Source organism: Papaver somniferum, chromosome 1, assembly GCF_003573695.1.
Source record: "Papaver somniferum cultivar HN1 chromosome 1, ASM357369v1, whole genome shotgun sequence".
Lineage (NCBI taxonomy): Eukaryota > Viridiplantae > Streptophyta > Magnoliopsida > Ranunculales > Papaveraceae > Papaver > Papaver somniferum.
The window spans coordinates 113,971,588-114,043,676 of NC_039358.1; the positions used below are offsets into that span (position 1 = coordinate 113,971,588).

A 72,089-nucleotide genomic window follows, 5' to 3' on the forward strand; every position below is an offset into this window, starting at 1 on the left:
CTTCCTGGAAGAAGGTAAGTACCGAGTCACAAAATAGCCTGATATTGGAATTTGAAATATCACACAATTTTCCTTCATGTCAGCACCTGAAGAATTGATTATTAAAGACGAAACAAATTAACTATGACACGGAACGATACTTTCTTTGTGTTAATTACATTGCAGTAGATGTGTTGGATATGTGTTCTGCTGCTCTATGAGTAATTAAGACTTCACATATAATAAATATGAGAATAAATTTATGGATCACTAGCATCACCATAAAACTTGGTATGCTGAAGTATGCTTTATAGAATTTACACTTCTGAAAATCTGCAATTGACCATGCCTAAAATTGGATGGTATTCAACTGTCACATGTTTTTATGAACATAAATTTGGCTAGGATTGAGGGTATTTGTGTACCTCGAGATTTTCTGAACTATAAGCTTTAGCAGATTTAGAGTTAGTGATGATAATTTACAAAGTTTTACTTATGTCAAAGAGTTAGTCATGATAATTTACAAAGTTTTACTTATGTCAACAGGGAAAGAGTGATTATGGCTAATGAAGGAGAACTTGGTAGCCGCAGTGAGAGTGAAAGTTATTATGGACGCATTGAAACTCCGACCACCTCAGATAGCATTCAAATTCTTGCAAGACCCTCTCAACCTACTCTTTCCTCTCCAAAGAGTTAGTCATGATAATTTACAAAGTTTTACTTATGTCAACAGGGAAAGAGTGATTATGGCTAATGAAGGAGAACTTGGTAGCCGCAGTGAGAGTGAAAGTTATTATGGACGCATTGAAACTCCGACCACCTCAGATAGCATTCAAATTCTTGCAAGACCCTCTCAACCTACTCTTTCCTCTCCAATAAAATTTTTGGATAGTGATGAAGAAGAACTCCCGTGTAGTGTCTGCAAAGAAGAAGAAGATCGACTAGGTGCTAATAGCGATAGTTGTTATATATGGATGCATGCCAAGTAATGATTACTAAGAGATCATAGAGTAAACAATGAACCCAGTAATTGCTGTTGTTTATGAAAAACGACATGCGGCTAAACACGGTAGAACCGAAGAACCATGTACACAAATCGGTAAGGATTTGGACCCCTTCATTTTTCAAAATGGATAAATGATATACGATTGGTTAGGTGCCTTACTTATGTTCATTAAATTACCATAACAATCAAATGCAAAATTTATACACATTTTTTCATCTTAAATCTATTAATAAAAAGTACAGTGATAGATGGTCTGTATAAAATAAGTTTCAGAAGAGTTCACTTATATGTCAAGATACCAACCACAAAACGCTCATCATTTATCATTTTCATACGGTATCAGCACTTAGTAGAACTAGTATCCCCCTTTATAAATCATGCATGTGTATGTGTTTGTATCTGCCGGGTAAGTTAGTATTTTGAATTATGCTTTTGTTATGAAGTATCTCTTTTGACATCCAATACATACATACAGCTGCAGGCAAAAAGCATATATGGGTATGTGTCTGTGACTCTGTGAGAGTGTATAGAAAGTAGAACTGAGACTGTTACAGGTGAATTAGATATGTCAACCAATTTGGGTTATTTAAAAATTTTCTAAATGTTCAATGACAAGAAAATACATATGATTTATTTCACGTTTATTAACTTTTAGTCAAACAGTTTTTAAACAAACATATAGCGAAGGGCTGGAGGAACATTTAGTAGTTTTTACACAAATAACAACTACTAATTTGTCTACTTGAGAGGTTGAGCCGGGGTCGTAGGCCCCGGTGATACCTAGTACCTGCTATAAAGCGGTGTTAGTTTAACCAAGCATCTGACTGTACAGAGGTGTTTTAGAGAATTATTCAAATGCTTATTATCTCACAGAAATAATTCTGATGCATCTGGAAATATTCGACTGGGTAAATATATGTAGTTACTTCCAATTTGTGAGTTATTTTTGTCACAGTACGTATACCGCGTATGTGTACCCTTAAGACAAAAACATTTCAGGAAATTTTGGTATCCATACTAGGTATGTGTACCTTCCTGAGTTCATGAGTCAACATATCATTTTAGTATCCATATTTGGTGTGTGTATCAAAGGTCGTTTTCGAACTATAGCTACGCCGGTACGTGTACTACGGCTCCGGACCTATAACAGTTACGCCAATATGTGAACTGGTATGTGTATTGTCATGTACCCAGTTTTATATCTCTGTAATAATCTATTTGAAACATTCCTGAATAACATCAATGATACATATCACTTTTCCAGTCTGTTTTCAAATTATTAACTTGAATCATGATATAAATCATAAACAATAAATTGTTCTTAACCAAATTCATAAAGTATTGAGCAAATGTTCTTAAGCTTAGTCATTCATATCTCGAGAATAATTAACAAGATAAACTTGACTTAAAATTTCTATTGTGCAATACTTTAAAGTCCACTTAGTCATGCGACTTAGTCTCATAGATAAAAAGGTGAATACTTGAGTAATAGGTTGGTTCAGTCTTCACATACCTTTTGTCGATGAAGTTCTCCAAATTTCTTCAGTTGATCTTCGCTCTCAAACGGTAGAACGCAGTGACGTCTGATAATAAACTACACACTTCTAACCCTAATCCGAGACTTGACTAAATGTAAACTAGAAATCAAGATATAGTTTTGATAAACTAAATTTGACAACTATCTTGAGATAGCAACACTTGTGAGTTCGACCGAGCAATGCTCTAACACCTTGATTTAATTATGAGAAATCCCAAAATCACTAAAGAAAATATTACCTCCTTATTCTTCTCTCCAAAGTATGATAAAAGATCCCCCAAGATTAATTAAAAATTCTCTTAATATGTATCTAAATATATAATTGTTCGTTCTTTAATCTCAATCGAAATAAATCTAATAAACTTACCAAAAGCGCCTAAATTAAGGCTGCTCACTTTTAAGAAGTACGCACAACCAAGTGGACCGCACGTATTAGAAAAGTCCAACCCATTTTCATTTGTTCACTGGCTTGACAGTTTGCTGGGACTGATAGCCTTATCCTTCTTGATCAACTAACATTCCAAACCTCCCTCAAACAGACTCATGTTTGAAGAAAATAAAATCTTATGAGTTTTTCTGCCCTCGGTTATCATTCTGTCTTATAAAATCTTTCTCTTCTATTTTTCTTAACTTGTTTTGCTATATACTCAGACACTTTCACCTAGGAGAATAATATCTTCGTCTAAATTTTATTCCAGTTTACACCCAACTAAATTCTTGCTCCCTTGTCTCAATGAGACAACCTGATCTCGCTGAATTTATTTGCAAACTCGAGCTTAACTTTAATCTTTGTCCAAACTACATCGAGTACAAATACAACTGTTCTTATCTTCATCATCACCGCCAACAATCACCATCTTTGTCGATAACCAATATAATGGTAGCAACATCAATTTTCTTCTCTATTTCTCGAGTTCAAGCACAAACCCAATATCTCCTGAGTCTTCAGTGATACTCACTTGACCTCGAAATTGACTCATTCGATCCCAAAGTCACTCATATGACTATGATCAATCACCAACCGTAATGGTGTTTGAGCATCACACGGCCGAACTCACGAGTTTTGGCGTGTCAAACTTGTTCTCAAATTTTGTTCATCAAAACTACATCTTGATTTATAGTCTGCTAAGGTCTTTCTCAGACTTGGAATAGAGCGTGGTAGTTGATTATCAGAATTCACCAATTGACCTTGAAGGTTGAAGAACAATGAAGACGTCTATGGAAACTTCATCAACAAAGGTATGTGACGACTAACTATCCCATTTACTCAAATTATATACCATTCTATAAATTTGATGTCGCTTCGCTATTTGATGATGGTGTGTATCCATTTTTATTTCGAGAGAGTGGTGCATCATGTAATTCAGACTACAAAATGAAGTTTTTATTCGCAATTTTGATGTCACCCTCATGATTGATAGATTAACACTCAAGAGATCACAAAGCGCTGAAAGGGAGCGAAGTTGATTAGCTCATGATTCTACCTGGATTTAGCACGCATGAAACACTCTAAAGGGACAATGGTGAAAGTTTGGGGTCTCACTCCAATTTTTTTAAATGGGTTGTCTCTACTAATGATATTGATTATCTCTCTAACACTGCATTCAGTCTGCACCTATTTTGCCACCAGTATGGTTAATTAAGTTCAATTATTTGGTAAGAACTCCATATGTAAATTTAGCAAAAAGTATACTATCTACGTGATTCTAAAATCTCTAAAACTTAGAAGTTATGCAAATATATGTATTAAATTCAAAAATTCTACCTGTCAAATTGAAATCTAATTAAAAACCAAAACCTTTGTGCAAAATATGTAAATACTCCCCCATACTTGAACTTTTTATTATCCTTAGTGTAAACCTAAACTTAAATTCAAGGTGGGAAATTCCAAAAACGGTATAAACTAAGAAAAAATAAACAAACAAACAAAAGATAATATAAGAAAGGGGTATTTAACGTTTGGTACCCAGCAAGTATCCAACACCTAGCTTTGGAACCCAACATTTAAAAAATTAAGGCTTGGTACCTAGACCCGCCGTTGACCGTCTAAGTCAACGTTTGACCAATATTTTTTAGTTTTATCAGTTTTTATTTAAAAGATATTTAAAATTACCAAATTATCCCTAAACTCTAACGCTTTGTCAGTCACGAGCCGCCATTAAAACAAAGGCAATAGGTTCGACGGTGCAGTTAGGAAATCAAAGTAAAACTCTAATTTTAAGCATAATTCTATTTCTTCTTCCTCCTTGTTTCATAAGGACTACTGCTCCCGGTCCGATTTTCCTAGAAAAATCATTCAATATAGAAAGAACCCCAAATTTTAATTCTTCTACAGAGACTCAATCAACATCAGGATAATTTATAGAAGGTAAATCAAATTTACCAGAGACTCTAGATTCTACAGCAACAGAATCAACAAAAACAGTAAAGAAAGGATTAATTGAAGAATATTAATAGAAGAAATATAAGAGGCGGAGAAAGAGAAGGTAGGCCAAAGGTTGATATAAAGATGAAAAAGCTCGTGCTCTCTAATCTGTTATTCCTCATGTAGTTTGTTTTCATTGATCTGGTTTTCCTTATTTTGTTCAATTTGATGATAATTTGCAAATTTTTATGATTTTGCAAATTTTGATGATGAATCACATAAATGCTGGAGGAGCTTTTGTGTTGTTTTGGTTGAGGCATTATCAAATACTTTACAACTACGTTATAATTTTACTTTGGTTAAGCCTTGGTTAAAATTGGTTTTAAGAAAGGAAATGGTGATGTAGTAATGTTGATATCGATCTACGGTCTCTATCAACATTTCTTGCCGATAACATGTTTGTATAAAAGTTCCAACCGAAACTTTCTTCTTCACTGATTTATTTCTGTTCGCCTGGTGATGATATCGTTAAATTAAAAGTGGTTTTAGATTCTTGGAAGGACACGAAGTTGGGTCTTTTCAAATTCAAGCTTTAAGAAATTTGTGGGATGATTCACGTACCCATAGGTGGATAGTGGATTCAACTGAGCAAGAAAATAAACAACTCAGCAGGAGATTGTACATAGACAGTGGCTTTTGTTAAGGGTAAAATCGTAAGATAAAATAATACTTTAATAAAAATTAGAAAAAACAAAATAAAAATTAGTCAAGTGTTGACTTAGACGGTAAACGGCAGGTCTAGGTACCAAAGCTAGGCGTTGGACATTTGTTGGGTACCAAACGTTAAATAAACTAACGGGTTGCCTCTCATTCAACGTTTAGTTTAATGACTTCGGCCCGACTTTAGACACGCTCTTTCCTCCTTAGCCTGCATCCAACATGTACATGTTAGCATGAACACCTGAATGGACATCGCTAGGATACCTCATCGGTTCAAAAATATTAAAGTAAATCTTTTCATTATCAAAACTCCATTACAAGTGTTTTTCTTTGTCAACATCAATCATAATTTTAGCCTCTTTCATGAAATGCCTCCCAAGTAGCAACGATATAGATGCGTCTGACCCGTTATTCATCTCCCAAATAGAAACGGTATAGATGAGTCTGACCCGCTATTCATCCCCAGTATGCAGAAATTTACTGTCAATACTAGCTGATTCACCTGCACAAGGAAATCTTCAATAATACTCCTAATATAAACATTAATACGATCTACTAGTTCAAGAACCATATGTGGGCATGCATAATATTAACTGATGTTCCTAAATCAAACATAGCTTTTCTAAACCTTTTATTACCAATCACAACAACCATATCGAAACTACTAGGATCTTTACACTTGGGTGGGAGTTTCTTTTGGAGGATAACCGAAATGTTTTTTCTATACTAACCATTGGTTGATCATCGCTTGTTGGTGCATAAGTTCTTCAAAACCTTTGCGTACATAGGAAGCTGCCAAATTGCATCTATCAAAGGGATATTCACATGAACCTTTTTAAAGGCATCTAAAATCTCCTTGTCTTATTCCATCTTTTCAGCATTAATGAACCTGCGTGGGAAAGGCAAAGGAGGAACATAAGTAAAAACAAGAGGTTTAGAGTTTGTTTTAGGTACCTAATCGATTTGGGAAGAAGCAATAATATCTGATTCCAAAAATGTCCCTTTAGATTTTTTTCTCACCATGTTCTAGGTGTATTGAAGAGATAATTTGATACTAGGCCTACATGTCAAAGTCACAAGATTGACTACACTTTTTTCTAGAATAGTAAGGGAGAGAGTATTCTTTCCATTGTACTATCTTCCTCCTTTTATAGGAGTTCCTAAGTTTCCCTTTCTATGACATCATGCCACATGTCCTTAGAATCTTGTTATTTACCCTTCTTGTCATCCTCACTAATATAGCCTCCAACTTCCTTTTAATTATTCCTTTATCTTTTATATTTATGGACATATGTATGGGGATTTAGTCCCCATTTCACCCCTTGGACTTGGCCTCTCCTTAGGAATTACCTTGTCCTATTAAAGGGTAGTTATTTTTCATGTATCAACATGGTGCATAGTTAGAGTATCGTTTTTCAATGTTACAACTTTAACAGTTTTTATCGGGTTAATGAAGAGGTTAAGAAGGGAGTTTCCACTATTCTGTGCCTTCAAATGATTAATCTCACTTGTCATAAAAGCCATTTACGTTAGCAACTCTTTAATTGCATTATCAGTTATTTGTTGATCTTTTTGCATTAACGACGTCATATTATTTATCATGTCAAGCATCTCTAATGATTATGTGTTCTAAGTTTGGTGTGGTCGTGTGGGCGTTGTACTCATTGTGGGAACTCACTTGGACGATTGAAAACCGGTCATTAAGTTGCAACATGGTTTTTTGTGTAGCTGGAATTGGGATGATCTCTCCACCCTGCATCATACCTGTTATAAAATGGATCATACCTCTGCATTTGCTGATTTGGTTAAATAACATTGGCTTGCTTCAAATTTTCATAATCTTGGGTAGATGGTATGACCACCATGGCTGCAATTTATCGCATCATAGCTGCCATGTGACTTACATTTTGACGAGGTTCAGCGGCTTTGTTAACTTCATTAACTCTCCTGGCTGGTGAGTATGAACCAAGACTTGTAAATTGTTGAGAATTCGTTGTCAATTAACTATCTAGTCATGCATTACTGTATTTTTCATTAGTGCACCCCCACCTGCACGGTCATGAACAACATCTCGACGAAAAAATACAATCTTGAACGCCATATTCAGAGCTCCGAACTCCGTATTAACTTAGAATAACTTATCAAGCGACATTCAATATCAAACAAGGCATATAAACAGACAACAAAAAGAACCTGCCAGTAGCATACGTGAGTAAAGATACAAAAAAAAACGACATGAAAAAGTACCGAAGCTATGAACCCAATATATAATAAAAAGAAAAACCATTAGAATCTTGAGGCTCATCAATTTCTGAAAGACCAATTCTGAAGAGACTCAACTGAGGCAATACCATCAGTAATGCGGTTCTCAACTTCTTGAAACTAAAGTAAAAGCGAGAATATTGATTATTGTGTAGAACTAGATACTATAAAACAACAACCAAGCAAAGACCACCATCAACATTAGAATGATTATAGTAAACTTACAAGCATAAGTACCACGAGCAACAATAACCATAGTTGGAAGAAATAAATATCACAACAAACACAGAGAAGATGAAGTCTGAAAGATACAACCCCCAACCCACTACACATTTACACTCCTAGTGTTTCACATGGTATGGTTCGGCTCGTTTTTTGGCTTAACCAGATTCGAAACCGATAACCTCAGTTTTCATGATTTCAAAACCGATATTACCATTAGCCAATTTATAGTAAATTAACGATATTACATCTTCAAACTCTATTATACATTGTATGCCCTGTGAATTAGAATCTCCGACTTTCAAACTAAATTACCAAATAAGAACACAATTTCGGCAAACCCTAGAAAATTTAAAGCTTCATGTGTTGGTATATTTAATGTTACAATTCATAATCCTAATACTTTCTCCCTTATTTTTGTTCTTAAAAAATAACCTTATTTCAGCATTAATCAATCATTATTCTGAAAAATAAGTGAAAAGTGTCTTAACTTCAATAACATTGATTTTTCTTATTCGACGATATTAGTTAACCCTCTGAAGGCACCCATAATCTCTTCCCATATCTTTTGAATGATGCCAATATTAATAAATCCCCTCACATTATTCTTCATATCCATTTTTCAAATATGAGATTTGAAGACGACATCCATGATCCATAAAGATTTCTAAAGTTTGGGATTTTTTCATAGGTACTGTTGATGGTGGATTTTAGTTCAGGGCTGCACTGACATCCTGTAAAGGATAAAGCCACTGATAAGTGATGAATACTTCTTCACTCGCTAATTTACCTAGTGTTGATGGTGAATTTTCATTAAAGGCTAAAATTGTAAAGGCCGAAATTATGCGCTAACATCCTGCAAAGGATAAAGCCACTGATAAAATGGTGAATACTTCCTCACTATAAACTTATAGTATTATCAATTAATGCATGACCAGCCTTGTATTTTCTGTACTGCTCCACTCTCATTATTGGTGCGGCATGACGACTGAGTGTTGCTCTCAGCAGAGCAACACGAATCTCCAAGCGTTAATAATGAAGCATATACGAAATACCCGTACCGGCTGCAGTTCTCGGAGTGTTATACTAACCCGATCGAGTATCTGGACTGTTTACGACAGTCTTGGAAATAATCACGACCGCGCAAGTCGGCCACAAAGGTGCAAAGTCACGCCTGAAAAAATAATCACAAAACACCAGCCCAGAATGGATATCCAGACTGGTGTGGAGCAGCTTGGAAAATCTTGTGCGCACAAGACCGCCTACGGCAGTCTCAAATTCATCACGACCGTCCAACTTCACCATCATGGTTGGACGACGTAGATTATCCCATGACCGGTTAGACAAAGCTTTTCCCGTACACCGGCGGACCTTCTTCTTACCTGCATGACCGACTCTTCCCTAACCTGACCAGATTGCAATACACGATTGTCCGAAGTTGGGTCAGCGTGGAATATTGAGGGTCACAGAAAAGTCCACTAAAAACCTAAAATTGATTACGACCATCCAATTTCACCAGCATGGTTGGATAGCTTAGATCAAGCCTGAGGTGGTCAGACATATACCACCATGCTCACCACTGGACCAGCAAGGGTCCCACACTGTCGGCCTCTCCGGATGAGGTATGTAGCACATATTTTTGGTTATCCAAACATGCATGCACACGACCGGCCAAGAAACCCTAATTAGGGTTTGTGTCGCAAATCGGATCACGAGCGTTCATTTTCTCCTACTCGAATGAAGGGTCCATGAATAGACTAAGCAGGTCCGGTGAGTATCAACACGATCACTGTGGGCCCATCTATCTCCACACCCGGTCGGCCAAGGCATACCATGGCTGGTTGCCTCGATTCGCACACCCAAACTAGGCATGGTCACACTTCCCATTTGCAAACCAATCTCGACCACTCAACTTCGCCGGACAAGTTGAGTGGCTTAGATCACGATTCTATGGGACAATAAGGTACAGACGTGTACACCAGCCCTCCGTCTGCACGCCTGACTGATTGGCCAAGACCGACCAGGATTGATCGTCTCGAAACACGCGCCCGAAGTAGGCATGACGCGCGGCCTTTGAGGCATGAGATTTCTGTCGCAAATAAATGTCAGCCATTCCTCTTTGCCTGACAAATTCAGTGGTCTAGATTGCACCTTCATGAGACAGTGAGGTATAGGCGCCTACGCCAGCATGCCGTCTACACACATGCCCGATCGGCCCTGCCAAATATTTCTCCCACGCTTGGATTCGACCAAGCTAAAGGTTGGTGTTTGAGCACCTCCTAAACCCTAATCCAACGGTCGCAGATGTGGGTCGCAATCAATCTTGTCCGTCCAACTTCACCATCTTGGACGGACAACCTAAGACAGGAATTAGGCGACCAGTGAGGCATCACTACAATCACCGTCCACCACTCTTCCGCACAAAGTGATCGGCCAAGTCAGGACTTACCTGTACATCCTCCAAACGATCACTCGAAGATGGATAGACATGCATCTATGTTAAGACGCTTAATCGTGACTTACTCCGTTAAGCCTTAAAACAACGATGCTTCACACATGCTGATTATATTCGATGCATTACCTGCATAGAATACACACGATATTTCACAAATATCGACTTCCTAAATAACTTAGTTATTTAATCTAGCATCACATGATACCTTTTGTGGGTCCCACGATCCACACACTCAAGACATTAATCATGTCACAAACTGGGGGACACATACTGAGGTATTGGTCTGAAGGTTTACAGCGTGCAGCGCACAACGCGCCATCACAAGAACGTGTCAGGAAGACATGGACGGTTAGTGATGATGGGAGAAGTGGGCAAGACTAATCGTGTGACACTAACACACGCAACTCCACTACTCCATCACTCCACTTTCTCCACTTCCCATGAGAGACGTGGGTAAGGCTCAACGACTTGTATAAATAGGTTCTCCTCCTTATTTCAAAACAACACAAGACATAAACCAAGTGTTGATTCAACCGTATCCAAACACCAGAACTGATAGCTTACATTCTGCAAGCCAGTTCAGCTTTCTGATACAAGTCATACACAGTCAACACCTTCACAATCTCAACACCTTCTTCGCTTCCCTCCCTAAGATCAACCCCATCTCCTTCACTTTGTGACCGAAGCAAGTTTGGAACGGCAATTTCTTGGTTTAGGCCAGAGTTGTACAGATCGATTTCTCGAATCACAAGCACTCCCGTGCAGTGCATTTGTGTAGGGTTTAGATTCATTTCTCATCCACACACCCCAAATTACCAAAACCGGCAGAAATAGTTTTCACCCATAAACAATTAGCGACCACAGTGGGAGTTTAATCTCTCGGTTGCAAAATCAATTTTCAAATCCAATTCAATCTTATCAATTTCGAAATGGTGGATCTTAGGTCTGGATCAGCGACCAATCCTGACGGGAATAGCGCTGACAACACTCTCGGTGTTGATATCCCAATCAGTGGTGTCACTAGACAGTCATACAATCAATGTATCTCGTGGAATTACTTCCTCTACTACCAGAACCAGCGGAGCAGGAGGAGATATTACATTGGGCGTGACACCTCCTATCACCAGAGCCAGAGCAGCCACAAACCCTGGCATCTCTTCAAGTGTAACGCCTCCAGCCTTCACCAGAGCAACTGCCACCCCTTCATCAGGACGAGGAGCTAGAGGAGCAAGAGGAGGACCATATCCCATTACCATCGCAGATTTGATGGAGAGGCAGGAAGTCCTTGCTAAGACTCAAACGGATATGGCTGCAACTCAGAAAGAGGTACTCACTTTTCTTAAAGCATTAACCGATCGATTGCCACAAGAGCCACGACATCCCCTGGAGCCAACAAGGAACGCATTCAACGCACCCATAGAAGGTACTTCAGCGGCGCGGGCCTACATGGACCTGATCAAAGAAGCGATAAACGACATACTTGATCTCCTCATCAAGATGACATCAGATATGAGCGGTCTTATCATGGAGACTCCTACACCGGGGACTGATCCTTACAGCGATCCTCCTCAAGTCAATAGTTTCACTATGAACCAGAGTCCGGTGGATCAGGAAGCGGCTTCAGTAGAAGTTTTATGCGAACTCTTACACCTCTCGAAGAATCAGCGGGCGAAGACGTTTGCTGCAATCAACCAGAGGGAGGTCACAACCGGGCTCTACATATTACTGCACGCATTAAGGATTCAGAGTTCAAGAGAGCCCCCATCGACACAGGAGCGTCTTCGAATGTGATTACCCTCAAGACTCTCAGGACAACCAAGGTCCTCCCATGCAAGATCGTACGACAACCTACCATAATGACATACTTTGAAGGAAACCAGACTAGCACATACGGGATCGTCCCTTCAACATATCACCAGTGCCTGAAGACTATGCTGAATGAAGAAGTTGTCTGTATTCCTGCATCATCGTCTCCATACGCACCAATATGCGGGGTGGAACTGTTCGAAACGAGGGAAGCTCCACAGGAATAATCAGACAAGAACCATTGCATCTCACTCCCACATGGGCGTCAATCCAGGAGGAGGACCGACTCGCATCATTGAGGGATAAGCCCCACGACGCATCTTTGCTGAAGAAACATTCTTCTTCATCCGGTGAAGCCGAACCCCATGTTCACACCAAGAGGGAACGATCTTTTGTGGCGAGTCGTGACCAGAAAGGGAAAATGGTATACCGACACTGCCATTATCAATTAGCAGGAGAGACTGTTACCCAATCTCTCCACCCAATGAAATGCTACAACAGCAACGAACCACAAGAACAAGTGCTAGATGCTCCACAACAGCTGCAAGATGGTGCCAACTCCAAAACTGATGAGATTGAAATCGTTGAGGAATCTCCTAGGCCTATCTCCATCAGCTCAACCTTGTGTACGGATGAACGCACGAAGCTCGTGGGACTTCTCAAAGAGTACCAGGACATATTCGCTTGGAGGTATGAAGAAATGCCGGATTTAGATGAAAATTGGTCACCCATCATCTACATGTCATACCTGGATCCAAGACGGTTAAACAGTTGCAGTTCAGACACGAGGAAAATGGAAAAATCAGGTGATGCATGGATTTCAGAGACTTGAACAGATGCTGCCCCAAAAACGATCCTCCTCTACCTAACATCGACATGTTAGTAGATGCAACCAGCGGACACGGCATATTCTCCTCCATGGATGGATGTAGCGGCTACAACCAGATAAGGATGTACGAGCATGACGCAGGTAAGATAGCTTTTCGAACTCCTCTCGGGAATTTTTATTATACTGTACTGCCATTTGGTTTAAAGAATGCCGGTGCAACGTATCAACGCTCTATGGCGGAAATCTTCCACTAGAGTCGATACCTCAAGGGAGAAGCCTCAAGGAGATAACGATGTCCACGCGTCATGTCGAGCAAGATCCGGGCGAGTCACTCTATCAGACAGTGGTGCATGTCTATCGTGCTATGTTGGAGAATCTGTGCTTTTGGTCATCCTCTGGAGCTGTTGAACGCTCATCTACAACAACATCTGCCTTGCTAGAAAGAACCAGTTTCCCTGAAGCAGTAAGAGGAAAACCACCGAGATACAACATCCTGCACGCCAACTCCAACTCCAGTACCGCATACACGACTGCCACAATGATGAAACAACGTCCAAGATATTCCATATCTGTATCGACGCCAGAAACATTAAGAGACGCTTTCAGTCTCCCATAGAAGAAGTAGTTGCGTTACCAAAGGAGTGTGACTGAGGACTTCTTAGCGCGTTGTCCATCTCAAACATGGATGCAAGCACGCTATCATTATGATTCCAAGATGTTCAAATACGAGTATACACTCAAGAGAACAGGCGTATTGTCAAAGATCAGTGATATTCCTGGATGTCTATGAAACACAACATAGTAAAGACAACCTCATGAAACCAGTGTGACAACATCTATCAAGTCGAAGGCTCAGTGTATACTTGTGGGCAGGGGACTGTCTCCCTCTTTTTCGTTCTAGAGGAAACATCAAGAAGTTATCGGTTCCATCATGCTTCTCCCTCTAATAACGAGAGACCGCCAAGTTCGTGCTCGTAGCTGTCACGCCCCTTCCTGCCAGTCTTTTCTGATCACAGCTGCAGCTAATAACCGTTGGTCGTTTGTTGATACCAGTGCCCGAGCTTCACCACATCAACAACTATTACGAACATAGGTAATCCGAACTTCTGCATATTTTATTTTCCCATGGAGAAGTAATAGAGCTACGGAGGCAAGATGGCGGTATCTTTATGATAAATCCACCGACCATACAAACCATGTAAACCACGCTTGGGGACTGAGGCTCAGCATGAAGTTCCTTCACCGTCAGTCAAGGAATTCTTCAACACGAGAGAGATGGTCAATCAAGAAACATGGAATTCGCAAGGGTAAATCAAACTGAAGAGGAAGCCACTTCAACGCTCCCTCTAGCAGGAGCTGCTTCAATGGTCTATTCAGGAGTCGCATCAACGCTCTCTTCGGGACCCACGTTCGCTTCAGAATCCTGCTTCAATGCTATCTCCAGGAGCCGCCTCCACGTTCACTCCAGAAGCTGCTTTAACGCTCTCTGCAGGACCCACATTCACATTTGAGCACACAAAGTTCATTTTTGAGCAAAGCAAGCACGCGGTGGGTCCCGCGTTCGAGCAGGCAGCAAGGCCGGTGTTTTTTCAAGCTAGCTGGGTCGGTATTTGGTCGAAGTAGCAAGGATGACACTCGAGCAAGCACATAAACCGTACGGGCAAAGCAAGCAAGGATGGTATTGGGCCAAAACAACAAACAAGGCCGGTGTTTCTCAAGTCCGCGAAGCTGGTATTGGTCGAGATCGCAAAGCTAATATCCCGTCACGCAAGCAAGACTGATATCACGTCACGCAAGTAGGCTTGTATTGGGTCACGTCAAGCCGGTATTGGTCAAGGCCGATCAAGGTCACAAGGCTGGTATTGGGACACGTCAGCAAACAAGGCCGGTGTTGGTCGAGTCCACGAAGCCGGTGTTGATCAAGGTCATAAGGCTGGTATTCGAATGAAATAGGCACACACAACAAGGTCGGTTTTCAGTTGAAGCACAGGGCCGACGTTTGAAGCATGTACACGGTGGACCCGTGTTTGATCGAAGCATGCATATCGGCCCATGTTCGAAGAAAGCATGCTTACATCGGGTCCCACATTCGACCAAAGCAGCCACAGAGTGGACCCATGTTTAACCGAAGCAGGAACAACAAGCCCACATTCGATCAAGCAGGCGCATGATAAGTCTCATGGTTGAGCGAAGCAGGCCGACCCACATGTCTATCAAACAGGTGCAACAGGGTGACGTTTGGTCGAAGCATATACATGGCGGGGTCCACATCCGTCCAGGGTTACGCGCACGGTTTTCTATGGGAAGAGGAGCATACAAATTCTATTCCCTTCTTGGCTCGAATACCCGAAGGAGGAAACCGGTCCCACCAAGGTCGTCGTCACACCTGGCGTAATCCCACGAACGAAGCAGCCACAACAACCCCACATTCGAGCGGAGCAAGCAAGAAGCAGGCTCTCGACAGAAGCAAGCATAGCAAGGTCGATCGAAGCAGACAAGACTGACATCATGCTAGGGGAACGCTCGCCTAGACGCCTCTTGAACGTGACATAATCCAAGGACAGGACGACCCGTCTCTCCTGGTAACATCTAACTTTGTCTCATAAGTTTTATCTGTATATGTCACCATCTAATGCCTACCCCACAATAGTGTAACCATTATGTGTTAGGCAGGGGACTTAATGTTGATGGTGGATTTTAGTTCAGGGCTGCACTGACATCTTGTAAAGGATAAAGCCACTGATAAGTGATGAATACTTCTTCACTTCGCTAATTTACCTAGTGTTGATGGTGTATTTTCATTAAAGGCTAAAATTGTAAAGGCCGAAATTATGCGCTAACATCCTTCAAAGGATAAAGCCACTGATAAAATGGTGAATACTTCCTCACTATAAACTTATAGCATTATCAATTAATGCATGACCATCCTTGTATTTTCTGTACTGCTCCACTCTCATTATTGGTGCGACATGACGAATGAGTGTTGCTCTCAGCAGAGCAACATGAATCTCCAAGCGTTAATAATGAAGCATATACGAAATACCCGTACAGGCTGCAATTCTCGGAGTGTTATACTAACCCGATCGAGCATCTGGACTGTCTACGACAGTCTTGGAAATAATCACGACCACGCAAGTCGGCCACAAAGGTGCAAAGTCACGCCTGACAAAATAATCACCAAACGCCACCCCAGAATGGATATCCAGACTGGTGTGGAGCATCTTGGAAAATCTTGTGCGCACAAGACCGCCTACGGCAGTCTCAAATTCATCACGACCGTCCAACTTCACCAACATGGTTGGACGGTGTAGATTATCCCATGACCGGTTAGACAAAGCTTGTCCTGTACACCGGCGAACCTTCTTCCTACCTGCATGACCGACTCTTCCCTAACCTGACCATATTGCAATATATGATTGTCCGAAGTTGGGTCAGCGTGGAGAATTGAGGGTCGCAGAAAAGTCCACTAAAAACCTAAAATTGATCACGACCATCCAACTTCACCAGCATGGTTGGATGGCTTAGATCAAGCATGAGGTGGTCGGACATATACCACCATGCTCACCACCGGCCCAGCAAGGGTCCCACATGGTCGGCCTCTCCGGATGAGGTATGTAGCACATGTTTTCGGTTAGCCAAACATGCATGCACACGACCGACCAAGAAACCCTAATTAGGGTTTGTGTCGCAAATCGATCACGAGCGTCCATTTTCTCCTGCTCGAATGAAGGGTCCAGGAATAGACTAAGCAGGTCCAGTGAGTATCAAAACGATCATTATGGGCCTACCTATCTCCACACCCGATCGACCAAGGCATACCATGGCTGGTTGCCTCGATTCGCACGCCCAAACTAGGTGTGGTCACACTTCCCAATTGCAAACCAATCTCGACCACTCAACTTCGCCGGACAAATTGAGTGGCTTATATCACGTTTCTATGAGACAATAAGGTACATACGTGTACACCAGCCCGCCGTCTGCACGCCTGACCGATGTTCCAAGACCGACCAGGCTTGGTCGTCTCGAAACACGCGCCCGAAGTGGGCATGACGCGCGGCCTTTGCGACATGAGATTTCTGTCGCAAATCAATCTCATCCATTCCTCTTTGCCTGACAAATTCAATGGTATAGATTGCACCTTCATGAGACAGTGAGGTATAGGCGCCTACGCCAGCATGTCGTCTACACACATGCCCGATCGGCTATGCCAAATATGTCTCCCACGCTTGGATTCGACCAAGCTAAAGGTTGGTGTTTGAGCACCTCTTAAACCCTGATCCAACGGTCGCAGATGTGGGTCGCAATCCATCTTGTCTGTCCAACTTCACCAGCTTGGACGGACAACCTAAGACAGGAATTAGGCGACCAGTGAGGCATCACTACAATCACCGTCCACCACTCTTCCGCACAAAGTGATCGGCCAAGTCAGGACTTACCTGTACATCCTCCAAACGATCACTCGAAGATGGATAGACATGCATCTATGTTAAGACGCTTAATCGTGACTTACTCCGTTAAGCCTTAAAACAACGATGCTTCACACATGCTGATTATATTCGATGCATTACCTGCATAGAATACACACGATATTTCACAAATATCGACTTCCTAAATAACTTAGTTATTTAATCTAGCATCACATGATACCTTTTGTGGGTCCCACGATCCACACACTCAAGACATTAATCATGTCACAAACTGGGGGACACATACTGAGGTATTGGTCTGAAGGTTTACAGCGTGCAGCGCACAACGCGCCATCACAAGAACGTGTCAGGAAGACATGGACGGTTAGTGATGATGGGAGAAGTGGGCAAGACTAATCGTGTGACACTAACACACGCAACTCCACTACTCCATCACTCCACTTTCTCCACTTCCCATGAGAGACGTGGGTAAGGCTCAACGACTTGTATAAATAGGTTCTCCTCCTTATTTCAAAACAACACAAGACATAAACCAAGTGTTGATTCAACCGTATCCAAACACCAGAACTGATAGCTTACATTCTGCAAGCCAGTTCAGCTTTCTGATACAAGTCATACACAGCCAACACCTTCACAATCTCAACACCTTCTTCGCTTCCCTCCCTAAGATCAACCCCATCTCCTTCACTTTGTGACCGAAGCAAGTCTGGAACGACCATTTCTTGGTTTAGGCCAGAGTTGTACAGATTGATTTCTCGAATCACAAGCACTCCCGTGCAGTGCATTTGTTTAGGGTTTAGATTCATTTCTCATCCACACACCCCAAATTACCAAAACCGGAAGAAATTGTTTTCACCCATAAACAGGTACATTATTTATATGTCCCTACTTTTGACACCCAATAAATATGTTCCTACTTTTTAATAACCTTATTCATTTAAAATTAGATTACCTTAATACTCTCACCCATATAATATTTTTCTTTATTTCAAATGCAACAAATTTCTTCCTCTACCACTTCACCACCACCACTAGCACCACCACCACAAACATTCAACTACCATTCCACCACCATAGTTCAACAACCACCACCTACCAACCAACACCACCACCAATATTCCACCACAAATCCTTGACCACCACCATTACACCACCAACAGTCCCCCACCACCACTAGTCCTCCGCCGCCACCACCGCCACCGTCGCCGCCACCACTGGGTCAGATATTTTTGTATCAAAAATAAGAGTTGATCCAAATAAATATAGAACCAACAATAGAAGTTGATCCAATTCAGGGATCAACAACGGTAGTTGATCCAATTCAGGGATCAACAACGGTAGTTGATCCAAAAAAAAAGGATCAACAGTAGAAGTTGATCCATGTAAGTGGAGTGAACTTGGCGTGAGTCGTACACGCATCATCTGACATGGAGTCAGTCATGCTTCCATTGCACCACAAGTTCAACATTGGAAGAAAATTACATGATTTAAACTACAAGCATGATTTAAACTACAAGCATGATTGTACTTATCCAAGGAAATGTTGTCAACAATATGAGTTGAAAGGATCAACAACAGTAGTTGATCCCATAAAAATTTGGGTCAATAACAGAAATTGATCACATTTAGTAGTTGATCCCATAAAAAATTGGATCAACAACAGGAGTTGATCCCATAAATGGATCAACAGCCGTAGTTGATCCATAAAAATTGGGTCAACAACAACAATTGATCCCATAAAAACATATAAACAATTGATCATCACTTGTAACTTCATAATCAACAACAACTTCATAAACATATAAAAACTCCATTACAACATTAAAAACCTAATCCATAGTGTGTAATAGTGAGACCAGTGAAGGAGTTCTCATTTGTATGTTGAAACAACAATTCATTATATAATTGAAACAATCATGGATTGAAATGCATACCTTCTCCATCGCCGCCGTCACCACCATAATTCTAATCATAGATATGATATTTTCCTCCTCCTGCTCCACCACCACCACCACCATCGTCATCATCTAATAGAATAAAGATTTTATATCTTCCTCCACCACCGCCATGACCATCACCTCTATCATCGTCACCATCATCAACAATAACACCTGGCGGAACAAAGAACAAATATCCTACTCCACCACCACCATCGCCACCACCACCATCATCATAATCAGCTAATAAGATAGATATTTATGAAATTCAGTAAGAAAAAAGATCTGATATCCTCCATCATCAACGTCATCACCATTAACGAAGGCAAAGAAAACAAGGAGAAACGGAGGTGATGGTAGCGGCTGTTTTTGGGAGGAAAAACAAAGTGAAACTTTAGATCTGAAATTAAATATAAAGGAATGATGTTTTTGTAAATCTTATCACGGATATTTTTGGTATTAAAAATATAATTATTTCCTTCTAGAAAGGGGAGAGACATTATTATTGTTGGGAGGGATAATTATGAAGGCCCACTAAAAGGGAGGATATATTTTTAATTTCCACTTTTTTAATTTGTTGCTGAATTTTTTTTTTGTTTTTTCGACACTTATTGCTGAAGTTGCTGGTTATGCCACAAATGATATTTTTTTTCTTTTGTTGATGATCTGAACTTGATCTTCTGTTGGGGATAATTAATTTAAATACTGCATTTTTTCGCTTTTCTATATGTATATTTCGGATTTTAAATGAGAAATATAATGGTAAAAGATGGATATGGTTTAATTTTCAAACTTGATTCTTAGGTTTTTGGGTGAAAGTAATTTAGTTTTCAACCGGTTAAAAGTTAATAATATGAGTACCACGTTAATCAGTTTTAAAAGCCAGGGCTTCAGTTAGGTTTTAGGAATAAGAAAAAACCAAACCGAGATAAGACGGTTATCAATAATCGAAAAACATTGACTATCGTTGGATGATTTTGTTCGGTTTAGTTGCAATCGGTTTGCCCCAGTTTGGTTTCTTTGGTTTATCGGTTTATGTACCCTCCTTTAACTTGTTTGTTTTTGGTCACATGGTCTTGCATTATATCCGTAGCTTGAGTTTTCAACATGAAATTGTCATGTGCTAGAGTATTGTGTGGGTTTGAAATGTGTCAGTTAGGATACTAGGATATATTAGATTGGTTAGATCGTTTATTTAGGTAGTTATTTTTGTTAGTATAAATATTGCACAACCTACTGTAAAAGATGATCAGTGAATGTATTTTGTTGAGAGTTACTATCTTTGGGGTTTTTTTTCTCATAAACAGGGTTGGTTACCCTTACAAACTAAACAATTGTGCTAATTGTTATGATTCTTGTTAAGAACATAACATTTGGTATCAAGAGCAGCAACGATAATGGGAAGGAACAAGACAGAAGAATGTACAATGAGACTTATTATCAAGAATTGTTTAGATTGGTTGAAGAAATGAGAGAGGCTTTTAAGGAATTCGAACAAGCTTATCAAGAATCTCAGAAAAAAATTAGGAAAATTACAGAAAAATCTCTTAAAGGAAGAGTTTTCTATATGTGTGATTTCTTTGATTTATTTGAAGAAGACATGGAGATTACAAGAACACGAACTGGAGGTTTGCCAAGCTTTAATATTTCTGACTTTTTTGATATATTTGAACTTCCAACTAACAGTGAAGGTTCGTGTTTTGCTTTGCCATCATTCCAAGCACCTTTAACCTATGAAAGTCCATTTTCTACTCTAGACGTATATAAATGGGTTCATCTAACATTTGATATGCACGAAGTACATCGTTTGAAGGAGTTCTCCAGTGGAAGATATGAGGGTCGGTTTCGTGGTTGTACAAAATTTTCTTCCTCGAATGATGTTGACCTTATTTCTCACAAATTGTTGGTTCCTGGCCTTGAGGATGAAGATGAATTTATTAGGGGAGAGATGTTATGCAATTTATTCTCTCATTAAAGTTCTTAACAATTATTATGTACTTTGTGCGTTGATTATTAGTTGATGTGTGAACAAAAGTTAGGAAGAGTCATATATCTGTGTTCAAAAACTTCATGATGAAATGCAATCCTCAAAAATGAACAAGGAGGGAAAAAATGAAAATAATTACTCTTGATGATAAAGGGATAAGGACGATAATATTGATAAACAGTAGGGAGAGAGAGGAGGAGATGCATGACGAGTATCCTGATGATAAAGGGGAGTGAAGCCACCATCCATGGCATGCACTGTCTCATGTATCCAGGCTAATGGCTTCGTGCAACCAAGTGTCCTCCAGACCTTGATATCTAGGAAATGGGTTGACAACTGCAACAACGTTTTACAACCTTGAGGACAATGTTGCTTTGAAGAGGATGGAAATGTTATGTGCTAGAGTATTGTATGGGTTTGAAATGTGTCGGTTAGGATACTAGGATATATTAGATTGGTTAGATCGGTTATTTAGGTAGTTATTTGTGTTAGTGTAAATATTGAACAACCTACTGTAAAAGATGATCAATGAATGTATTTTGTTGAGAGTTATTCTTTTTGGGGGTTGTTTTCTCATAAACAGGGTTGGTTTCCCTTACAAACTAAACAACTGGGCTAATTGTTATGATTCTTGTTAATAACATAACAAAAATTGTGCCAGAAATTCCAAACCGGGCATCCGAGCACGTACTTTTGTTTCTTCTTCACAATCGTGGCTCCCCTGCCGTTTCCTCCCATAATTCATTTGTTTCCACTTGCAAGGGAACTCAATTTGACTTTGAGCCATACTCATATTTGATCACATTATAACATATACTTGTGACTCAAGATTAAATTCTAAAAGTGTTATTATGAAAATGGTTAAGCTTATGGTTCGTCTGGCTAGTTTCCGCTAATAATTCATGAACAAGTCATTATACACGGTTCGGTTACGGTTCATTCTAACCAGAGTGTATATTTTGTTGTGTTTATCTGAAGTTGATTTTTCATCTAATGGTGGAAAAAGATTGCTTGATTCCAAAGCTACCTTAGCTTAAATATAAAGCAACCTTCAATATTGAAAGTCTATAAAAGGAGAATCTCAAGTAACTAGGATTTAAGAATCCGTGACACTCTTCTTGTGTCTCCTAGTTGTAAACTAGAATCGTCCTCTCCTTTAAACCTTTTTAGGTTTAACGACTAAAAGACTTCGCTTAAGGATTCGTGAAGCCAGGTCCGACTATCTTTATCTTGATAGTTCATGTATCCTGATCTTGCTACTAATTGTAGAGTTATATTCCATCAGGTAAGATTGATAGAAATCGCAAAGTTCTTCGTCTCAGACTTTGTGATCCACAAGTTAATTCCTCTATAACGATTCTTCGTTGAAATCGGAGTAGGTTTTACTTGTGAGGTGAATAATAATATCGGCTGCTCTTTTGGAGTATAAGTTTCGGATTTTGAGGTTTGCTAAACCTAGTATACTACTACAAACAATTTCCTATCTTACCTTCATCTAACGATCGTAACGGAAATCACATATAAGCTTTTGCTTAAAGTGTTCACTTAGGTTGAAGCAACTCTTACGCTGTAAAGGAACTCAACTAAGGGAATCAATTGCGTAGATGTTGATGGGTAAACACCATTTTTTAGGAAAGTTAAGAGACGAGCATACGGGCAGAGACTCCTCGAACGAGCAAATTACTTAAACCTTTTTTCAAACAGATGCACTACACGTGAGTGCTTTGAGTTCGAGAGATCAATCTGTAGGACTACGGCCTAAACCAAGAAAATGGTCATTCCAGAGTCAATTCGTTCTCAAAGAGGAATGAGGGTCGATCTGTAGGAGGGAAGCTGAGAAGTGTGTGTGAGATCAATGATGATCAAGGATTATGACTGTGTTGATGAGTTCTGCAACATGGTGAACTGTTGAGTTCAGATGAGATAAGTTCTGATCGATTGAGTGATAATTTCTTGTTGTTCGAAATTGTTGTTGTTCAATCATGGATTCAGAAAATTATTTATATTTCAATAATAGTAGACACATTGATCCTAGTAAGTGTGACGGTTGCTGGAGTGAAAGAGTGGGAAAGTGGGAAATCGTAGTTAAACCAGTTCCACGTCATGCAGAGACTTGGTTGATGGTCCATCCACTATTTTTCTAACTCCCTCAACTGCTTGCACGACTTACTCACATTTCTCATCGTGGGTGTACACACGTGCCGTAGGCCGCCAGACCAAAACCCTTGTGAATATCCCCCCATGTGACATGATTGATGTCTCATGAATGTGGAGTCTGCAAGGCAGACGCATATTTAATTAGTTGACTAGACGATGAGTCTTAGCCTTGATGAGTCGAGCATAATGAACGAATGAGGTATGCTCTGAGACTCATGGATTGAGCATAAGGTTTCTGCTGAGACAGAATAATGGAAAGACGTTGAGTCTTGATGAATTGTGATACATCAATTTTCCATTCGAGGTAATAATGATATTTTGATAATTTGGATCTAGCATCCGATGAGATTGCTCGATCAAGGATTTATTTTGATATGTCAAGTATTCGACTAGAAATCAAAGATATTGTTGAATTATGTCGAATGCTTATTTCTGATCTAATATATCATTAATTGTCGAATGACAAAGTAGAAATCAGAAATATTGGATGGTCGTCCGTCGAACCATGTTGCTCTTCGACCAAAAATGTTGGTAGCAGGACCAAACATCAATTATGAATTAGAATATTGATTGCTGGATCAATGGAATTATCGAATGTTGATAGTTGCATCAACATGAGGATTATCGCTACTTGAATATTATATCTAGATGAATATGAGAAATATTGCTCGGTCGAGCAATTAAATATTGATAGTTGGATCAATATTGCTAGAAGTGAGTTCTGAACCCAGTTAATTATGTATCTTGCTAATTTGAGCAATCTAGTGTTGATAGATGAGCAAATTAAATATTTCTAGTTTAAACACATATTGCTCATTTGAGCAAATATAGCTCGATTCATGAATTATTAGTAGCAAGACCGAATAAAATATTAATTAAAAATACTGGTAGCTGGACTGAATATTGTATAATTGATTAGTATGTTGATTGCTGGATCAATATAAAATTATTAGTGTTTGAACTTGCTCAGAATTATGCTTTGTAGAGCATTTGGTTTGAAACCCTAATTTTGATCGACTGTTGATCAATGGATGATTTACTGAAAATCAAGTAGTAAATGTGAACTGTGAAGGAAGTCACAAGCAAAACTTGGCCTAGGTTGAATACGCCACAATTGTGTTTGTTGTTAGAGCACTGCTCGGACGAACTCGCAAGTTTTGGTATCTCAAACTTGTTGTCAATGTTAGATGTACAAAACTGTATATTTATTTCTATCCTACCAAAGTCAAGTCTCGGACTAGGTTTAGAGGTTGGTAATTGAGTATTAGACATCACCGAGTAATCCTCAAAGATTGAAGACTGAAGATCAAACGAAGATATTTGAAGAACTTCACCAACATGAGGCCTGTGAATACTAGACCATTTTATTTACTCACATGAATAACCATTTTATCTATATGAGACTATGTCGTATGACTTCTAGTAGATTTAATATTTGCAATAAGAAATTTCGAGTCAAGCTTGTCTTGTTAAACATCTCAAATATGATTCAAGTAATGGATGTTCATAAGTTCTTAACAGTCTTAGTTCGAAGCAATTTATTGTTCAAGAACTATTTTTGTGTCATATGGATCATTTGGAAATTTCCTAAGCAATGATCTTTTATATCTATGGCATTTTGGAATGTTTCAAAACTTCAAAATAAAGTTTCACGAACTTACTAAAAATCTGTACTCGGGGTAAGTACACGTACCTAGTACGCATACCATGGATATTCGAGGTTCCAGAATATAGGCCGATGCACATACCTAGTACGCGTACCATTAAGGTTATGGATTCGTGAACGGGTACTATATGCGTACTATAAAGGATATGAGTTTGTGATGGCCTAGAGGTATACATATTTAGTAAGCGTATTGTAGGTCCCTGAACTGGTCATAGGCACGCGTACCATTTCGCATACCTACCCAATACGAATCAAACAGATGCTTATAGACTATGTTTAACATTGCTACGACTCTCATAAACACCTCTAAGACATCATTGATCACTAAATCACTTTTTGTTGTGCATCATAATTCAATCTTAAGTATTTAAATGAACACAATATTGCTTATAAGTTCAAAACGCATATTTTCCAAGAACTATCATTGTACACGATTTCGGCATCTAGACCATATTGTATATTCTTCATAGTGATTTCAAGAAAAACTTCTCACATGCTTACATGAACTTCTAACAAGAGTTTAATCTAAGTAAAGAAAATGTTTGCTTGACTCTCAAGTTACTTTAGCTTGAATTCTAAGCAACCCTAGTCTTAAAAATCTATAAATACATAGACTCATATAACCAGGAAATTCAATTCATGACACTTCTGTATCTACGTTTTTCGCTAGAGTCGTCCTCTATGAACCTAGGTTTCCACTAAGAAACATAATTGGGGGTACGAATAAAAGATTTCACCTAGGGATTCGTGAAGCCATGTTCGATTATCTTTACCCTGACAGTTCGTCTATCTTGATCTTGGCCATTATGTTATTGAGGTTTCAGTAATCTCTTCAGGAACAAGATAGATATAAATCCAAAGTTTTCTTCGTCTCAGACTTTGTGATTCCTCAAGATATATATCTAAAAATCTTCTTAATTGATCGGTTTAAGATTGTTCTTGAGAGGTGGTTCATAATACAGGCTTCTCAGCTAACTGAATGTAAGTGTGCAAACAAATTTCCAAGCCTTGATTTATTCGATCTAGAGGAAAATCAAATAGGCTTATCTGTTAGAGGCAGATTAGTATCAAAAGTTTCACCTAGGCCGAATCAACTCTTAGGCCGTAAAGGACGTCAGATAAGGGAATCAAATGCGTAGAATATTGCGAGGTTCAAGAGACTAAGGAGCACGACTGCAGCCGAACTGCTTGGATGGTGAATTCGGTCTCAACCACATTCCAGTCCGAAGTCTGCTAGTAGGCTAGTGTCTGTGGCGTCTTACTACCGTGTTATTCAAACTAGACTAGGTCCCGGGTTTTTTCTGTCGGTGTAGTTTTCCACGTTAACAATTTTTTTTGTGTCTTGATTTACTTTTTACTTTCGCATTATATTTGTATTTGATATAATTAAATTAAAAGCAAGTGGTTCAATAATCAACCTAGACAATTTTTTTTTTAACTAAAACTGTATAAAACCTACAAGACTTGCTCTTGAGAATTCGTATCTTGGAACATAGATTACAAGACTTGTTCTTTTGGAGTTCGGTTCGTGTATTGTTCTGGTACATACTAGCTTGTTCTTGGATATTGATTTTTGAGCTCGTCCAAGAATTTTTGTAGACAATCAGGTTCACGGATCTTTGATCTAAACTACTGATTGTACAAGAAAGATAAAATGTATACACAATCATATACAAGGATCTTTTCTAAATGTCTAATTATTAATAGTATTAGGTGTTGTCATATATGTACAAACGGAAAAGTTGATGTGTATTTGGTAACCTCTTCTTTTCATTTGTATTGCTAAGAATAACTCGTCTCTCATACCTTAATGATTTCCTCAAGTTTAATCTTTTAGCAAAGGACACTAGGTTATTTGGTGAAAATAATTCATGCATTAGCGATTGCAGTAGACGCTTGTCCATATTAGGAGGGTTAACGAAGTTTTATTCCGAGTGGAGATACTTTAGTGTTATTGGTAACATGAGTTGAATGATAATTTTGACGTTTGAGTGAGTAACCTATGTGATAGTGGATCCTTAACTGAATTTGTCCTCTGATATTTTCTTAAATAATTTCATCTTCAGTTTTTAGTTTGAATTACTTTTAAACAACAAAATTCCTCCTGTTTACATAAGCTTTCGAATCCAATCAACAACACATATCACCTTTGTTCTTGTAGTTATACCTTTATTTATAATAATGAGTAAGAAGAACTAGAAGTAATTTTGGTTGGATGACAACCGACCACTAGTAAAGAGCACCTAAACCTTAAAACAAAACCAATTGTCGACACAATAAATTATATAACACCAATTCAATAAAACCTATCACAAGATCAAAGAAGAGTACTTCAACACCAAATAACCTAAGGAAAAAGAAACAACAACAATAGTAGAATGCTCGAACCAGTTAAATTATCAAAAATTATTAAGTAAAATGACCTAACTTGACCCAACCCTAGCAGAATACCCGACTCAACCCAGAACTCCGACCACCCGAATTGAAATAATTTCCACCTGGATGAGATCCATCCAGATCAACCAGAAAAAACCCTAGCCGTTATCCACTACTAGCAAGGCTAGGGTTATTTTCTACAGTGGAGAAAAGAAAAACGAGAGAAAAGTAGATTGTTGCTTTCCACAAGCCAATGAGCGATCCGTATTCGGATTGGTTATAATTTTGTTTTTATCGTTTTCTGGTTCTGTATCTGCAAGGGTAGGTTCTCACGCAGTGCACGTTTTTTGTTTATCGTGCGTGGTATTTTGATTTTTTTCACTAGATCCGACACTAATGTTTGTTTTAAAACCGAAGACCTAGCATATGAGAGCTAGCTACATATATCATGTATTTCTATTTCCAATCACATTCTTTTGTACATATGGATTTAGGCATCTATAATGAATATTTAGTGTTTTCTACGTGTGTAAGTGCCGACATGTTGTTAATTATCATATGTTCCTTTTTAGCGATTTTAAGTTGCATGAAGCTGCATGTAATATATATGCTCTACGATCATACTTTTTAAGCTAGTTAAGTCTACACTTAACTAATGCTCATCTAGGGCTTATCTCTCTTTAGTATGCATGTTGTTTTTGTGATTACAAGAGTCGTCAGGAGGAAAACTGTTGGTGAGTTCCTTGTTGGAAAACTTTCAAAATGATGTTTACCACTGCTATTATGTGGGATCTATAAGAGAGTTTTCATGGGATGGATCTCATAAATCTCATAGTACCAACTACTCATTTTGTGGCTTTTATAAAATTATTTTTAGTGATTTTCTTCCATTGGAAAAAATGGTTTGATTGGTCTTTTTAGTCGGCACCAAATATAAGATAACGAGATCTAGATAGAGAACACATAAAAAGTACAAGTTGGATCTCATTTATTTTGGGTCCTCCATTGGATTTGAGGCTAAGAGTTCTTGTATATAGGGATTATGGAGACAAAACCTCATTGATCAATTGCATCGCAAGGTGTTCAATTGATATATTACAAATCCCACCATGCGGCTTATCATATGATAACTTCGTTTTTGCCCTTGCCTGTGGAAGCTTATGTAGATAATGACATCTACAAAAATACCATCAAAACTGTTTTTCATTAAGTAACTCGCAATTATTTTATCATCTCATCATTGTTCAAGTCAGAAGTATTATTTTGTAGAGTCATCAAAAGATGAAATGTACTAAAACTCAATAAAAGTTGATTTTGGAATAATGAGTACTTCAATATCACTAACAAGCATTTGCACAACTAAGCTTATTGTAGGTATGAGTCAAGGTAGTTAATTTCGGATTTCGGTTCATCTCGGTCGCGAGCGAGACACTGGTACAACGTTGTCTCGGGGAGATTTCGTTTTCAAATTTCGGTGTAATTTCGGTTCCAACTTTTATAATAAGAAGTGTTTGTTGCCAGGTTCAATTAATTCCAATCCTAGTTTGAGTCAGACTAGAAGATTGAGGGAGTATTGACCCACTTAAAAAAAACATAATATTAGTAAATCTGGTTGTTCACCTTCCTCATCATCAACACCAAATGATAATTTTAGGTCAAGAAATTCAAACACAACAACAAGCAATAATACTAGTGAGTGAATTAATCTGTTTAATTTTTGTACTTGAGATTAATCCACTCAATTTTAAAAAATTATATATATATATATATATTCCGGCCGAAATTCCGACCGAAAAACGCGTTTCCGGCCGAAATTTTCACAAAGATTTCGTCCGGCCGAAATTAACAAAATCTCGTCTTCATGGACCGAAATCCGAAATTTCGGCCGAAATGGCCGAAATCGACTACCGTGGTATGAGTATTGGTCAGGATGTGAACAAAGTGGCCCCATTAAAATAATTTTCCTAATAATTTATATATCAAATCAATATCCAAGTCTAAGATTAGTTGTACCAAGTAACCTTCCTGTTCGATGTAAATTCCGGACATAGCCCACCAAATTACCACCAATATACCGGTTTTACAACTCACATGATTTTATTCTTTGAGAATTGGTCTTCTTCCTATCACAACTGATACGAAAACTAAAACATCGGTTTCTTTTGTAGATTTGCCCGTTAAAAGATATTCAGCCACTAAATACCCCCAATTGTTCCGATTGTCACGATTACAACATGATGTTTATCATTTTCAACTTGTCTAACTAAACCAAAATCACCTAGCCTTTCATTAAACCCTTCACAAAGCACAATGTTATTAGTACAAACATCTTTATGAATAAATTATTTTTTACATTTTTGGTATAAATAAGCTATTGCAAAATCCCTCGAAACATTGACGTCAATAACAGAAGACTCCAAGTAAAATTTTCCTTCTATGAATCCAGTGCAACACAAATCTAGATTCAGATAATGCTTTATCTAACTCCCAATAAGCATAACATCATAAATAAGTACGATTTATCTTCTTTTACAATTTCGTTTTTAAAGACTTAGAAAATTTCTTCCATTAGAGTAAGTCTTATGGTGGAAGAATTCCATCTTCCATCTTCCATGCCACCTCAGCATTTGGAATTGTTCATGGAAGTTCAAGTCTTATGATGGATATAAAAGATAAAAAGAATAGCGTTTGACTTGGTCAGTGGTATTTGACTAGAATATATTTGCATGGTTGAAATTAAAAGTGATTGTTCTGTGTTTGACTTATAAGACAAAAAACTATTATGAATAGCGTTTTTCGTCTTTTAGCACGCTATTCATAATAGCGTTTTTTTGGATTTCACACACCATTTTATAGAAGTATTGAATATGGTTTGGAAAAAATGTGGATGACACCAATTTGGGTTCCATTAGACTTGACATTTCATATATTTTCCAAGCTTGAAATAGATTGATTCCACCATAAGACTTGCTCTTAATTCACCCGTACTCATTCCGCATCCGGTGGGGATGGAAATTAACATCCGCCATTTAGATGGAGAGACGCGGTGGGACCAAATCCACCTTATTTTATTAGTCCGGACCACTGTGTTGGACCTAAGGTGCATGATAACAGATCCATCAGGAAAGCCTGAAACCCGAAACTTCGGGTCAAGGACTCAAGGACAATTGCCACCAATAAATTTATGACAAGACTAGCCAAAACTTATCTGCGTCCGATTAAAAATCAATATCCCATCCTCCAAAAGTCAGATAGAGAGAGGAAAATTAAAGTAAAGAAGAAGAAGAAAGTTCAGTAACAAGACAAATCAAAAATGAATGTTGAAGAAGAAGTTGAACGTTTGAAAGAAGAGATTAAGAGATTGGGTAAGGTTCAACCAGATGGTTCCTACAAGGTAATTTTCTGATTTTTCTTTTTCTAGTTTTTGTATCAAATAGATCTATGATGAATCGAATTATAAATCCAAAAACAAAAAAAATGAATGAAACAAAGTTAAAGATCATAACAAAGTTGATTCTTTTGTTCCACGATGTCAACAAATTCACCAATTTTAGAATTTTGGATCTTCAATCAGGTTAATTGAACTTGCTTTACAAGATCTATTGTTACTGTACATGACTATCATTTTATATTTGTTGTGAATTGTGATGAACTATATCGGTGGCCGTAAGCTAGTGTTGTCCAATCACCGGGCAATTGGTCTAGTGGTATGATTCTTGCTTAGGGTGCGAGAGGTCCCTAGTTCAATTCTCGGATTGCCCCAAAATTTTTTGCGTCCCATCAATTTTTTTTGCGTTTGAAACCAGATGTTAGACACTGAACTGTTCAGGTTTTGATTTTCTAATCTTATTTCTACATTGTCATCATTGAAGGTTACGTTCGGCGTTATGTTTCATGATGATAGATGTGCAAACATATTTGAAGCATTAGTTGGAACTCTAAGAGCAGCAAAGAAGCGAAAGTTACTAACCTACGACGGTGAGTTACTACTACAAGGTGTTCATGACAATGTGGAGATTGTTCTGAAACCTTCCCCACCAGCAACAGAAGCTGCTGCATCTGTAGCATGATCAAACATGAATTATCGAGATTTGACCCAGTGATTTTAAATGTAATTTATGTTTTGGTGGACAACTTCAATGACTGGTTAAAACAACTTTGGTATCAGCTGGTATGTCCATGTTTATGAAGGCGAATGTTTACTATTATATCATCCATCACCTGTGTATTTTTGTTTCCTTTAGTTTCTGCCGTAAGTGATATCTTGCTTTCTTTAGTTTCTGCGAGTACAATAGATTCAGATACGTACAGATAATATCCATAGGCGGAGGCTAGCAGAACCAACCGTCTCTAGCATGCAGACCACTTAAAACGAACTCGTTAGACATTACATATTCAGTTTCTCAGCTCTGTAAAATAATTTCCGTTGCTACAAAAATATCATACTGAATTGATGTCACATCTTGGTGCCTACACCTTCTCCACAACTCAACTCTGCTCAGCACCAAGTTCTTTTACACAGTTCATATACATAAGTTATAAGTTAACTATTACTTGAACAATGGAGATATCAAAATACATTTCACCTGAAAAAATATTGTACAAAAATTTCGGACGTGTATATTTTAGTTGATTAATTTGGTTTATAGAAATTAGAGGGTGCCAAAATATTCTTCCGAAGCTCTCATTTAATTTACATCGGAATTTGACAAGGACTCGGGTTCACACAAACTTCCCCCTAGAAAGATGAACAGTTGCATGAAACGTGGTTCCGCCTTCCCTGTTGATCTGTTGTTCAGAACACCAATTATGGACGTCCTGACAAGATGAAAGCTTGAAGAAGACTCTGCGCTGCCTGGGTCTGATCCGGTGTCCCTGATATTATGACCATCCCTGTGTCTGTGCCAGGACGAGGATCACGCACCTCAACTTGAGCACCTGAAATCTGGCACAAAGAAGATACATTGAATGTAAACGTGAGTGGCATATAAAACTGCAGCAAAAAGCAAATTATTTTGGGGCTAAAATTTGATTTTTCCAATAGTAATACTAAAAAGTTCTAGGCAGGTGTATCAAACCTGGAGAAAGTATGACCAATTGGCTTCCAAATATTAAGAATATTACATAGTATAACTCTAGGAGACCAAACAACCCAATGGCCTAGGTTGACCAAGAAAACATAAGAATATAATAATCGAGTATATGCATGAAACATTCACCTGTCTTAGACGCTTCAGGTTACCACCATTTTCCCCATAGACTGACCCAAAAACATGTTCAGGAACTTGGATTTCCAGAGTTGTATTTGTCACAATAGCAGACTTCCTATCATTTAGAAAAAACAGTAAATGAGTGAAATTCATTAAACAAGTATAAGAAGAAAAGTTTCTGCTATTTAGGCAAAGAAGATGTGGACAAATATAAGAAAAACTAGTCATTAAAGGTTGTGTAAGACTAACCTTGCAAATTCCATACTGTCTCCATGACTTGTCATCCCTTTTCCAACTTCCATGGTACTCCTTAAGCTCCCTCCAACTGTCTGTTGCCAAACAAACCTCTAAATAATGAGCCTCGGATTGGAGGGGGGAATGATTACAGGAGGGAGCAAGAGAAAATTAAGCATCTTACCTGTGACGGCCATTGTCTAGAGTCATCTGAAGGGTGTGAAATGCCGAGGTGATCCATACTCTGTGTCAAAGTAGGCTGCCGCTCAGAATGATGAGGATGGCCTACTGTGGGATACAAGGTTGAGGATTGCGGCTCCCTATTTCTACCAAAGTGACCAACCTCTGGGACTGTGGACGAGTAGTTCCTAGATTCAGCACCATTCGTAACTCTTCCAGGGAAAAGATTTTGCCACAGCCTACCAGTAATATGAAGCAAAGCATTCTGGACATTTCCGAACTCACCAGTAATCTGAAAAATTAAAACCTTCCTCTTTCAGCACAGTAAAAACCCATAGCGCTCCCAGAAATTACGTCATCATTTGTAATAGGCTATGAAGCTCAATTTCTTCCTAAGTCCGAATCTGAAAGACTCAGTTTGATCAGGGTATTTCATTCTCCAGATGTCTTACATCCAAAAGCAATTAGGAAACCGAAACCCTAAGGATGCTTACCGTGACTGCGAAGGATGTCAATGCCACACATCTCACTTCTAAATATGATCATAATAGGTGGAAGACTAAAATGAAGGGGTAACAAACAGAGCACAAAAAAGACCGATACAGTCTGTCTAATTTCAAAATCTACGTATTACGCCTGTGGCAACACGAACATTTGGTGTTGAGTGGAAAGTGAGCCAACATCTAAATTGTCACTGAACCTTGTTTTTGTTTCAGCTATAGAATTCATTTAAAGAAACGCATCACATGCATCACCTAATATCTAAGTTCATTCTTAATCTGCAAAGCAATAAAATTATAAAAGGAAAAGTCACCACACCTGGACAACTTCGTCATTCTCCGAGGCACATTTTGGAACCTGGTCACCACCTAGGATCCGAATAAAAGCACCTGTTGTCATCCTTATTTCTGTGATTATCGTGCCTCCTTTGCCAATCAAGCAACCTACTTGGCTTGTTGGTATTAAAAGACGGGCAGAAACAGGTGCACCCTTTCTAGGTCCTGATTCTAATCCTTTTTCAACGCCTACCTCGACAGACCTAACAAAAACACAAACAACAGCATTTTGCGCCTGCTTGTGCTGTGACTATTCAATCAAACAAAAACCAAGTATTATCAACGAAGACCTAAGTAACTTATGTACAGAATATGTAGTGACATTGCAAGGCTTATGGTAGTATAACAAACCTCCGATGCAGTGATTGTAATAACACGCTCATCTGACTCTGGTACAGGAGAACCAAAACTTATAGAAGCCCCAGTTTCACTTTGTAAGGTCTTAACAATGGTTCCTCCCTTGCCAATTACGCCACCTACCTTCTCATTTGAACATAGGAGCCTGAATACAATTTCTTGCGGCGTTTTTGCTGGTTCCAACATGGAATTCCTTACAGCCTCAGTTGCTAATGGACGACCTCTGGAAGCATAATCAACGGAATTGCCTGCTATCGGTGGCATATGATTCCTATGCAAAAATTCCACACGTGGATCAGAAAAGGTTTGACTGGAACTGCCTGATGTAGGTGGTACCATGTGGTTCCTACGTGGAAACTCCTTTCGTGGATCTGGAAACGTTTGACTAGAAGTTGAAACACTAGGCAAGCTTCCAGCCGCCTGTGCTTTGTCTAAAGGTGGCCGATCTTGAAGGCGACGTGAAATGGAAACCAGTGCTTTCTTTACAGGAAAAATATCTCCCATTATCTGTAATTGCAATAGAAAAAAGTATGCAAGGAAAGTAAAAGAAAAGAACACCAAGTTCGAGCTTGGCTTATTTGCATCATACTACACTCCAAATGTGAGATCTAGAATAGCACAATATTACCTACTTAACATAGATAAAAAAAAGTAAGCTAACATAAATAATAATCAAAAAGAAGAAGAAACGGTTTGCTCCTATGGCATATAGAGTGTCCGCATCTCTAAGACTATTAAGAGCCCATCACTCTGAGGTTAGGTATATGTATTCTTTGGATTTCATTAGTTCCAAGGGTAGTTAATGGGCAAGCTTCCCAACACCCAAATTACAAGAAACCAGACTATAACCTTAACAATGTAACAAACAAAAGACCAAATTTTGAAAATGTAAGAACTAAAAAGAAACACACTTCAATACGGAAAGTTTCTATCTTTGCATAGGGTATGATCTCAAAATGTGAAGTCATTTGAACCCACTTCATATCAAGCTCTTAACTTTGAACCCCACTCTAGCCCCCATCCTAACCAATTCACTCTACTATTGTTTGATATGTCCAAATGCAAAGAGAAAACACAAAAAAGGCAAACCAATAATACTAACCTGAATCAATTCATCAGAAGGAGAAGCGCAAGGAGGAAGTTCTTCAGCAGGCAAAACTCTAACTTTAGCACCACTATCTTTCCTAATTTTTGCAACAATTTGTCCACCTTTCCCAATTACAGACCCAATTTGAGATGTATCAGCAAGTAATCTACAACAAACATTTCCACCACCAGGTGGAAATAAACCTTCAATCTCAGAATCAACATCCAAAACCCTATCGAAAACCCTCACTAGTGTCTCTTGCGCAGGTGAAACCTCAACTTGTTCTACTTCATGTTCATTCAAACCCTTCAACTGAATCATTTTCTTCGGATTTTCAGGTGCGATTATTATAATTAATCGTTCACCTGAATCATTAACGGGTTCTTCTACTCGTATCTTAGCACCAGTCTCTTTCCGGAAAAGCTTAACTATACTACCAGACTTACCAATCACTTGACCGATCTTTGATACGTGGCATAACATACGAAAAGAGACATGCCCAGGAGGAATTACTAACGGAGGTGGTGGAATTTTGGATCTACGCTTTGATTCTCCTCCTCCTCCCCCACCGCCGCCGCCAGCACCACCACCACCGTGGTTATTATATGGATTATTATAGTTATTTTCTTGCATTGTTGTAGTTGAAGATAGATATTGGAATGGACGTTTTAAAGGGAGAAAGTTATTTTCCATTAAAATCTCTGTCTTTCCTTGTATCTCTCACTCTCTCTAGATTTTAGAGAGAGTTGCAGAGGAAAGTGGAATGGCAGAGAGTAGGGGAAAACGAGTGAGATGGTGGTGATGACTCGGAGGGTTAATGAGTTACGAACTCGGCAGAATTGATGGTGATCCACGCTGTAAAATCAATTTGCCTTTTAATAGGTTTTCGGATTTTTCGTACGGGTATATATTTGGCAAAGATTTGGTACGGCTGAAGGCCGCGTTCGTCAGCGACAGCCCTCGGGAGCCGGGTGTCAAACAGAGGCGTCTTCAGAAGTTCCCAACCGCTGTATACTGCGGCCAGATTCGAAAACAATTCCGTAGTCCTGGGTTTTTTTTCTCTTTTTTGTTCCAGGGAGGTTCAACTTAACCATAGAGCAAAGGAGTGATTCTTTCCGATTGAAGTAGTGTCACACAAAATGACCTATTATGAGTAATTTCTCCAAATCAACCTACCCATAAAGCAGAGGAGTTATTCTTTCCGATTGAAGTACTGTGACATAAAATGGCCCACTATGTGACTTCATCCCTAAAGGCTCATTAGAGACTCATATGTCCTGCAAGTAGGGGTGTGCAACGGACGGACGGTTGCGGATTAGGGGTCACCCGCAACCAAACCGTCAAAATTGCGGATTTGGAAAATTGAACCGTAACCGGCCCAATCACCCGCGAATTTGACATCTACGGATTAGCGGGTGATGCGGACCGGATGCGGATTAACCGCGGATTCAGAATTTTTTTAAAAAAAAGTCTGCCTATCTGTGAAAATCCCTTCGTATGGGTAATTGATTTCTCTATTTATGTTAACTCACTGTCTCACTCCCATGATAATAAATTAATAACAATGAAGCAAATGCCAAAGTTTTGTTGCACAACATTATGAGTACAATATATACTTATTAGGTAGTAATCTTAATTAACACTGCAACTGATAAGTGTAGTGATCTTTAATCATTCGATGTAGCCCCTTGTTTTTGAAAATGAATTTAATTTCCTCTATGAATTGGAAAACAGCGGGATAAATTTCCCGAATTAGTGCTTTAGCAGGATTCTTGTCCACATTAGACCACCTTTGGCGGATAATTAACTGCTACCTTGTTTTTTGTTTATATTCAGTATCAAGAGGAGGGCACAACTTCTTTTTCCAGTAGTTCTCACAATGCACAGAGTGGATCACATGCAAGCATCGAGAAGCTTCAAAACCTTCGGTTTCTTCAAGAAGATTATGCAGATCTTGAAATGTTCTCTGAAGAGGACGAACCTCTTATTCCCAGTAAATTAAATTAGAGATATCTAATCTAATCTAAAATATAAAACTCAATTTTTGCGGGTGCGGGTGAATCCGCGGATTTCAAAGTCCAACCGCAACCAAACCGCTAAACCTTGCGGATTTGAAAACTCAACCGTGTCCGATCCATAGACTCTTGCGGATTGGTTTTCACCCGCAATTTTGCGGACGGTTACCGGTGAAAACCGCGGTTTCGGTTTTTCTGCACACCCCTACCTACAAGGACGAGCCTTCCTTTTTAAAAAGAAAGTGCCTACGTTTCTCTCGTTGGCAATCGAGTCTTTTTGAGCCTCGCTCGAGTCACTAAAGTCCCTGGTAGGTCACCGGGCCGTGATCGAGAAATGAAAGTCATAAAAACAAGTAGGGTTTGAGGCCTCCTGCGAATCCGTAAATCTGAGAAACACGCCGCAAAAAAGGATGGTCCCAAAAGAAGTATACCCCATCATGGTGAACGTCTCTTTGTGATCGGGATGAGATAGATGCCTCCAGTGTGTGTGTGGCGGAGTTTCCTTTCTCCAGAAATAGTCAATAGTTACTTCAATTAATTTTATTTTTTTTTTGACGGTTTGGAACAGTGATCTTGGGCTACATCCTTAATTGCTTATAAGAAATTATTTCTGATAATTACAGGGTTCGAACCCCTACCTCCGCAGTGGAAGGGAGCATACCAACCATCCAACCAGTTGATGGCAGACATACTTCAATTAATCCGATATCTTGAATTAATTCTCAAAGTAAGAGTGACATGTGAGAAAGTTATCAAGAAGGTCAATATTTTTAAGTTACCAGTATAAGAAAATCTAAAATATGTATACAAATCTGGAAGTTTTTATAAGAAAACATCTGAAAACATGTCTTAACTAGAGATTTGCTTGGACCTCCATTTTTAAACCTTTTAGATATATCTACGTTTTGTTGTTTTCTTGAATTACGTTTGGAGTAAAATTATCAAAATTCCTGTTATTTTGGTCAGTTTGTGATGTGTCACTTGTGTATGTATATAAGTTTTGGCTTTAGTCTTCTATTGGAGATGTCCTTAGAAGTATTATTCTAAAAGGTCGTGACTTGTTATAACCCTCATTTAGATTAAATACAACTGGTATTCTACTAATTTAATTTTCATAATTTTTACTTCTTTTTTTTTTATTTTAAAAATAAACAAATATAATCCAAAAATTTAGTTAAAATTTTTCTTTTTTCATTTTTAAAATAAACAAATGCAATCCAAAAAAATTTAGTCAAAATTTCAGTGGCCGGGTCGGGCTATATATGGACTAATTTTTAAGTTATAGAATTTGAATTGGACCAGGAAGGTATGTTAAGGAGAGGTAAAATGATGTAACGTTATCTTATTGACCTTGTCCAAATTCTAATTAAAAGTAATCCTCTTGGTTATATCAAAATCATTTCATCTCTTTTTCCTTTCATCTTACCCTAATGACCACTCCTCTCTCTCTATCATTTTCCATCATTTTCAAAGGAAAAAAGCTCATCGATTAATTCGTTCCTAATCGTTAATGTGAAATTATCATCGTTGATTAATCTTTTCAAACATGAACCATATGAAACAAACCAGTAGAAAACCTAATCGTGATGATCCTTAAATTGGAAAGACATTTCAACAATACAAACAAAAACGTAAATCAGGTGGTGAAGAAGAAATCAACGAAAGAGAAAAAACCTATGAAGTAACGAGAATAAGAAAGTAAGTGATGACATAAACTCAATCTAGTACTTTATTTTATTGTTTGAATGGAAAATTAGGTAAAAAAAATCGAAAAATGTTCATGTTATCTTTTTGTAGTAGGGTAAAAACTGATTCTGCTGAAAATGGTAAATTGAGTATGTCGATGAGAAACGAATCTAAACCCTAAAAAAATATACTGCACATGAGTACTTTAGATTCGAGAGATCAATCTGTACATTTCTGTCCTAAATCAATAAATGACCGTTTCAGTCTTGCTTCGGTCACAAAATGAAGGAGAAGGGTTGGTCTTAGGGAGGGAAGCAGAGAAGCTGTTGAGATCAGAGTGATAGACTCTTTGAGATGTGAAGGTGTATGAACATGTATCAGAAAGTAGAGATTGCCTGAAAATTGTAAGCATTGTGTTCTCTTGTTCTGGATACTTGCGTATTGACGATGATGATTACCCCCTTTAGGAATAGGTTAGAAAACCTATTTATATGTAATCATGCCTGTACACTCCGATCTCATAGGAAGTGGAAGTTATGAAGGAGTGAGAAGGTGGAGATAGTGTGAAGTGATGAAACCGTGTCCCTATCGTGGAGGAAGACTGGATGGTTGCATACCCACTACTCCTTCACTCTTTAATTGTCCGCCTTTCCTGACACTTTCTCATAATGGATGCACTGCACACCGCACTGCCGTAGACCGCCAGATCAATACCTTGATGAACATCCCCCATTTCTGACATGTTTGATGTCTCGAATATTTTGGTAGAAAATAACACTTAGTCGTAACTTGCATAGCTAGGTCAATTGAATGACTAAGGCGCACCTGCAAGGTGAAGTCGACATGTTATGAGACCAAGTCGAGTCACGACCAGTGACGTGAAGTGTGGTAGTCGCTGAGTGGCCCGCCATCATGACATGTGAGAGGTGAACATGAAAAGTAGAGGAATGAATACGTGATTATTCCAGTAACTAGCATGTGTTTTTAGCCTTGTGTGTAAGACGTACATGTAGAGAAATATTTCGACCAATCATGTGCAAGCTAGGCAGCAGGTGGTCGTAAGTGACAAGTCGAGCACTGCTTTCCATGATATCAACGAGAAGTGATGGGTGTTCATGAAAGAGTGGAGAAAAATATATATGAGTATGAAAGTAGTCATGCATATGTAGCAAGACATATGGTCTCATAATCACAGTAACCCATCTCTTGAATGAAAGAGTGAATGGAAGTTTATGTTAATATATGAAAAAATTCGTGAAATTTCGTAGTCAGAAAATTCAGATGTGAGACCCTTCACTAAAACTGTTGTATAATTCTCATACGAACTCGGATTTTGATGATCCGCCCATCCATTCTTATCAGAAAAGAATTTCCTATTTTTCACCGAGGGAATATTTAGGTTTTGAGCTCGTTTAGGAGGTGAAAATAGCCCGACAGTAAAAACTTAGGAAGAATTCAGGAGGAATTCCGTCAGTTTTCAGCCATGACCTAGCTCGCCTTTTAAGCTGTATCTTTTAGCTCGTTAATCCGATTAATGTGATTTTTTAGTATGTTATACTAGACATTCATACGAAACATTTGGCCTATAGCTCATACTCAAATTATCTACCAATTGCTGCAATCTGTTCGTCCAATCTTTGGTGACCTTTTGGATATCGTCCGACCAAGTTAAAGAGATATGATTGGTCAAAGCCAAAGACGGGCCGTCGGTGAACATGACGACACCTCATTGGTTTCTCAAACTTGAATCAAGCCGATAAATTTGGCTGGCCAAGTTGGATTGTCGTGATTGATTTAAGACTACCATGGGAATTAGAACCCTTTTCAGGCCGCCCGACTAGCCTATTTTGGCTAGCAATTGTGGACTCTGCCTGCAGGCTGTGAGCGACGTGATTGGTTGAGATAATGGGTGGGGAGACGGTTGTCATAACGATGCCTTGTTTGCCGAGCTTGCAAGAGCTAGGGTTAGGTATTGGAGTTTTCCAAGTCATGTGGTCGTGATTAGTTTGCGAATGACTTGGACGGTCCAGATTTATTTTCTTATGAAACTAAGCACGTCGTACGGCCTACTTCCATCTTTAATTAAAAGTATAACATGCGACTTTGGAGCGATTTGATTGGCCAGTGGGAAAGAGGGGCCGACAAGCAACAATATGGGGTATTGCCGGTCGGTCATGGGAGGCGCCAGCTAGGGCAAACCGGCTGACCAAGCGACGCGTCCGCGCCCCTTTTGCTACTGCTTTTATTTGTCACAATTTCCCTTTATTTCTTATTTTCCAAATTTTGGTAGGATTCTGCTCCTACTAGTTCTATGATGGACCAATTTCCTAGTTTTCCTAGGTTTAGTCTCGACCAATAGGGATCGAGATATTGTGCAGGCTCCAATTTAGAGTAAAAACCTAACTTATGTAAATTGATAAAATTAGGTTAGAAAATTCTGATCAATTTTGGTGAATTTTGCACGTTGATACAAAATCACTAATTTTTATCTCGGAGAGCATCGCAGCTTGCGCGCCTCTGATTGAGTACCTTCATGCACATCTTAATCCTGACACTTCGAGAAATTCATGCTACTCAGCCGAAAGTGAACATTAATTGTTATATCATGTTAATATTAAGAGTTCAGCTAGGGAACATAGCATATGATAAATACTCAATAAGCCATGCATTAGTGAATAATGCAGGTGGGAGCTTAAATACTCATTATGCTCTATACTAGTGAACAATTCATCTAGGAGCTTGATTTTTCAATACGATATGAAGAGAGGCATAAACACTCGTCGGATTTGATATATTCTTTAAATTCCTTGCGGAATATAGACATATTAAGGTCTACTACTTCTGATGCTGGGTCAGGTAGAGGCTTTTACAGTTTTCACCCTAAACTAAAAACCACCATCAACATTAAGTCCTTTGCTTAGTACGTAACAGTGACATTGTTGCGGGGTAAGCACTAGATGCTGACAAACGAAAATAAAATTAATAAGACGAAGTATATAGATATTACCAAGAAGAGACCAGTCGGCTTGGCCTTCCTTAGCAGCGCTAGTGAGGCAGCTATGAATCCGCAAGAGAGGAGGCAGCAGCAAGCATATCAGGAGAGTCCGTCACAAGTAGCACGGCTTGTTAGGACTTTGATGTTGGTTAAGAAATATTGAATCTCATGTGTGCGTATGTATAAGGGAAGCCATTTCTCTCTTCTTGTATTAGGAAACCAGTTTGGCGTAGAGATGCACTTGTCTTTCTTTATTTATTTAACATTCTTCTTCCAAATCATGTACCAAAGTATGGAGGCTGCTGTTTCCTGACGAAATGTATAGCTGAGTGTTTGTGTGTGAAAACGGTTTCTGCTGTTTTCTGTAATTTCGTGTGTGTGGGTGAGAAACGAGTCTAAACCCTAAACAATGTACTGCACGGGAGTACTTTTGATTCGAGAGATCAATCTGTACAATCCTGGCCTAAACCAAGAAATGGTTGTTCCAGGCTTGCTTCGGTCACAAATTGAAGGAGAAGGGCTGGTCTTAGGGAGGGAAGCGAAGAAAGTGTTGAGACCAGAATAGTTGATTCTGGAAGTGTGGGTATTTTGTGACTTGTATCATAAAGTTGAAATGGCTAGCTGAATGAAAGCCATCAGATGATTTCTGGATGTGGTATTGTTCTCCTGACCAAAACTTGTTGTTTGGTGGAAATAGGTGAGACCTATTTATACAAGTCGTAACAAAACGTACCCTGGTCTCGTAGGAAGTGGAAACATTTGAGTGGTGGAAGAAAAGAGTAACGTGTAACTGTAAGGCGTTATGCTTCCATGATGAGGGAAGTTATTTCGTGTAACCGTCACTCATTATACTTCCATGATGAAGGAAATGAATTGGTTACACCGTTACTTTTACCACCACTAATTGCCATACTTCATGACACTTTCTTGTAACGGGCGCATTGCACGCCGCATTGATGTAAACCGCCAGACCAATACCCTGATGAGTATCCCCCAGTTTGTGACATGTTTTGATGTCTCGAGTTTTTTTGTGGAAAACGTGTAGCAGGTTTCTACGTGTGGCATGGTGGCATGTCAGTGGCCGTGGCATAGCGATGTGCTGGTAGCTGTGGCATGGTGGCAATGCCAGTATCCGTGGCATAGCGACGTTCTAGTAGTTGTGGCATGGTGGCATGCCAGTAGCCGTGGCATAGCGACGTGCTAGTAGCTGTGGCATGGTGGCGTGCCAGTAGCCGTGGCATAGTGACGTGCCAGTATCCGTGGCATGGTGGCATGCCAGTAGCCGTGGCATAGCGACGTGCTAGTTTAGGGTTTGGCGTCATGGTCGCTCAAAAGTTTCCATAAGCCATGTTAGTTTGGTGGCAAACTTGGATGGCTGAGATTGCATCTCAGGAGGAAAGGTAGCCGTCGATCACGGCTATCTTTAATTGGCAATGGCGCGTTTGGAATGCGCGTCTGGCATGTGCGGCATGTTGGCGCGTTTTTGGAAGTTGGCGCGTTTTGGGAAGCCGACTTAGTATGGCGACCTCTTTTGAGGCTGCGACAGGTTTGGAGCAACCTAATTGGTCAATGAAGGTAGGGGGCCGGCAAGCTAGGGCGCGACCACTCTTCTAGTGCGCGTGGCGAGTTTAAAGCGACCTGATTGGTCGATGGAAAGAGGGTCGGCAAGCTAGGGCGTGGCCACACTTCTGGTGTGCGCGTGACGGCTTTAGAGCGACCTGATTGGTCGATGGGAAGTGGGGACGGAAAGCTAGGGCGTGGCCACACTTCTAGTGTGCGCGTGGCGGCTTTAGAGCGACTTGATTGGTCGATGGGAAGTGGGGCCGGCAAGCTAGGGCGTGGCCACACTTCCAGTGCGGAAATTTCCTAGTTTGGCTAAGCATAGTTTCGACCAATGGGATCTAGTGTACTACGCGTGGCGCGAAACAAAACCTTCGGCTCACATACACAATTGCTTGTTGGGATTAATTTTTTCCTTGTGCACTTGGGTGTAATTTGTTAGTACTTAAACTTCAGAGTCGGACTTTGGAAATTGTAAAAAAACTGCACTAGAGGCTTGTAGCTTTAAATTAATCATGTCTACCTTGTTATCCCCCATCCACACATAATATCAAATCATGGTTTCAGGGCCGGCCCTGACATTTTTCTGCCCCAAAGTAGACCTAAAAGATCACTACAAAACAGAAGGCCTCTTGGGACGGCCAAAAAACGTCCCAAGAGGACAAAAAACCGTCCCAAGAGGTATTCAGGACGGTTTATGTACCGTCCCCTGTTCCACCGTCACAAATACTATTTGGCCATGTTTTCTTTTTGGGACGGACATATTTTAGCCTTCATTTAAATATTTTATGACTATTAGGGACAGTCAGGCCATCACCGTCCCAAATATCCTTCTTTAGGGACGGTTTTTTCAAAACAGCCGTCCCTAAAAGCTACTTGTTTTGTAGTGGATGGTGCCCCTTTTTCATAAAAATGGAGGAACGGATTATGGTTGTTTGAGGATTTCACATGAGCATAACTATATATGTGTCGGTCATGAATATTATTTTCATGTCATTTTTAAATTAAGATCATACGTTTTCGGTGTTTAAGTATGGTGGTAGGTGTTGTTATTGATAATTAAGGCAATTAAACAAGTACAGATGCCACTTTAACTAGTTGTCTCACTTTGAATGCTCCAAATAACTCAAATTTTGTTTGATTGATCAATCAATGATAATAGGAATCATGCTTTCGAATTTTGCTTTCATTTTTACCTTCATTTTCTTCTACGATTTGTTCCAGTGATGCGAAAAAGTGAAAGATGCAATCTCCCACAATGGGAATTGGATGGGCAACTTATCTTCACCAAATATTGATGATGATGTGTTTTTTCTTTTCCTTTGCCAGGATTTGCCTCTATTTCTTTTGCGCTTCCTATGATCATCATCATGTTGTGCAAATACATTTTGGTGGAGTTTAAGTGTGGAGATTGCCAAGAAGAAACAAGAAGGAAGCTGACGAGAGTTTTAAAGAGAAACCGAGAAGAAAAAAATGGCATCTCTGTAATATATGAGATCTTTATAATATTTAGCAATAAGCCATTAATGTAAGTCATTATTTACAATATGCCCCTTTATGCTTTGCTACACGTCCTTTTTATTTTCCGTGATCGTGATTTGATCCTTCATTTCTATTATTTAACACAAACCACCCAAACACAAAATCCTATTTTGCTGCCCCTTCTCCGTGCTGCCCCAAAGTCAACCTTCGTTGACCTTCCCTCCGGGCCGGCCCTGCATGGTTTGCATGTCATGACAAATATTAGTCGTGCCAGTTTCTAGAAATACAAATTTCTATACGATCTCTCTGTCTATGTTTTAAGCACCCCGAATCTTTATTAAATAAACTAGGAATTACCAATAGGTACCATTATAGTGTTATTAGTTAGTGGCAGGTCCACCCATTAAATCCCGCTAATCAGAGGTCCATAATTAAAAGAAAACATGAAAATGGACCAAATTTTTTAAGCCCAGGTCTTGTACACGTGTGGAACATATGAGGACGTATTTTTAAATACCGAAAACACCCTTAAGTATATAAAGCAATAACCAAATCCATTTCTTCTTCATTTCTCGATCTATTCTTCTTCTTCTTCATTTTCTCATTTGTGGTTCGGTGAAAAGCTCCGGCTATGAAGATCTTCTGAGGTGTTGATCAATTCGTGAATTCAAAATAAGATTAATCGGTAGGTTCACTTCCTTACTGTTGGTATAGTTTAGGTTTTCATTTTTCCTTTCTTCTTCAAAAGCTAATTTTAATTTAGGTTTTTTTTCTTCTCGGATTAGAGAAATTTTTATGTTTATAGCAAAATCTAATGTTTATGTATTAGATCTGATGTTGATTCGGTTATATTCAAAGTTTTTTCATTGTTTTTGGATTCTATCAGCGTTTTTTAATTGATTTTTGGGTTCGATCCATGAGTACGTATATGTAATACTGAAATATTTGTTTTGATTCTGAGGTATTTCGTAAGTTGATTTACCTATACTGATCTTTATTTTAAGTTTTTTATTGATTCTATCTTAATCTGAGATCCAAATCTCTTGATTTCATGGGAAAAAGAATTCAAAATTCAGATTTTAAGGTTCCGAAAAGAGGAATTAAATTCAGTTTTTTTGTGTTTATGATCTTCATGCTTGATTCGTTAATTTTTTACTTCAATTTTGGTAAAAATACTTTAGATCTAGATAGATAGTGATGTTTTATGTTCATTTCATTATTAGATCTGATGTTTTAACTCGGTTTTGTTGGTCTTTGGTTTGTTTTTAGTTTGCTTTTGTGTATTAATCATCAGTACATATATGATGTACTGAAGGTTTTTGATGAAAATAGTCCAGATCTAGTTATAAAATCATGTTTTACGTTTGTTTCGTTTGTAGATCTAGAATTTTAGTTTCATTTTGTTGGCTTTTGGTTTGGTTTCAGTTTAGTTTTATGTATTAACCATCAGTACGTATATGACGTACTGATTTTTCTGTGTTTACTATGCTTCTATATGTTTGATTTCAGTTTTTGCTTGTGTATTAAACATCAATACGTATATGACGTACTGTTTTTATGAATCTTGATCGTAATTATTCGATTTTTTGGTTAGATTTTGATGGTTTTAGCTTATTGGAACTCTCAATTTGATTTTCTAGTTATTTTCTTTCTTTATTTCTCAAAATCATACTAATCATACTTGTTAAGAGTACTAAGAAGCTCTGTGCTGTAAGTTTTGTTGATTTGAATTGGATTGTTTTAGGAATTATCATGATCTTCGTTGTTGTTGCAGTTTTTGAATCGTTTTTTGGAATTGCTATTATGGATTATAGAGTGCCAATTGATAATAAATGTGCATATCTGGTGGTTCACTTGTTTCAGGTTATGCTAGATACAATAGGCCCTGAATTGCAAGTTCTTAATAAAAGTGAAAAATCGATTGCACTGAAGGCTGAATCATCGGTTGTTTTGACTCCGGATCAAGATAAAGAAACAACTTCATATGTATTGCCAATCAATTATGATGGATTAGCAAAGGTGTGCTGAAATTTTGGTTAAATCATAGTGTAATTTCAGTTTGGGCTTGGGAATTGTTGTCACATAATTCGAATATGTTTGCGTTCTGTTGATGTATATCGTAAAATTGGAAAACAATGATTAGGAAGAAGGATGACAGTGTAGATGTTCCCTTGAACCTTCCAATTGTTGTCTTTGGGATACCTGTGTGACTATGTTATCCTAAGCTATATGATTCTGTGCAGGCAGTAAAGAAAGGAGACACCATCTTTCTAGGTCAATACCTGTTCACAGGAAGTGAAACTACATCAGTTTGGCTTGAGGTAAGACACTGAACTCTGACATTTAGAGGAGTTCTTTGGGTATTCCCCATTGATATCTTATATAAATCTTAATATTTGACTTTAGGTATCCTCGGTGAAAGAAGTAGATGTGGTTTGCACATTTAAGAATGCTGCAGTACTGTCTGGATCATTGTTCACTTTGCACGTCTCTCAAATTCACATTTAAGAATGCTGCAGTACGTATCTGTTTAATTGCAAGTGTCTGGATATCTCTCTCTTTCATGTGCTTCAATGTCTAACTAATTGCAGAAGTATTTGTTAGCATCTCATAGTAGTGAAATGGCTGTTACTGATGTCGTGTGTCATTGATCTTATGAACAGAGGGATTATACACTTCTCAATAATCACAGAAGCCTTCATGTTCTTATACGTTTTTGTGCTCTTTTTCTTATGATAAGTTTTTCCTTCTTTTAGGTGATAAGCACCTGGGGTGTCAGAAACGAAATTGACTTTCTCTCCCTATCATATACCCGGCATGCAAAGGATGTTCGCCAAGTAAGAACTTTAAACGAAATTTTAGATTTTTGCCACATTTTTATTTGTTTGATTCATGAGTACGTATGTGAAATACTGAAATATGTGCTTTGTTATGTTATATATTTATTATTCATGGATTCATCAATTCTTTTTTACAGGCAGTTGATTTTTATTTCATGAATACGCAGTACAATACGTATAAGGCGTACTGATAGAAACTTCTTTCGATTCTGTTTTATTCAGATTTTTGTCACTTTTTTTTGTTTGATCCATGAGTACGTATGCGCAATACTGAAATATGTGCTAATTTATTTATAATTGATTCTAACAGATATGTACTTTACCTGGAAGCGGTGCAGCAGATATGTACTCGAATTGTAAGCAGCGGATATATACTCGAATTTGTAAGCAGCGCGACAGATATGTACTCAGATTTGTAAGCAGTGCGGCATATATGTATTCAAATTTGTTAGCATATATGTACTCGAATTTGTGAGCAGTGTGCCAGATATGTACTCAAATTTGTAAGCAGTGTAGACACACACGTTTGGTAGTAGGGAGTATTATGGTCATTTCTATTTTTTTATTAATTTTGGACCTCCGGATAAAAAAAACTTCTAATTGAACCTTACTATAAATAACTATATGGGCTTTGGACCAATCAACAAATTTTCCTTAAATAAAAGCTTTGAATGGAACCCAAAATTGACCATACCTTCCTCTCACTCTCTCACTCTCTCTTCAATTATTATATTAGCACCACCCACGTACGTGCTTGCGTTTCCAATCTGAATCTAAGTTATCGAGGACAAGTTAATGATTTGATCTCAGCAGTGACATAATCAACAAGTCCGGTCCTATATAATCTAATCCAAACTTATTAGTCTCTCGCCTCAACTCTCGACCGTCTTAGTGTTTCTCAAATCATCCATGGCAACCAAAAATCAAGATGAAGATCATCAGCTTCATATTGTTATGGTTCCTTGGTTAGCTTTTGGTCATTTAATACCATTTCTTGAGCTCTCGAAGTCCTTGGCTAAGATGGGTCATCGTATCTCTTTTATCTCTACTCCTCGAAATATCCAAAGACTTGTTAAAAATCAATCGTCTTCTCCCTTCATCAACTTCGTTTCCATTCCATTAGCTAAAGATGAAAACTTACGCGACCAAGCAGAGGCCACAATCGACCTTCCTCTAGACGAAGTTCCATATTTGAAGAAAGCTTACGACAGTCTGGAAGGTCCAGTGTCCATCTTCCTTGAAACTTCAAGACCGGATTGGATTATTTACGACTTTGCTCCTCACTGGTTGCCGCCCATCGCATCAAGGCTAGACATTCCTTGTTGCTTCTTTAGCATATTCAATGCATCCGTTAACTGTTTCTTCGGGCCTCCATCGCGTCATACAGAGAGTGATAAAGATGATTCTGTCAGTAGGAACAGGAAAATGCTGGAGGATTTCACTGCTACTCCCAGTTGGATCCCGTTTCCAACTAATTTGGCTTTTCGAATGCATGAAATACGTAAAGTTTTCGGCAGTATTCAAATAAACGTTTCAGGAGTCTCGGACGGACGTCGCTTTGCATGTACCATACAAGGCTGTGAAGTCGTGGCTATTCGGAGTTGCATGGAATTTGAATCCGAGCATTTGGGTCTTCTTGAAAAGCTTTTCGAAAAACCAATCATCCCAGTAGGCTTACTCCCTCCATCACCAGATGTGAATGACGAAGATGACAAACATGAAGAGTGGATGAAGATGAGGGAGTGGCTCGACAAACAAGAGAAAAAATCAGTGGTTTATATAGCTCTGGGAACTGAAGCAGCATTGACTAAAGAAGAAACGTCAGAGTTAGCTCTTGGTTTAGAGTTATCTAATATACCATTCTTTTGGGTACTAGGAAAACCAACGGGATCAACTGACGACCCTTCAAGTATGTTGCCAGAAGGGTTTGAAGAGAGAACAAAAGGAAAAGGATTCCTGTGCTTCAGCTGGGCACCTCAAATGAGGATACTGGGACACCCATCATTGGGAGGTTTCTTGACTCATTGTGGATGGAGTTCAGTTATTGAAGCACTTGGATTTGGATGCCCTTTAATTCTATTGCCAGTAATAAATGATCAAGCACTGAATGCAAGAACTTTGGTTTGGAAAAAGGTAGGATTAGAGATTGAACGGGATGAAGAAGATGGGTCTTTCACAAGGGAGGCAGTTGCGAAGTCGTTAAGGACAGTAACGGTGGATGAAGTAGGGGAAACGTATAGAGCCAAGGTTAAGGAAATGAGACAAGTTTTTGGCAATAATTTATTGCATGATGGGTACGTGGAGAGATTTTCTCAGTATCTCAAAGAGCACAGACGGTCAAACGCCGACAAATTAGTTAAGAATTAGTTAGTGCCTCAGATTTTGAAAGTTGGAAAGGTGCCTCCACCAAAGACTTTATTTGTTTAATTATTTTTATTTTTTGATCGACAGAAGATACGTGAGTCATCATTAATGTATATTTGTGTTGTCACATAATGGTTTCTTTTTTTTCCTAAGAAAAAGAATTTTATTAAAGAAGAGAATTACATTTCAGAATCGAATAAGTCTGGGAAATTTCTACTAAGTTTAGTTGCTTGATCAACTAGAATAATATTGTTTTTTTTAAGAAATTCAAACTTAACCAAATGAAAACAAGAACTGATTGTTTTACAGTCTTCTAAGACTGATTTATTATACCAAAATAATTGGTTGCTAGTGGAATTAAAATCATGTATAACTGTTTTAGCATCACTAATGAAGCAAACTTTCTCCAGACTTTTAGCTTTTGCCCATGTCAGAACCTCTAATAATGCTAGACTTTCCGCATCCTCTGCGACATAATGGGAATTCAAAGATGGAGACCCAAAGAAAAAGAACGGAAGAGGATGTTTGGTGACAAATACTTGGAGGATTTAGTACGGCATCTCAAGGTCCCTGAACGTTTACCTCGAGTCACCTCCTCAAATGATCTTGATCAAGTTGACTGTGATCTATGTCATGTTTTTGATTGAAAAAAATCAAACTCTGTCATGAATTGATAGAAAATAATTTATGTTTTAATTTTGTACAAGCTACATGAACCTAAACTGCTTCCGTATAGTCTTCTTTTAGATACAAACTACCCGTGAAAGGTTTTCAAATTTTACTCCCTCTGTTCTTTTTTAATAGGCCAGTTTTGTTTTTAGCGAAATTTAAGGAAATTAAGAAAACTAATCATTGAAAGTGGTCCTCATGACACTTGTCAATAAAAGAAGTGAAGTGAAATGGTCCCCATGACACTTGTTAGCAAAAGAAGTAAAGTGAAGTGGTCCACATGACACTTGTCATCAAAAGAAGTTAAGAGAAAAGTGGTCCCCAAAAATTAAAATAACATTTGACTTTCCCAATTAGGAAACTGGTCTATTTTTTTGAAACTTTTATTTATAGAAACTGGCCTATTAAAAAAGAACGGAGGGAGTATTTGTTTATTTGTGTTCTAGGAACGGACTCAAAATTAGATGCAATATACCTGTCCCCAAATAAAAAGGTTCTTGACAGCCTAAAATTTTGTGGTGTGTTTTTCTGGGACAAAAATACGGACTACATAGATTTTAGCCGGCAGTCTGTTAGATAGTCAAAATAACTGACGAAAACAAAACTTATGTTGATTATAGTTTTGATTGTTCATCTTTCTGATTACCCCTAGTTAACAATACAACCACTAGTATTTAATTAAGTCATTTTCATTTTCATTTTACAATGGCCACAGAGTTACACGAATTTCTTTATTAGCCTGAATATATAAAAATATTCTATATGTACTGTTTCTTGATAAAATTCTAAAGGGACAAAGCTTTTGTTTTATGTAAAGTTAAATTCTGGATGTAATCAACTTTTATCCGCAAGAGGCTCCTATTTAAACTGGATCTTGTGCCCGTGCTACGTCCGGGAAGCTTCTCAAATTTGGTTCACCAATTCAATCTATAACTACAAACTACAAATACAATACATCAATGCCTCTTTCTTTGAACCATATTTTTCATTTGGTGAAGCTCGGCTTCTTCCAAGTCCCCATTTAATTTGGTAAAGCTCGGCTTCGCCTCGCCCCATTTGATAAAGCTCGGATTCGCCACGCCCTAGTCCCGATTTAATTTGCTAAAGCTCGGCTTCGCCTTGTCCCAATCCCGATATGATTTGGTAAAGCTCGGCTTCGCTCAAGTCCCCATTTGATTTGGTAAAGCTCGGCTTCGCCCAAGTCCCCATTTGATTTGGTTAAGCTCGGATTCGCCTCGCCCCATTTGGTAAAGCTCGGCTTCGCCTCGCCCTAGTCCCGATTTGATTTGGTAAAGAACGGCTTCGCCTCGCCCCAATCCTGATTTGATTGCGATTTAGAACGGCACCATCATCTTCATATGCAATGTGGTAGACGGTGTAGTTATTATATTGTGCCTGCACCCAATAACTGATTAGCAAAACTTGATAAATTGCTAGGATATTGTAAAGCAATGATTAGTTACATATTATATCCACTACACAACTTTTTTTATCACAACAGTTCTTCCTAAAAGCTTAGCAACTGAATTAAAGTTAAATGTTGTAAATTACATATATGCAACAATTAAAAAAAAGAAAACTGAATTACCAAGACAATGTCAAACAATCCATCTCTCAACTGCTCCAAATCTTGCATTCCATGTTGCTTCCTTTGCAGACTAATCAGTAAATAAAAAACCGCATTTCTTCTACCCGAAGACAACATATAAGGCCTTTCACTGTTTACGCTTTCAAAATTATGACTTACAACATGCCAATTACTTTAACAGGTAATAGCCCTAGGAATCTTCTGATTCTTTACTTGAGCGAGCATCTGATGCCTTTCACAACCTAATATACGCTTACATAAAAGTTTGAAAATATTTACCTCTCTATGAATAAACTATCGAGTTTCTGATTTTCTCCAGGAGTTTTCATATAACTGTGCTAAACAATCCAAACACTACAAGGCAATATATAAAAATGAAATACGGAACTGGCCAAAGTTAACAATGATCATTTATTATTGTGGAGACCCAAGAGTTCTAAGCAATCAAAACATACCTTTAGTGTAAGAGACGACTTCATTACTCAAAGATGTATCACCTGAAATGACTTTGATTACTTAGTTATACGTTTATTACATTGGATGAAATTAAATTTCATAATACGTATCACTAAAAACTCACCTTCAACTCTAACTCGGTGTGGTCGACCATTGTTAAACATGTTCGATATATGCTAGCTTCTCCTTGATTTCCCCAACCTGTAATCCAGTAGTGCAAGTGAATTGGCCTCTGTTTCGAAATAAAAAAAAGAAGAAAATGTAGATAGTTATATATAGTTCTCAAGAGATGGATAAATCTCACCTTATCAGAAGTTGCTCAAATCACCCATTGCAACCTAAGTAAGAGCAGGTAAATCTACCTATGTGAAATAAGTGCTTCATGAACAAAACATGGAAATTAGAGAATATTTTCGCTTCACATTAGAGATGTGCTTGCCCTAAGCAATTAAGATTGTCACCATTCATGTAACTGGCAACAAATGTTTTTGCTTGTTTCATAGCTCTTTCAGATATGTCTTGGGGTGCTGCAGACAGGAAACCGTATATGTAAGCAAAAAGAACATGTAAACTTTCCTTCTGAATATGAAAAAATTTCAGTAAAAAAACATGATTTATGGATGTTTTTGTACCTTTTCGCTTGTTTTTAGAACCTTTTTGCTTGTTTGTACTCCGCAATCTTCTTAGCAACCTTTTCCTGTTGGTTCTGCATCTTTGTTCCAAAGTTTGTTTTTCAGTTTTCTCTTTTCCGTGAACTAAAGGTCGCAAAGTTTGTTTGTTGTGCTGAAGCTTTTTAGATCTCAACTGGACATAAAACGGCTTAGCAAGCAACCGAGCAAGCCTAAATCTTCAAGTTGCACTTCCTTATCTGCAAAGCACACATAACTTAGAAAAAATTACAATTGTTAAGACTTTGCATTTCCATTGCAATCTCAATAAAAATACAAACTTAATCCCGTGCCCCCATAGGGGAATAAAAGAAGAAATTCAGTCATGTCTTATCATGAACAATATAGTTTTTCTTTTGCCGTATTCGCCTATTCTTACCTGGAAATATGATACTTTTACTGCTTAGTAGTAATGAATGTCAACAGCTGAAAAATGCCCCAATTTATTGGTTGTAACTTATTAAATGGTTGTGAAATCATTGCTTAGTACGCTGCTTGACTGCAACTTGTAGGCTATTGGTCCTTTAGTGTTATAGAAGGTCAAAGGTCCTTCACGTCACCTTATGCAGAACAGTCAGTTGTTACACACGGTGATTTTAAAACAACGTCTTAAACATATTCAACTGAAAAATTTGAAAGGCATAGAAAATATAAAAAAAATATCTAGTGACAAAACACTTCTTAATTTGCTTCCTGGTATCAAGAAAATCACGAAAGACATTGGGGAATTTTTGCTTATTCAAGACTGGCTTGTACATTTGTTGTCGGTACAGAACTACCTAACGTATATGTATAACATAAAGTTGTGACTATGAAAGGAGAGGAGGTGGAAATTGCTTTCACCAAAACAGTCCTGAAATTCTGACAGTATACCCAAATCCAAATCCCTTAAGCTCTTTATTGAAATCCAAAGACACAAATAAGAGCAACATAATTGCGTCGAGAAAGTTAAATAATATAGGGTAGCTTATGTAGCATAATTGAATTTGTTCTTTATAGCATTTTTTTGACCCAAATCAGCATGATAACAAACAGTGATAACTGGATATTTTTCCTAAGCAAAAACACAAAATCCATTGAACGAATTTTTTTTTGAAGTAGCTGTAAAGCTAAAATACAGTTTGGTCTTTCTTAACAATGAGGGAAAGAAGGTTCGATATTAGACCCATGATGAATTCAGTCGTACAATTGCTATGATAATATGGAGTGCAAAATGTGTGCTCAGCAACCAACCATCTGGATTTTGGGTAGATAAATAACAAAATTAAACAATCTGCGCCAGGTTAATCAGTAGTGTAGTTATTACTGAAATGCAGTGGACATAAGAATAATGGTAGCACGAAGGGAAAATTAATAATTCGATACTCTTAATAATTATTTTCCGTAAATCATGTACCTGACAAATGATTACTACTCTTAAGCCTTGATTTTTTTGTCTCTGAAAGGATCTTATAATGTATCTGTAGTTGGCCGCTTTATTTCATTCAAACATTCAAATACTTAGCTTCTGCCAGACCATTCGTGAGCACTTTATGCAAAAGAAGAATCCATAAAATGCAGATAGTCGCAACACTGCAAAAATATATCCCACATAAGATCTCACTCCTGTTGTTCCTGATAATACATACTAAGAAAATACCAAAGTAAAAAGGAAAAACACTCAACTAATTTGTTAAGTATTAGATATGCAGCTAAAATTTTCATCTAAATACAATCACTTGCAGCTACAGAAGGTCTCACCTTCCTCCGCAGTTTTATTTTTTTAGCATGAACGAAGTAATGCTGAACTAAAAAGTAGCATATCCTAATACTGCTCAAGCTGCACATCGCAAAGCTGCACGGGAATCCAGTGACAAACTTGGAATCCGATGCAGCAACATGTACGGGCCACTCCTTTAGTTTCTCAATACTATCATTAGGATAAATTATTTTTATTTTTATCCACGCCTTCATTTTCTGGTAACGAAAAGCTCATGGAGATGTCTCTAGCATATTAGCAACGAAGAGTATCCATATTAAACTACAACGAAAAATATATATGGCTGACTATACTCTATCTTCCATTGCTTTTATTACTCTAAATTTCAAAATTAGAATTACAAATGATAAGAAGTGACCAAACCATCAGACCCAGTGTCCGACACCAAAACCAAGCGGAGAGCAACCTATTCTCTCTTATCCCTCTTTATTTACAACCTGAAGGTGTTGCTGTTAATGAGAAACCCTTTTCCTAGCACACCAATTCCTGCAAATTTGAGAATGATAATAACCTTATTAATTATTTTTTTTTGAGAATAATAATAACCTTTAACTCCATCTTCTTAAAGATCGTAATCACCGTCAATCTTCTCCTTCAGCAACACACTCAATGGCACAAAATCTTCATCATTCCACGTTTTCTTGTGATGAAATACGACTGAAATCTCCAAAACAACACCATCTTACTGCCAACTTCAGATTCGACTCAAACCCAAGGTTCCCACTTCTTTAATCTCCTAGCCTTAACGGAATTCGTCTAGACCACTCAAATCAAGCCACAATGGATGACATCATTATCTTTTTCTTCCCTGTCCATATTCTCTTCAAAACTAAACTCTTGTAAACATCCAGTGGATGAACTACTAAAAGAATGCTGTGTATTTACATCTATGAGGAATTTGGTAGTATTATTGACAACTTAAACTCCAAATCCATCTAGGGTCCAAAAAGACAACTATCAACATAGAACGCTGTAATCAGCCACAATGGATGACATCATCATCTTTTTCTTCCCTGTCCATATTCTCTTCAAAACTAAACTCTTGTAAACATCCAGTGGATGAACCACTAAAAGAATGCAGTGTCTTTACGTCTATGAGGAATTCGGTAGCATTATTGACAACTTAAACTCCAAATCCATCGTCAGCAAGCCTTATAATTGAACCATCAAAACAAACCAAACGCAAACCGCATGCATAATTAAACCCTAAAGAAAAAAGAATTTTTAATGCAACCTATCTTCTTTATTCTTTCTGTTCAACTAATGTAACCTATCAAAGTTGATTTTTAATGTACTAAAAAGATCAACCTACAACAATCATTTAAAAAAAATTGCAGGTAAAAAATTCTAGGTTTTTACACGTTTACCTTCTTTTTCACTTCCTCCCAACTCAACCATGCCTCTTAAATTTCCTGCAGCAAACAATACAAATTAATTACATAAAGAAACCTAAAGCACAAAGAGCAATCACCGTAAGAAAAGCAGAGAAGAAAGAGTACGGGGGAATTGGTATTGATGACACATAGTGTAAACCTTTGGCAATGAGAAAACAGGCATGACCTTATCGTCCTCATCAGCATTAGGAACCACAGCTGCAACACAATTTGTAGGTACTCAAATTTGTTAAGCAAATAAGATATTTACATCTAATTCAGAAAATCTGATGCTCATCCTAGAGGGCACATTGTTCTTTATAGCATTTTTATAAACAGTCCCGGGTGGAGTTGAATTCTTTTAACTTACCTCACTAATTCTTTTAAAGCGAGTTTGAAAGCGTCCTGGAACCGACCAACGAAGGAAGAGGATTTCCTGTAGATAACAATTCAAAGAGTACATCTCAAGAAATTTCATGAAAGATACCTATTTATAGAGTTCAGTATTTTCTAAATATATTTGTACCTAATGGAAAACAGATGCTCACGAACTGGTGCAAAAAAACGGGTTACCAAGAAGGATATAAACCTGGATTTAGCAAAAACCATTATGAGCAAAGATCGTACCTGCAAAATAAAACATGGGTTAGGGTTTATTGATTATACATACAAAAACAAAACATGTTGATTAGGAGAAACGAAAAGACAGAAAGAAAAAGGTTACGGTTTACCAAGATTGTACCTGTAAAATAAAACATGGATTAAAGTTTATTGATTATACATAACTTAGAAAAGTAAACAGAGTGAAGGAGTGAAAGGAACAAAAAAAAACTGCCATTGATTAGTGATTAGGGTTTTCTTGTCGTAGCCCATAGGAAACATGAAGAAGAAGAATTCCTTAGGTCGTGTAAGGTTTCGTAAGAGAGAAGAGATTAGATTAGGTTTTTTTTGTCACCGGTATGATAACTATAAAACTTTATTTTTTTAGCAAAAAAAAAAAGCCTTGTTTTTCTCTTTTTTGAGGAAAAGTGAAACGGAGCAATTCTGTAAGAGGGTGGCGGTCACCGTTCAATGTGGAGCCTAAGGAGCTTAGGATTTTAAAGGAATTAGATATGAGGTAGGATCGTCTCACAACCTTAGAATCACAAAGTCTGTCACATTGTCTTATAACCAGTCGATTTTGTGGCACTGAATGGCTGAGATTGAATTAAAAAACATGCGGGTTTTTTTTGACTTTTCCCCGACCCGTTTTGATGGTAGAAATCTTTTGTCTTTTTTTTTTTTTATTTTTTTTAATTTCTCTATCTTCTACTTTGCCTGACATTTCCCCTCTCTCCCTTTTTCTTTTTATTCTTTGTAAATTTGTACTGGAAGATCTGAAGCTATGTTCATTATTGGTACTAAAAACTTAGTTATATCAGAGGAAATATTCACAATATGTTTGGATATGGATCGCTGATGGTAATGATTGAAGTTGAAGTTTCCGGTGACGAATTTGAAGAACCGCTGGTGCCTGGTGATGAACTTGAAGAACTGGTAAATCAAAATAAACGTAAACTAATTGAAGTTTAGGACTAATGAAGGTTTGATGGTGCTGAATCAAATTGTTTATCTAAGACATTGATTAGATATTGGTAACGAATCAGATTGTTTACACTCTCAATATATGAAAACCCATCATCCCAATCCTCAAATCAAAACCCTAGAAATAAATTAGTTTGAAAAAATCAATATGAAACACGAAATTTTGGCTTACATAGAAAAAACGAGGAGCGCTTTAAACATCTTAACACTTTAGCAGTATCAAGGATTCGTCGACTGCAACTAAGATTAATTTTTTTATTGTAGTAAAGTTGAAAACCCCAGTGAGGAAAGGTTGGAAGGAGATGGAAGATAAGAAAAGTCAAACAAGTTTCTAACTATTAAAACAGGGTCGGGTATCCAATCACTTAAACCCACGTGTTTTAATCTTAAATCTCAGCCATCAAATGTCGCAAAATCTGTTGGCTATAAGACACTGTGACAGAATCATTAAGGCTGTGAGCCGATCCTTCCTCTTTAAATATATGTATAAATCTCTAAATATACAAGGTAAATTCTAGCCAATCTTTGAAGTGTGTATAAATCAAATACTGCAAAATGCATACGAAATTCCAACTATTATGATCGTTAATATTAACCAACATTTCTTAAGTGGCTTCATCCTTCTCTTACGTGGCATACTTGACGAACGTCAGCGACAGAGACATCGTAAATCGGTCAGCGGGCATCACTATCAATTCTCTATCCTACTACAGGTGTCACGATAACTTTTCTAAAATCCGAATAAGACACATTATTTATATTCATAATAGGATTTGACGTCGTTCTTGAATGAACATGTTACTGAAAGTTACGTATTTAACACATAGCCATGACAAGTATCGTCTCAAATCGCAAACTCCCAGGACCGAATTCCTTGAACATGTTATATTGGTGTTATCATATTCAAATACATACTAGAATAGCATTACACTCCAGGTTTGGGCATGACATGTCGCCACGAATCAAACCCTAAGTCATAGCCACACAATGATTAGGTCATAATCAGTGGCATAGAGATCATGACACCTTAGGCAGCTATGGACAAGTATGCAGCGTGTATTGCATTTCTTATGGCGCCTTTTCCAACTACGGCCAGGGCCATAACACAGCCACCGCAGCTCATAGCGTTCCAACTAAGATAAGAATGGACTAATGTCGTAACTGAGATCATCTCACAACTTGGCAAGCTACGGCCGAAATTATGGCATAGCCACTATCATGCCAACAAGCCATGAGTCGTGGCCATGTTGCAAACCCTAAATTGGATAGACCTTAGTCAATCCTGTCGCATAGCCTGCCACGCTCAAAACAACTTAGTCAAGCCTTGGCCAGGTCCGTAGCATAACTTGCTACGCCAAATTCATCTTGGCCAGCTACGACCAAACCCATGGCATAACTTGTCGCGCTCACTTGGCCATACCTTGGCCAAGTCCTTCGTCTAACCTGCTACGTCCAAATCACCTTGGGCAGCTGAAACTATCTCCCGTAGAAGACTTCATACAACTTCTTGGACTTTGGCCAATCACATTATTGATCCATGGGCCTTTTGTCATCCACGACCAAGTCCATATTATAATTATTTCGGCTAATGGGATCTTGGCCAGCTACGGCCAAGTCCATGGCATATTCAATATTATCCCATAGGGTTATTTGGTTTTTGGTACTCGGGTTTTGACCAAAACCTGGGTTTGGTCTAACATTTTTCCAGTCTTTGCGTCTGGTCGAAATACCAACGTTGACTCGGTTAATGATGACGTGTCTAACTATTTGACTTGATTTATTTTTTGTGCAACCCTTTAAATAATTATGTATTCACTACCATGGGCCCCAAAAAATGATAACTTTTTTTTGCAGCCCATCATATACATGGACGATCCAGATTAGATCTTCATCCTTCTAAATAGTTACCGATTTATATTAGATTATAAAATTTGTTTTCTTTCTTCGTCTTCATATCCATTAAAACCATTTGGATCTCCTTTTCTTCATCAGAGCCTTTACAAACAGAACCCACAAAACTTAATACCATCTTCCTCCTTTTCACCCAAATTTAGTTTCTTCGATTTTTTTCCCAAATCCTGAATCCTAATCCTTTTCCTTTCGATCAAAACTCATTAATCTTTTGCTTTTTATTCACGATTTACCTGTTCAAGGAGCTCTGATTTTGGATATTTTAATTTGTTTGGGTTCTGGATAGAAGCTTAGTTCGGTGAAGTTAATTATGAAGAACAAGCTTATGTGAATCATAGTGAATTCAAAAGAAGGTAAATCATATGAATCAGACTTTTGTAAGATAAATTAGTGGAGATTTGAAGAACACATTGATGTTGAAGCGTTTTCTGAAAATTGGTTGATGGGTTTTAATGTGTTCTGATTGAATTGTAGTGGGTTATGATCAAATTTAGTTTTTAATCAAAAATTGTAGATTCAATTTAGGGTTTTGGGTAAAATTGAAAAGTCGTGGCCTTCGATTCAGAAGATGAGATGTGTAATGATATTCCACTACCCGTGATTCTACTAGGTGACCGTTCGAGTACACTGTTCGATGTTTCAATTTCTTCTTTGGGTGATTATTTGATGTATGTTTCTGATAAGATTTGGGTGATTATTCGGAAGATGAGATGTTTAAGAAGAAGTCAGTACATACGCACATAATGGTTTGATTCTGCGACTGGCTAGTAAATACAGGCCTTATGAATGTTATTCTTTAGGCTGCCAGTACATTGTTAATCTCATATATATCTTGTGATTGTACGCGTTGAGGTTTTTACTTGTGTAGTTTGTTATGTGTTTCCAAAGAACCCTGATGATAAAGGTTGCTTCTGAATGTAAATGGGTTTCCAAAGAACCTTATGAATGTGAACCTAATACTGTATATCTAATTATTGGTGTAGGATCAGAATCTCGCAGCAATAATGCCTCAGCGAAATTATCAACAACACAACACAACACAACAGCGTCGCAGAACAATTTTAGAAGTGACATAATAAACGACGTCAGCTAAAATCATGAGAAAAATGTAATGATTCTGCGAAAATAAGAGAGTTTGCGAGATTAACATTTGTAAGGTTGCGAGAATGTCGCAAGACATATCCGAAAATAAAGGACAGATTAGCTGTCATCAACTAGGTACTTCCCTATAAATAATCGTTCAATTGTAAAGGAAAGGGAGAGATCTTTTTTGAGTAAGAAACAAGTAAATAGGAGAGAGAAAATCTAGAGCAGTGGTTATTCTTGATTCCTTTATCTTTTCTTGTAAGATTGTTCAAAGATTCATCAATAAAATTAAGATTGTTAATCTAAAAATGAGTTGAGTGTTAATGAAATCATATGAGGGATGTAGTGTAGGATTTCCTGCAACTACATAATGGCGCTAGAAACAGGGAATATTGAAGATCATTTTAGAAAAAATTGAAGATTAATATTGAGATTTGTGAAGATTTGGAGTGATTGATTAAGAATTTTACATAATTTCTTGCAATTCATTAACATTGAAGAAATGGCTAGAAGAAGAAATACATCAGAACAACCAACTACTGTTAGAAGAAGCAAGAGAATTGCTGGAAGGGAAAGAAGTGAAATGGGAGAATCTACTAGAATGAGAAGTAATAGAGAAAATCAAATTCAACCACCAGTTCAACAAACACTAGTACAAGGGAGGAATACAGATTATGATAGGGTGAGTATACACACTTGGAAATCAAATTCAGCAGAAGAAGTAGAAGAAGAGCAACAAACCAGAAACCATAGACATGTAGAGAGAAATCAAGAAGCATATGAAAGAATAATTCATGGAGATGAGGAAATTGGAGCGTTAGAAACGTTGAGTCGAAGAATACACGAAGAAAGAAGAGCTGAGGCAGAAGAACGTGCGAATTTAACAAGACAAAATCACGAATTGAGGATGGAAAATATGAGACTACAGAGTAGAAGATCGAGAAGTATTACAAAATCATATTCAAGATCGACTAGAAGAGAAATAAGGCGAAACTCACCCACAATTAATGCTGGAAACAATATTCAAGAAGAAATATCAAATCCTAATGAAGAATATCGTGAAAATAGAGAAAGAACTGATGATCGTTACGTTCCACAAAATGAAACTTTTGATGATAGGAAAAATGGTAGAAATCAAGAGAACGTACAACGTCAGGGACGAAATGTCCAAGATGGCGAAGGAAATCGAGAGGAAGGAAGGAGAATTTTACATGAAAGAGAAACTCAAAGAAATCAACAACGATTGAAGAAGAAATTGAAAGACATTATGCTGAACAAGCACGTTTAATTTGCGAACGTGAAAGATTGAGAGCGGAAATGGAAGAACAAGAGCTTCAGGAGACAATTCGCCAGAACAATCACGACAATCGAGAAAGAAGGCGTACACAAAACCGGAATAACGGTAATATCAATGAAGAGTATGATAGATACAGAGGATGGCTGAAAGACAGCGAATGGAATTAATAAGAAATGAACAAAATCATGAAGGGGAAAATGAGAGACATAATCATGCGAATTCAAGATAGAGATGAAGAAGAGACTCGCAGAAGAAGACGAGATGAGGATAATGAAGAAGAAATGCAAAATTTCGCGAGAGAAGAAAGACATGAACGCAGAAGAAGGAGGCGAAATTAAAAAGACCAATGGATCAAAATTCAGGTGTAAATAAACAAATCTTGAAAGAATTAGAAGAAATGAGAGGAATGCTAAATAATAGAGGAGAAGTAGGCAGAAGACAATTGGATGAAGCTATAGAAGAAGCTGCGAAAACTCCATTTACAAGGGAAGTACAACTAGGAGGAATACCACCGAAATGCAATTTGCCCGCATTAACCAGCATTTTTGATGGAACAACTTGTGCAATTCAACACATTAAAGCCTACGTGAGGTGCATGTTGCAATGGGAAAATCATGATGTGTATTATGCAAGTATTTCGCATCCAGCTTAACAGGGGAGGCGTTAAAATGGTTCGAAGGTCTACCAAAGAATACAATAACATCCTTCAATCATTTGCAGACTACATTCCTGGGGGCATATATAAGTAATAATTCTTCGCGACCTGGTATTGAAGACGTGTTTGGATTAAAACAAAGGATTGGCGAAAGTTTGAAGCACCTAACTAAAAGATGGAGGACTATGTGTAGCGAAATGGCTGGCCGTGTAGATGAGAGATATCTTATATTATCATTTATCAATGCTATGTTTGCAACCAACCTATTGTATATCCAAATTTTCAGAGTCAAGAATACGATCACAATGACTGAATTGCGAGAACTTCAAGAAGAATATATTGCTCTAGAGGAAAGGCAAAATGAAATGGAATCATACCCAGTTGCGAACACCAGTTCACAAACAGCGAATGCAAGCTTATTACCCAACTAATAAACACAGTGGCGAATTCGCAAGTACAACAAGAGAAGGTGACGGGTAACAATCAACAGAAACTGGTGGCTATGGGAAGCCGAATCAAGAGGAAGTATGAAGGAGAAAGAAATTTCTACAATCGTGGTGGAAATAAAAGATTCAAAGACTCGATCAGCCACAAGAAACTTATGGAGGTCAAAGACAAAACTATAATAGAGGACAAGGAGGTCACAAGGTAGTATGGGAAGAAATCAAGATGCCACCTCTAAATGCAAGTGTGGAGAAAATATGGGAAGCTATAATTTTGATGGAGAATATACCAACACCATGGAACATGGGAACGGAACCACCTCCAAACCACAGAAGTCATGAGTTTTGTTCTTATCATCATTTTCATGGACATACTACAAATGATTGCAGAAATGTAAAAAGAATTATTCTGAGAATGATAGATCAAGGAAAACTAAACCACTTTTTGGTAGGGCACCCACAATCTCAACCATTGCCACCACCACCAGAACATCACAAAGTAAACACGATGAAAAAGAAGGAAACATTCTTCATAGAAGTTGGTGCAAAAGCAAAGAATCTATTTGTCACTCTATCGTACATTCATACAAGACAATTGAAGATTTTCATGACAATGTTTTGAGTAGAGTGTTCGCAAGAGATAATGATGGAAGAGAAATTATGAATATTGCGAAAATCTCGCCACTAGAGGAATGGCAGAACAGACATATTATTTCTTTTACCGCAGAAGAAATCCCGAAGGTGAGAGAGGTACATGATAATCCATTGGTAGTAAAATTAGAAATTAATCCAAAACCGAAAGAAGATGAGGATGATGAAGCTGAAGATTCATGGGCAATTAATAGGATTCTAATCGATACTGGAAGCTCTGTGAACATCTTATTTTATCATACTTATAAAACTATGGGAGGAAGAGATGATGATCTTATACCATCAACATATAAGATATATGGTTTTAATGGTACTGCCAACAAGCCTAAAGGGGAGGTTACTATGCGAATTCCATTGAAGGGAATATCTTCTGAAATCCTATTTTGTCGTTGATGTAGAATCACCCTACAATGCATTAATTGGTCGACCTTGGCTACATGGGATTCTAGGTGTAGCTTCAACTTTCCACCAGTGCATCAAATTCCCTCACCCCAGCGGTGTAGGAATCATAAAGGGAGATTGGGTTGAAGGAAAGAGGTGTTACGAAACTGAGATAGAATCTGCGAAGGAAGAGCAAACAAGAAGGAAAATTGGCGACACAAAATCAAAGAGACACAAAGAAGTGAGAGGTTGATGGTGGATGCAATCGAAAAGAAAGAAGAAGAGATGTTGCGAAACTAATGCTAGCTCAGAATAAAAAATGGTGAACATACCACTACCAAGGAACAGTAGCAGAAAATAACAAAGAAGCAGAGGATAGCAAAGGTAATGTATGAATGATTGATTTGTTGCGACACTCTCGCAATAAATAAAATTCTCAAAAATACATTTTATTGAATGACAAAATTGAGATTGCGAAATGCAAATACAATATGATGATGTGCAAGAATCTCGCAGAGATAATGAATTCTACAAAAGACAATCAGAGAACAATGACAAAAGAGAAAGGGGCGAACCTTTATGGCGTACACCCTAGTTCGCGAATACAATTTCGCAAGAGGCAAATGTAAGACCTAAAGTACGTCATATAAGGGGGTACCTGTTGCATGGCTCAGGGAAAGGCTACACCGCCACCGGAACCTGAGTCATGGAGATTTGGGGTCAATAAAGCCCATCCGGGAGAGGCACCTTGGATTCTCAGCTTAAGCATATTTAGGTTGGGCGACTAAGGTAATAAGGACTCTCCCAAGGAGTGCAGAATCTGATCAAGGCGCCGAGGTACACAGTGGAGTCAAGAGTGCCAGGGGCGTTTGAAGCGCACCTTGCCACTCTTGACAAGTCTTGACTTATACTGCATTCGGCCCGAAGAAAACCCCACTTAGGGTGCAGTATTGTAACCATAAGCCATATAGGTAAAAGGGATGAGAGGCTGCGAAAACAACTGGTTTTTGTTAAGACTGGATGGGAGGAGATAACCTTGTATGGTAGAAGTACGCCTCCTTGAAGGGGAAAACAGGGGGAAGATAAGGGTGACACCCTCCATTAGGGAGCTGATAAGTGTCTTAAGACGCAAGTGTCATGAGGCTTTTTACTCTCAAGGGTATTAAGGCTTGTCATATTTTTGCAACAATCCTGAAGAGGGAATAATACAAAAGAAAAAGATAAGACGAGATCAATGGGTTTTCGCATAAAAGTGCGAAGACGTCCTGCGATTTCGTCGCAAGACGGCAATGTCATGGGGTTTATTTTCGCAAGAATATTTTATCATATTGTCGCAACATTCCTGAAGAGGCCATAATACAAAAGAAAAAGTTAAGGCGAGATCAATGGGTTTTTGCATGAAAGTGCAAGAACGTCCTGCGATTTTGTCGCAATGACAAGAGGTGGTATAATAAGACCTTTAATTAGGAAGGCAAAATAAGACCACACAGGAATGAGATTTTGAAAAGAATCAAAATTCACCTCGCATAAGATTGCGAAATTATAAATAAACAACTACGAAGTTGAGGCACAAAATAAGAAAAATCTGCAAAATCTCTCATTTGGATACAAATAACAGAGGCAAGTATGGGAATAAATGAAATTAGAAAATGTTATTTGTATCCACATGATAGATTTACGCAAAAATTAAAAAAAAAAGTAATGATTATATTGATTAACCATATTGCAAGGAAGAATTGTTTTATGAATGCAGGTCAAAATGAAAGAAACTCATGTATTAAGGAATATGGAAAACCAAAAGAATTCGCAAATATACAGAAAAGAGGAATAAATGTACAAGTATTACAGAAGATTAAAGAAATAAACGAAGACTACTTCTTAGTTGATCCTTCATCATCTTCATCAGACTTGTTCCCTTCTTCGTATGCATCAGAACTTTCATCTCCATCAGAACCTTCATCACCATCAGATTCTTCATCATCAGCTTCGCTATCAGAAATAATCAGACTGGGAATGTTCTTTGGAATCTCCTCCAAGAGACAAGGATAATCAGAATGAGGAATACTATGGTCATCACAAACCATTTAAATAGTTTGATTGCGAAAATGCATAGCATCATTCTTAAAGTTCGCAACAGTGATCTTGATTTGATTCTTTAATCTAGAATACTTGTCGTTGCGAGAAGAAAGATTCTTTGCGAGTTCCACTTTTTCAGCTTCAAGTTCCTCAATCCTTCTACGATATCTACTTTCAGAATCTGCGAGCAAAAGGCAGTCAATTAATAACTTGATGAAAATTCATAAGAAACAAAAGATTAGTATTGGATAACAGTTAATAACCTTCTTTGTCAGAAATCATATCTCTAATCAAGGATGTATGCTCAACTTGGAGACTAACATTTACACCTAAATTATTTCTGGCATCGTTTAAGATTTTCGCAGCCCGAGTGAATTCATCCTCATTACTTAAAAGAATACGAGAATGAATTTGGTTTTCTCTTTCACAGAGCTCGGTATTCTTGCAGTTAGCTTCATCTCGTTCAAGTTGAACTTCAAGAAGGGTCTCTTGGAATTTCGCCAAAGCCTTAGCACCTTGATCAGAGATGCGATCTTTATCATCTATGAAACTGCTAATTTTGGTTCTCAACTCATTGATTTTATCTTTAGAATTAAGGAGGAGACGCTTAAATCGGTTGGCTAAGCCTAAACTAGATCTATGGTCAATTTCTAAAAGGCGAAATTTGGATCTTAGTTCATTCAGAGAAAGAGACGAAATTTTATCATTTGAGAAACTATTTAAAGATTTATTAAGACGCTCAAGAAGGGTATCATTATCCAAGGCATTAAGAAATGAACGAAGAATGGTATCTTCATCAGAAAGACCATAAATGTCTGCAAAAAGGATCAATTAAATAAGATAAAACAACAGGATGAATGAATGAAAGGAAAGGAGAAAAGTAACATACCATAAAGCTGATTATTAGCTTGTTGAAGACTAGAGATTTTTTCTTATACGAAGAATAATCAATTTCTAATTGTCTGTTTTTCTCGCGAAGACATTTAACTTCAGCTTCCAGTTCCTCATTCTTTATGCGAAATTGAAGATTCTTCTTTTCAAGATTTTCACGTCTCCTCTCTAGATCTGAGGCAACAACGAAAGAAGCTTTTCCAGCCTGCGAGAAAATATAAAAAGTATTAAAATAGAAAGAGATTTTGAGTTACAACAATGAAGAAGTAAAAGGATGAAAGCATACCAGACTATTAAGAGAATGCAAGAAATTGGGAGTCACTGATCTAGAAACTCCGCGAAGAGAATTATCACCATCCAACAAAGGAACATCGCAAATTGTAGCGAGAGATTTACAGGTGTTAGCGAATTGACTATCTCCCATTCCTTGCAAAGAATCATAAAAGAGGCCAGAGAGCTTAGCCATGGAAGATTCAGATGGAAAATCTTCATTTGCAACAAGATCATCATTATCCTCATCATCCTCATCATTCTCGGAATTTTCATGAGAAGGAATATTTAAAGGAGAGGAAGAACATACTTTTCTTTTCTTTGAAGGAGGAACAGTTGGTTTTTCCCTGCGAAGAGCACCTTTACCTTTATCACTAGTCTTCGCAACATTGGCATGTTCTTCTATTTCAACAATAATCTTCACACACAAATAGAAATAAGAAATGGAAGCAACAGTATACTGTTTAAAATCATAAGAGAATATTTCTTACCTCATCTGTGTATGAGCGAAGAGCTAACACAGTACTAGTCTTCCCAGTCTTGTTATAACTATATTTCAGTTTTTGGATCTGTAGAATGTCGCAAGAGTCAGCGAACAAAAGAATAAAGACAAATAAAGAAATATAAAGTGAGCGAAACTGGAAGAAACATACCTCTTTCTCCTTCTCGGGCCAAGAGAATACCCAAGGTTGATAGGTAGCGAGATTCTCAGGAAGAACATTTGACCCAGCAATGTAAGGTCCTTTTAGTATCAAGGGAAAAACACACCATTTATCATCTTTGGATTGGCGAGGAGTTGTGTTTTTACCAGAATGCCAATCAATGTCTTGCATGAGTATTTTAGCTTCATCAATGTTATCTTTCCTTTTCAAACGATTACCCCAGCGAGTATTCTCTTTCTTCATGGAGATCAATTCATAATTTTCAAAGAAACTCGCTACTGTGTATTTCTCAGAAATTATCTCCAAGTCTGCGAATTTAGGATCCCTAAGTTCTTTGGAGTACAGAGATACTTTACCAGCACCACGATTAGCGAACTCTAACATCAGACGGATGCAATCCCCACTCAATTGGAAGATAGCTCGCGAAAATCCCGAGTGAGCGAGAATTTCATAGAACAGAGGAATATCTGGGTCATAAAGAGGAATGGGGAGACCTACGAGAATTTTACCTAGCGAAATTATGATTGATTGTCCATCACAATATTGATCATAGAAAAGTTTGATAGAAAGAATTGATTTGTCACTTTCACCAGGAATGGTAGAAAGTGTGAAACCTTTCTCTGCAAGATCTTTTCGGACGTCTTTTAAGTTTTTCTCATGTTTATGGCCACTTGGAGGCATATTTGAATATAGAGTATGGGAATGAATAAAAAGTAAGAAGATTGAAGAGGGAAGGATTACAGTAGCGGAACTTACGGAAGAACAATAGAGTTGCAGAGATGAGAGAATAAAAAGAGAAGAGAAAGTAAAAAAAAAGTGGAAAGAAGAGTAAGAAGAATATATAAAGAAGATTTTTTACTCGAAGAAATAAACACCATTAAGACGAAAAGACATGAGCGGTTGAAAAGCAGCGGTTGCAGAAGACATGTCAAGAAACAGATGGAAGAAATAATACGTGTGATAAATGCAGAATATGAAGAGATGAACAGATGCGACATTTCTCACATCATTATCTACTTTGCAGAGAAGATATGAGAAGAGGAAAGATGTAGGATCAGAATCTCGCAGCAATAATGCCTCAGCGAAATTATCAACAACACAACACAACAGCGTCGCAGAACAATTTTAGAAGTGACATAATAAACGACGTCAGCTAAAATCATGAGAAAAATGTAATGATTATGCGAAATAAGAGAGTTTGCGAGATTAACATTTGTAAGGTTGCGAGAATGTCGCAAGACATATCCGAAAATAAAGGACATATTAGCTGTCATCCACTAGGTACTTCCCTATAAATAGTCGTTCAATTGTAAAAGAAAGGGAGAGATCTTTTTTGAGTAAGAAACAAGTAAATAGGAGAGAGAAAATCTCGAGCATTGGTTAATTCTTGATTCCTTTATCCTTTCTTGTAAGATTGTTCAAAGATTCATCAATAAAATTAAGATTGTTAATCTAAAAATGAGTTGAGTGTTAATGAAATCATATGAGGGGTGTAGTGTAGGATTTCCTGCAACTACAATTGGAAAATTTATTTGATATTGCATATTAGTAATTTCTTTATACCTATTTGTTAGCAGGGATTTACAGATTTTTTTCTTACTGGAACATTCAAGGTTGCAGCAGTAGACACAGAGAGCAGCAGAACAGACACAGAGAAGGAGAAGAGAAAAAATGGGGAAGAACTCATTTTTTAGGGCCCCTGGTAGTGAATACATAATTATTTAAGGGGTGGCACAAAAAATAAACTAGGTCAAATAGTTAGACAGATCATCATTAACCGAGTCAACGAGGGTCAACGTTGGTCTTTAGACCAAACGCAAAGGCTGGAAAAATGTTAGAACAAACCCAGGTTTTGGTCAAAATCTGAGTACCAAAAACCAAATAACCCAACCCTAATATATTATTATTGAAGGGTCATGACCAATTAACGGCCTGGAAGAATTCAATCCCAACTTAGCTGCAACAAAGTCATGGTCAACGCCCCATGACCTAATGATTGGCCGTGATTTGCCAAGTTCATGAAATCCTAGAATTAGGGCCAATCCTAACTTAGGTAGCTATAAGAGTTTAATTATAAGATAAACTCTTAACTCAACCACCTAGGTTGAGATAAACATTCCACGGCATTCCAATAGCCATGGCTAAATCGAGGACAAAACACTAATTCTCGGTTATGGCCAAATTGCGCCACTCATATGCCCTAGCAGGCCAACACCGAGCCACGGCCAAATATATGTGGGCCCGACCTCCATAGTTGATCACAAACATGCTACAATGATGTACATGTTCCATGGACGTCTATAGCTAATATAAGATCCAACTATTTCGGTCTCAATCACCTTTGGTGGCCCTGAGCATGTAACGTCACTTTTAAGGCCGTAGCTTGCTAAGCTGATTCGTAGCGCTACCTTAGGTCTAAAACATGCCACACACCACCTTAGGACCAGTATATGACACAACGTCTCTAGTGGGTCACGCCTTAACTAATTATAATCGAGGCCAAGTTATGGCTCCACCATTCCATCTTAGTTGTCGTACATATTAAAGCCACAGATTTGCGTGCCAAACCCTAATGCATATTAGGCCACGCCGTGCCATACTACGTCAATGGCCACAACAAGACTTAATTTCAGTTGTTGCAACTAAGGCCAAATAAATTAGGCCATCTTTTGGATCTCAGCCTACCAGGATAATCTTAACACCACGATATGATATGGCATACCAAACCCCAATGCTATTTTAAATGTCCTTAAGACATATATAGGGAGGGGTAGTTGGTTGATGGTGCATATGCAGACTATGCACCAAGTAAGTTTTATAGCTTAGCCGAAAGAGCATAAATGATGCTTAGGCCTCATTTATAACTATGCAGCCTTTCCAACGGAGCATATTAAGCATGGGCATTATTATGCCATGCTGCGGACTCAGTAATGTGCAACTTTTGTGCATTTCGATGGAACGACCTACCGGACTATGCCATTACCATTATTGCTTGGCCACGGCCTTGCAAACGAGTTAGCATAAGTTGTTGTCCCTTCGAGGATGAACTACGGTATGTGCTTAATCTCTTTAGAGTTGGGAAAGATACGTAG

General features: G+C 38.1%; 3 protein-coding genes, 1 long non-coding RNA gene and 1 other non-coding gene across 7 annotated transcripts; 4 read left to right on the forward strand and 1 right to left on the reverse strand.

Moving 5' to 3' along the window:
- Window positions 1-30,928: 30,928 nt before the first annotated feature.
- Window positions 30,929-32,007, forward strand: LOC113297199 (costars family protein-like). The gene is made up of 2 exons (XM_026545619.1): window positions 30,929-31,125; window positions 31,604-32,007. The coding sequence occupies exons 1-2, from the start codon at window positions 31,045-31,047 to the stop codon at window positions 31,799-31,801; spliced, it is 279 nt and encodes a 92-aa protein (XP_026401404.1). The 5' UTR covers window positions 30,929-31,044; the 3' UTR covers window positions 31,802-32,007.
- On the forward strand, window positions 31,422-31,493 carry TRNAP-AGG. The gene has a single exon. It is a non-coding gene; the product is annotated as a tRNA-Pro (tRNA).
- Window positions 32,008-32,257: 250 nt separating the features above from the next.
- On the reverse strand, window positions 32,258-36,560 carry LOC113297181 (KH domain-containing protein HEN4-like). Of its 3 annotated transcripts, none has more exons than XM_026545604.1 (7): window positions 35,651-36,560; window positions 34,543-35,055; window positions 34,175-34,435; window positions 33,360-33,647; window positions 33,191-33,270; window positions 32,951-33,056; window positions 32,258-32,676 (listed from the first exon to the last, which is right to left on the reverse strand). In XM_026545604.1, the coding sequence occupies exons 1-7, from the start codon at window positions 36,326-36,328 to the stop codon at window positions 32,539-32,541; spliced, it is 2,064 nt and encodes a 687-aa protein (XP_026401389.1). In that variant the 5' UTR covers window positions 36,329-36,560; the 3' UTR covers window positions 32,258-32,538. The 3 variants fall into 3 exon arrangements, with proteins under 3 accessions (XP_026401389.1, XP_026401394.1, XP_026401386.1); XM_026545609.1 differs by having other exon boundaries at window positions 34,175-34,441; window positions 34,543-35,028; window positions 35,651-36,557; XM_026545601.1 differs by having other exon boundaries at window positions 34,175-34,441; window positions 35,651-36,556.
- A 10,803-nt stretch (window positions 36,561-47,363) lies between these two features.
- Window positions 47,364-48,620, forward strand: LOC113332069. Its single transcript, XR_003351313.1, has 3 exons — window positions 47,364-47,392; window positions 47,617-47,694; window positions 48,524-48,620. It is a non-coding gene; the product is annotated as an uncharacterized LOC113332069 (long non-coding RNA).
- Window positions 48,621-49,097: 477 nt separating this feature from the next.
- Window positions 49,098-50,771, forward strand: LOC113297205 (putative UDP-rhamnose:rhamnosyltransferase 1). The gene has a single exon (XM_026545631.1). The coding sequence runs from the start codon at window positions 49,123-49,125 to the stop codon at window positions 50,578-50,580; it is 1,458 nt and encodes a 485-aa protein (XP_026401416.1). The 5' UTR covers window positions 49,098-49,122; the 3' UTR covers window positions 50,581-50,771.
- The last annotated feature ends 21,318 nt before the right edge of the window (window positions 50,772-72,089 follow it).

Excerpts from the sequence above, each read along its gene's own strand:
- LOC113297199 (XM_026545619.1), top strand. The coding sequence starts at position 31,045 with ATGAATGTTGAAGAAGAAGTTGAACGTTTGAAAGAAGAGATTAAGAGA. Across the intron at positions 31,126-31,603 it reads AACCAGATGGTTCCTACAAG|GTTACGTTCGGCGTTATGTT; the intron begins GTAATTTTCTGA and ends TCATCATTGAAG.
- LOC113297205 (XM_026545631.1), top strand. The coding sequence starts at position 49,123 with ATGGCAACCAAAAATCAAGATGAAGATCATCAGCTTCATATTGTTATG.
- LOC113297181 (XM_026545601.1), bottom strand. The coding sequence starts at position 36,328 with ATGGAAAATAACTTTCTCCCTTTAAAACGTCCATTCCAATATCTATCT. Across the intron at positions 34,442-34,542 it reads TTACAATCACTGCATCGGAG|TCACAGCACAAGCAGGCGCA; the intron begins GTTTGTTATACT and ends TTGATTGAATAG. Across the intron at positions 33,648-34,174 it reads AGAATGACGAAGTTGTCCAG|ATTACTGGTGAGTTCGGAAA; the intron begins GTGTGGTGACTT and ends TTAATTTTTCAG.